Raw genomic sequence first — 72,089 nt, forward strand, 5'->3', positions numbered from 1 at the left:
TTGATGGTTTTGAAATTCAAATGATTTAGCCTTCTGTGCCATTCCCAACAAACTTCATTCGAATTATTTGCCATCAAGCATACGGATTTCTTCGTTGTACTCCAATCTACAACATACATGTTTTTCTTTCTTGATCCGGCTAATACGACTTCATTCGTAGATTCGTCCTTGACTTGACATTTGCCTTTGTAAAATTCTACGAGATATCCTTTGTCGCAAAATTGACTTGTACTAAACAAGTTAAATTTTAATCCTTCGACATAAGATACGTCATCAATTCGTAGACCATTTTTCACAATTGCGCCGGTTCCTTTTGTCATTCCATATCGATCGTTTCCACCGAAAACTACTTTTGGTCCTTCGATACTTTTGAACTCAACTAGACTAGCTTTATTGCCGGTCATATGTCGAGAGCAACCGCTATCGAAATACCAAATTTCCTGCAAGAAAGTTTATTTATTTTTAGGTACCCATGCTTGATTGGGTCCTTTTGTGTTAGTAATTTTTGGCATCCAAATCCACCTAGATCCCACTGATTCAAGAGTAGGTGATTTGTAACCATTAAAAACTCTATAATCATAACGCACTTGCGAATAATGCTTTGGTGCGGGTTGGGAAGCAGATAGTTGCTTGATTTTATGAAAAAGAGCAAATCTGGACTTGGTCCATGGTTTGTCATCAAGCGACCAATCTTGTTCTGAGGGATATAATCTCCCAGCCCCAATTCTCGGAATTCTTCCCATATTCCTATGAGGTTTTGTTGCACTAGACTCGTTGGTTCTCTTTGGAGATACAAATTTTTGCCTTTTAAAAATTTGTTGCCTATCCGAGATATTGAATTTTTGATTCGGCTTTGCAACATTTTTCTTGGCATTAATTTGATTACCAATTCCTTGTCTCATTGTGCTATACTGACTTTTCACAAATTTTACCACTGGGACTTTATTAATTAAAGTAGTAGTAGAATTAGTCAGTTTCACAGGGGTTTGAGAACATGATGGATCGTAGCCTAGTCCGGCTTTATCTCCAGCGGGTTTCTGCATGTTTACCATTTTATCCATTATTTTGGATGAATTTGTAAATGATGCGATTACTTCCTGAAGGTTATGTTCTCGAACCTCTCTAGCTTTGCACTCTTCTTGAAGTCGAACATTTTCGGCTTTCAAATTACTCATTTCATTTAGAGCATTTTGCTATTTTTGTGACATTTCTTCCTTTTCAAGAATTAACGTATTATTGAGCTCTTTGATTTGAGTATGAGTGGCCATTACTTTTTGACAATCTTCCATAAGACTTTGAAATGATTCTTGAGTCTGGAAAGAAGTGTCAACTGAACTAAAAAAGAGCTAGAAGATACCTCTTCGTCGATTTCACGCGCCATATAACATTCTTCATGTTCGGATGTCTTGCCCACTAGGCATAGTAGCGCCATATCTTCTTGTGATGAATCACTAGATGATTCTTCGGATTCACTTGCTTCTAACGGATCGCTTATTAGTGCCTTCCGTTTGCCCTTTTTGAATTTCTTCTCTTTGGATTTGTATTCCACATGTGGAGAAGTATTCGAATTTTTGTCCGCCTTGGGGTGTGGACATTCGGCTATAAAATGTCCAGGCTTTCTACAATTGTAACACACGTTTGTGTTATCTTCGACCGGTTCCCTTCTTGATCTTCTATTTTCTCGAAAGAAATTTCCTTGTGGTGATCCTTTGTTCTTTCGCATGAACTTCTTGAATTTCCTAACAAATAGAGAAAATTGTTCGTCAGATAAAAAATCATTATTTGCTACTGACCTTGATGTTGAGGGTTGTTCGGCCATCAATGCGGATGTTCTTTCATCACGTTATTCCTCGACTCGTGTCTTCATTTCAAACTCATACGCCTTAAGATCACTAAAGAGTTTATCCGTAGATAATGTCCTTAGATCTCTATGATCGCGCATTGCGGTCACCTTCATATCCCAATTTGTAGGTAGTCCGCGTAACACTTTGAGCGATATTTCTGTCTGGGTAATGGTCTTTCCCAGATCCGTGATTTCTCCAAGAATTTTGATCAATCGAGCTTCCATGTCGGTGATGCTTTCGTTCGGTAGCATTTTGAAATCTTCGAACCTCTTCATGGCAATGGTTAGTTTGTTGTCTTTTTCTTGTTCATCGCCTTCACCGATTCCGATAAGTGTATCCCATATTTCTTTTGCTGTAGTGCACTTTCGAATCTTTGGGAATATGGTGTCATCAACCGCTTTGAACAAAATATCTTTGGCAATGTTGTCCAAATTATTTCGCCCTCTATCTTCCTTTGTCCACTCCATTTTTGGCTTTGGAATATATCGTGGAGCATTTGGGGTTAGTGCGGCGGCAGTGTTAACTTCCATAATTTGGATAGGACCATTTGCGATGACTTCCCACATTTCGTCATTTAAAGCAGATAAGTGCACCTGCATACGTATTTTCCAATCATCAAATTTATCAAGTGAGAAAAGCAAATTTTGAGCGAGAGCCATATCTCTCTTCATCTTGAAGATTTTGAGATCTATCTAGCAGTCAAAATTGACTCAAATAGACAACTGCTCTGATACCACTTGTTGGTCCCGAAAGGGTGGCGAGAAGTCTAGAGGGGGGGGGGGTGAATAGACTTCTCTAACTTTTCAAACTTTCTTCGAAAAAACACAAGGCAAATAACACTTTGATAATTTCAACTCTAAGTAACAAGCATCAACAAGATAAACAACTTAGAGCGTGCAGCGGAATAAGTAGCGGTAAAGTGTTATGCTTAATTAGTGCGGTGCTCAAGGAGATATTCTAAACATGCAACACGTTAGAAACACTTGATATGGTTTAAGGATGATGTACGTAAAGTTTTGCTTGCATGCAAACGTGGGAACTATCAAACCCAGACAGATAAAGATATGCGATAAAACGTAATCGGGTTAGTTCGCAGTTAGAATAAGCATGCACAAAATATATGAGCAGTAAGTAAATAGAGAGAGAGATTTATAGTGGTTCAGAGGTGGTGTAATCCTCCTAGTCCACTCTTCTCCTTTCACTTCAAGGAGGAAATTCACTATTCTTCGATCACCCAGATACAATAGTGAATAAGTGTCCACCGACACTTCTCCGAGTGCTTTGCACAAAGCTACACTCCTCCAAGGTTTTTCGCAAGCTCCTCTTGTTACTCCGCCTTCCCGAGTACTTCGCACCAAGCTGTACTCCTACACCACGAGAACTACGCACAAAGCTACTTCCTCCAAGGGTTTTCACAAGCTCCTCTTGTTACTCTGCCCTTCACCACGAGTGCTACGCACAAAGCTACACTCCACCAGGGTTTTTCACTCTCGCTAGTTACTCCGCCCTCTTTCTACACTCAGTAGAGAATATTGCAAAGAAATAAAATTTCTCTCTCACTCATACTTGAATTTTATTCTATGAAGCTCTGTTTCCCCCTTTTTTCGGCTAATAAAAAATATAGCTTGTATCTTTTGCTTGTATGTTTTAGCCGTTGTTCAAGTTGTTGAACTGTTCAATCTCTTGGGGTTTTTCTTGCTTAACTGCTCTCTTCTCATCTATATCCGTCTATTTGTCTTCAAGTCTGCTTGGACAATTTATAGCTAGTAAAAGCTATTTGCCCGTTGATCAACTTTCGATCTTGATCGTCCATTTTGAATTGTAGTTGATCAAAAGATATTTTCAACTTGATCTGAAATGTTAGGTAGATGTCTTTTCTCCTTTTGTCAGATGATTTGAATAATTTGCCTGTTGCCATTTCTTGAATTTTGTAGCCTCCAAAATTCGAATAAGTTCGGCGCGGCAATTTTTGACATTTCTAGTCCTTCATAAATACTCTGACATGTCAAGTTGATCAAATAATTTATCTACTGATTCTTGCTTGAGTATAAAATAATTTCTCCGCGAATCAGCCTTCTTTGAGCGTCTCCGGTTCCACCGTAAAAACTTGATGTTCAGATGAAAATATATCAGATATTTTCTCCTTCATGATCCTTGTAAAATAATATACTGGAACCTCTGTAAAAACTTCACTGTTGTTCATGGTGAGATGCTCTGTTTCGAATTTCTAGCTTGGTTCACCATACTTGGTGTGTTTCTCCATATGGTGCATGGCTTTTGTGAGACTTGTGCATTTTACTTAGTCTCCATATTCTTAGCTAGTCTCCATTTAGCTTAGTCTCCATACGGTTTGGTATACTTTGAGCTAGTCTCCCATACGGTATACGGTCCAATATACTTGACCTTGAGCTAGTCTCCCATACTGTTATACGGTCCAAGCTAGTGTCCCATACGGTCAGAGCTAGTCTCCCATACGGTCCAAGCTAGTCTCCCAAGCTTAAAAATGCTTCACTTAAGATTCAAACTTAAGATCATTTAGCATAGCTCACACGCGTTTCTTCCAACTCCTCTGGCATGATTCTTGGTGAATTATCCGCATCATAATTGTGTTAAGCTATAATCCCGCTTAACATCTAAAATCAACATGTGATTTTCCAGCCTTGTACATGGGTTGCATGATATGGGTGCACCATACTCCGTAGACTCAAACTGACTCAAATAGAATAAAAATGGGGACTACTTGATTTTTCAAAAATACATTCGGCTCATCAAAATTTACAATATATTCCTAACAATAACATTTGTAAAGATGATGAATGAAAGATCAGCCTTCCTTCTTCTACGATTCTTACTTTAACACTTTCATATTTTTTATTGTTGTAGATTTGTAGTATTGTTTTAATTCTAGATTTGAGATTTGCTTTTGTTGAGAGTTGAACTCAAGACCACCCACTTACTAAACGGGTGCTCTAACCAACTGAGGTACAAGAGCAAGACATTTTTTATTATTGATATTGTCTTTGTTGTTATCATTTTGCCTTTTGTTTCAACTTTAATATCCTTATTACTCCATTTTAAGGTAATTAGATTTGTTAAAATGGGAATATCAGTCGAGACTATTGGAATTTTTTCTCTCTCTCTCTTTCGCGAGTCCTGTCCCCCTCACCGGCTTTTCAACGATAATCTAGGGTTTCTTCCCACACGTGGATGGTTGAATGGAACCAAAGAACATTCTGAAGATGAATGCCATCCTTACGCTAGGCGATCTTGACGACGAGGACAACAAACAACGGTTGGTAAACATCGCCACAAGCCATGTAAAACATCTTTCCGTTCAGAATTCTTGGTCGTAGGATAACACATTACAGACATGCCAATAAAATTACAGTACTTTAGCGACACCATAGCGGTTATCTTGCGTACGATGATGGGGATTAACATCAGAGAACTTTAACCTTGACTCTATCTCTTTAGATTCTTCCATGAATGTGCATCATTTAGTTATTAAGGGTTGACGCATGTTATTTACAATTCAAATTTTTGAAACATTTAATTTTGTGTTAGTGGATGTGACCATAGTTCGGTTCTAAGTATGAACTGACGGTTCACATCTCTGGAAAATGGCTAACCGGAACCGAGGATTTCCAGTTTGAACCGCCATTTCGAAGTAATTTTTTATTTTATTTTTTGGATAAATTCTATTTTTAATTTATAAAATAATTCAAAGGCAACAATTAATTTTCTTTTTTGAATTTCTTTTCGTTCTTAAATTTTTAAGCAATGGTTATGTCAAATATTTAAACTCTAAAGTCAAACTAAAAAAATTAAAATTATTTTGAACTTGCACTTAATTTTACAAAGATGAAGTTGTCTATGATATAAAACTTAAAATGAAGAATTCATTCTCCTATATGTTTATTAATTTTTGTGATTATTGTAGATTGGTAGTATCGTTTTAAATTTGGAATTGAGATTTGCTCTTGTTGAGAGTTGAACCCAAGACCTCCGGATTACTAAACGGGTGCTCTAACCAATTGAGCTACAAGAGCTAGACATTTTTTATTATTCATATTGTCATTGATGTTATCATTTTGCGTTTTGTTTCAACTTTAATATCCTTATTACTCCATTTTAAGGTGATTAGATTTGTTAAAATGGGAATATCAGTCAAGACTATTGGAATTTTTTCTCTCGCTCTCTTTCGCGAGTCCTGTCCCCCTCACCGGCTTTACAATGATAATCTAGGGTTTCTTCCCACACGTGGATGGGTGAATGGAACCAAAGAACATTCGGAAGATGAATGCCATCCTTACGCTAGGCGATCTTGACGACGAGGACAACAAACAACGGTTGGTAAACATCGTCACATGCCATGTAAAACATCTTTCCGTTCAGAATTCTTGGCCGTAGGAATACACATTACAGACATGCCAATAAAATTACAGGTCTTTAGCGACACCATAGCGGTTATATTGCGTACGACGATGGGGATTAACATCAGAGAACTTTAACCTTGACTCTATCTCTTTAGATTCTTCCATGAATGTGCATCATTTAGTTATTAAGGGTTGACACATTTTATTTACAATTCAAATTTTTGCAACATTTAATTTAGTGTTAGTGGATGTGACCACGGTTCGGTTCTGAGAATGAACTGACGGTTCACATCTTCGGAAAATGGAAAACTGGAATCGGGGATTTCCAGTTTGAACGGCCATTTCGAACTAATTTTTTATTTTATTTTGTGGATAAATTCTATTTTTAATTTTTAAAATAATTCAAAGGCAACAATTAATTTTGTTTTTTGAAATTCTTTTCGTTCTTAAATTTTTAAACAATGGTTATATCAAATATTTAAACTCTAAAGTCAAACTAAAAAAATTAAAATTATTTTGGACTTGCACTTAATTTTACCAAGATTAAGTTGTCTATGATATAAACCTTAAAATGAAGAATTCATTCTCCTATATCTTTATTATTATTTTTTTGTGATTTCTGTAGAGTGGTAGTATCATTTTAAATTTGGAATTGTGATTTGCTCTTGTTAAGAGTTGACCTCAAAACCTCCCGCTTACTAAACGAGTGCTCTAACCAACTGAGCTACAAGAGCTAGACATTTTTTATTATTGATATTGGCATTGTTGTTATCATTTTGCCTTTTGTTTCAACTTTAATATCCTTATTACTCCATTTTAAGGTGATTAGATTTGTTAAAATGGGAATATCAGTCGAGACTATTGGAATTTTTTCTCTCGCTCTCTTTCGCTAGTCCTGTCCCCCTCACCGGCTTTTCAACGATAATCTAGGGTTTCTTCCCACACGTGGATGGGTGAATGGAACCAAAGAACATTTGGAAGATGAATGCCATCCTTACGCTAGGAGATCTTGATGACGAGGACAACAAACAACGGTTGGTAAACATCGCCACAAGCCATGTAAAAATTCTTTCCGTTCAGAATTCTTGGCCGTAGGAAAACACATTACAGACATGCCAATAAAATTACAGGTCTTTAGCGACACCATAGCGGTTATATTGCGTACGTCGATGGGGATTAACATCAGAGAACTTTAACCTTGACTCTATCTCTTTAGATTCTTCCATGAATGTGCATCATTTAGTTATTAAGGGTTGACGCATGTTATTTACAATTCAAATTTTTGCAACATTTAATTTAGTGTTAGTGGATGTGACCACGGTTCGGTTCTGAGAATGAACTGACGGTTCACATCTTCGGAAAATGGCAAACTGGAACCGGGGATTTCCAGTTTGAACTGCCATTTCGAACTAATTTTTTATTTTATTTTGTGGATAAATTCTATTTTTAATATTTAAAATAATTCAAAGGCAACAATTAATTTTGTTTTTTGAAATTCTTTTCGTTCTTAAATTTTTAAACAATGGTTATATCAAATATTTAAACTCTAAAGTCTAACTAAAAAAATTAAAATTATTTTGAACTTGCACTTAATTTTACCAAGATGAAGTTGTCTATGATATAAAGCTTAAAAATGAAGAATTCATTCTCCTATATATTTTATTATTTTTTGTGATTGTTGTAGATTGGTAGTATCATTTTAAATTTGGAATTGAGATTTTCTCTTGTTGAGAGTTGAACTCAAGACCTCCCGCTTACTAAACGGGTGCTCTAACCAACTGAGCTACAAGAGCTAGACATTTTTTATTATTCATATTGTCATTGTTGTTATCATTTTGCCTTTTGTTTAAACTTTAATATCCTTATTACTCCATTTTAAGGTGATTAGATTTGTTAAAATGGGAATATCAGTCGAGACTATTGGAATTTTTTCTCTCGCTCTCTTTCGCAAGTCCTGTCCCCCTCACCGGCTTTTCAACGATAATCTAGGGTTTCTTCCCACACGTGGATGGGTGAATGGAACCAAAGAACATTCGGTAGATGAATGCCATCCTTACGCTAGGCGATCTTGACGACGAGGACAACAAACAACGGTTGGTAAACATCGTCACAGGCCATGTAAAACATCTTTCCATTCAGAATTCTTGGCCGTAGGAAAACACATTACAGACATGCCAATAAAATTACAGGTCTTTAGTGACACCATTGCGGTTATATTGCGTACGACGATGGGGATTAACATCAGAGAACTTTAACCTTGACTCTATCTCTTTAGATTCTTCCATGAATGTGCATCATTTAGTTATTAAGGGTTGACACATTTTATTTACAATTCAAATTTTTGCAACATTTAATTTAGTGTTAGTGGATGTGACCACGGTTCGGTTCTGAGAATGAACTGAGGTTCACATCTTCGGAAAATGGCAAACTGGAATCGGGGATTTCCAGTTTGAACGGCCATTTCGAACTAATTTTTTATTTTATTTTTTGGATAAATTCTATTTTTAATTTATAAAATAATTCAAAGGCAACAATTAATTTTGTTTTTTAGAAATTCTTTTCGTTCTTAAATTTTTAAACAATGGTTATATCAAATATTTAAACTCTAAAGTCAAACTAAAAAAATTAAAATTATTTTGAACTTGCACTTAATTTTACCAAGATGAAGTTGTCTATGATATAAAACTTAAAATGAAGAATTCATTCTCCTATATGTTTATTAATTTTTGTGATTATTGTAGATTGGTAGTATCGTTTTAAATTTGGAATTGAGATTTGCTCTTGTTGAGAGTTGAACTCAAGACCTCCGGATTACTAAACGGGTGCTCTAACCAACTGAGCTACAAGAGCTAGACATTTTTTATTATTGATATTGTCATTGTTGTTATCATTTTGCCTTTTGTTTCAACTTTAATATCCTTATTACTCCATTTTAAGGTGATTCGATTTGTTAAAATGGGAATATCAGTCGAGACTAATGGAATTTTTTCTCTCGCTCTCTTTCGCGAGTCTTATCCCCCTCACCGGCTTTTCAACGATAATCTAGGGTTTCATTCCACACGTGGATGGTTGAATGGAACCAAAGAACATTCTGAAGATGAATGCCATCCTTACGCATGGCGATCTTGGCGACGAGGACAACAAACAACGATTGGTAAACATCGCCACAGGCAATGTAAAACATCTTTCCATTCAGAATTCTTGGCCGTAGGAAAACATATTACAGACATGCCAATAAAATTACAGTACTTTAGCGACACCATAGCTGTTATCTTGCGTACGACGATGGGAATTAACATCAGAGAACTTTAACCCTGACTATATCTCTTTAGATTCTTCCATGAATGTGCATCATTTAGTTATTAAGCTTTGACGCATGTTATTTTCAATTCAAATTTTTGCAACATTTAATTTAGTGTTAGTGGATGTGACCACGGTTCGGTTCTGAGTATGAACAGACGGTTCACATCTCCGGAAAATGGCAAACCGGAACCGGGGATTTCCAGTTTGAACTGCCATTTCGAACTAAGTTTTTTTTTTTTGGATAAATTCTAATTTTAATTTTTAAAATAATTCAAAGGCAACAATTAATTTTGTTTTTGAAATTCTTTTCATTCTTAAATTTTTAAACAATGGTTATATCAAATATTTAAACTCTAAAGTCAAACTAAAAAATTTAAAATTATTTTGAACTTGCACTTAATTTTACCAATATTAAGTTGTCTATGATATAAAACTTAAAATGAAGAATTCATTCTCCTATATCTTTATTATTTTTTGAGATTATTGTAGATTGGTACTATATCATTTTAAATTTGGAATTGAGATGTGCTCTTGTTGAGAGTTGAACTCAAGACCTCCCTCTTACTAAACGGATGCTCTAACCAACTGAGCTACAAGAGTTAGACATTTTTTATTATTGATATTGTCATTGATGTTATCATTTTGCCTTTTTTTTTCAACTTTAATATCCTTATTACTCCATTTTAAGGTGATTTGATTTGTTAAAATGGGAATATCAGTCGTGACTATTGGAATTTTATCTCTCGCTCTCTTTCGCGAGTCCTGTCCCCCTCACCGGCTTTTCAACCATAATCTAGGGTTTCTTCCCACACGTGGATGGTTGAATGGAACCAAAGAACATTCGGAAGATGAATGCCATCCTTAAGCTCGACGATCTTGACGACGAGGACAACAAACAACGGTTGGTAAACATCGCCACAGACCATTTAAAACACCTTTCCGTTCTGAATTCATGGCCGTAGGAAAACACATTACAGACATGCCAATAAAATTATAGTACTTTAGAGAAACCATAGCGGTTATCTTGCGTACGATGATGGGGATTAACATCAGAGAACTTTAACCTTGACTCTATCACTTTAGATTCTTCCATGAATCTGCATCATTTAGTTTTTAAGGGTTGACACATGTTATTTACAATTCAAATTTTTGCAACATTTAATTTAGTGTTAGTGGATGTGACCACGGTTCGGTTCTGAGTATGAACTGACGGTTCACATCTCCGGAAAATGGCTAACCGTATCCGAGGATTTACAGTTTGAACCGCCTTTTGTAACTAATTTTTTATTTTATTTTTTGGATAAATTCTATTTTTAATTTTTAAAATAATTCAAAGGAAACAATTAATTTTGTTTTTTGAAATTTTTTCGTTCTTAAATTTTTAAACAATGGTTATATCAAATATTTAAACTCTAAAGTCAAACTAAAAAAGTTAAAATTATTTTGAACTTGCACTTAATTTTACCAAGATTAAGTTGTCTATGATATAAAACTTAAAATGAAGAATTCATTCTCCTATATCTTTATTAATTTTTGTGATTATTGAAGATTGGTAGTATCATTTTAAATTTGGAATTGAGATTTCCTCTTTTTGAGAGTGGTTCTCAAGACCTCCCGCTTACTAAACGACTGCTCTAACCAACTGAGCTACAAGAGCAAGACATTTTTTATTATTGATATTGTCATTGTTGTTGCCATTTTGCCTTTTGATTTAACTTTAATATCCTTATTACTCCATTTTAAGATGATTAGATTTGTTAAAATGGGAATATCAGTCGAGACTATTGGAATTTTTTCTCTCGCTCTCTTTCGCGAGTCCTGTTCCCCTCATCGGCTTTTCAACGATAATCTAGGGTTTCATCCCACACGTGGATGGTTGAATGGAACCAAAGAACATTCAGAAGATGAATGCCATCCTTACGCTAGGAGATCTTGACGACGAGGACAACAAACAACGGTTGGTAAAAATCCTCACAGGCCATGTAAAACATCTTTCCGTTCAGAATTCTTGGTCGTTGGAAAACACATCACAGACATGCCAATAAAATTACAGTTGTTTAGCGACACCATAGCGGTTATCTTGCGTACGACGATGGGGATTAACATCAGAGAACTTTAACCCTGACTATATCTCTTTAGATTCTTCCATGAATGTGCATCAATTAGTTTATAAGGGTTGATGAATGTTATTTACAATTCAAATTATTGCAACATTTAATTTTGTGTTAGTGGATGTGACCACGGTTCGGTTCTGAGTATGAACTGACGGTTCACATCTCCGGAAAATGCTAAACCGGTACCGGGGATTTCCAGTTTGAACTGCCATTTCGAACTAATTTTTTTTTTTATTTTTTGGATAAATTCTATTTTTAATTTTTAAAATAATTCAAAAGCAACAATTAATTTTTTTTTTAAATTCTTTTCGTTCTTAAATTTTTAAACAATGGTTATATCAAATATTTAAACTCTAACGTCAAACTAAAAAAATTAAAATTATTTTCAACTTGCACTTAATTTTACCAAGATTAAGTTGTCTATGATATAAAACTTAAAATGAAGAATTCATTCACCTATATCTTAACTATTATTTGTGATTATTGTAGATTGTTAGTATTATTTTAAATGAAGAGTTGAACTCAAGACCTCCCGCTTACTAAACGGGTGCTCTAACCAACTAAGCTAGAAGAGCTACACATTTTTTATTATTGATATTGTCATTTTTCTTGTTATTTTGCCTTTTGTTTAAACTTTAATATCCTTATTACTCCATTTTAAGGTGATTAGATTTGTTAAAATGGGAATATCAGTCGAGACTATTGGAATTTTTTCTCTTGCTCTCTTTCTCGAGTCCTATCCCCTTACCGGCTTTTCAACGATAATCTAGGGTTTCTTCCCACACGTGGATGGTTGAATGGAACCAAAGAACGTTCGGAAGATAAATGCCATCCTTACGCTAGGCGATCTTAACGACGAGGACAACAAACAACGGTTGGAAAACATCGCCACATGCCATGTAAAACTTCTTTACGTTCAGAATTCTTGGCCGTAGGAAAACAAATTACAAACATGCCAATAAAATTACAGTACTTTAGCGACACCATAGCGGTTATCTTGCGTACGACGATGGGGATTAACATCAGAGAACTTTAACCTTGACTCTATCTCTTTAGATTCTTCCATGAATGTGCATCATTTAGTTATTAAGGATTGACGCATGTTATTTACAATTCAAATAATTGCAACATTTAATTTAGTGTTAGTGGATGTGACCACGGTTCGGTTCCGAGTATGAACTGACGGTTCACATCTCAGGAAAATGGCAAACCGGAACCGGGGATTTCGAGTTTGAACTGCCATTTCGAACTAATTTTTTATTTTATTTTGTGGATAAATTCTATTTTTAATTTTTAAAATAATTCATATGCAACAATTAATTTTGTTTTTTGAAATTCTTTTCGTTCTTAAATTTTTAAACAATGGTTATGTCAAATATTTAAACTCTAAAGTCAAACTAAAAAAATTAAAATTATTTTGAACTTGCACTTAATTTTACCAAGAATAAGTTGTCTATGATATAAACCTTAAAATGAAGAATTCATTCTCCTATATCTTTATTATTTTTTGTGATTGTTGTAGATCGGTAGTATCATTTTAAATATGGAATTAAGATTTCCTCTTCTCGAGGGTTGAACTCAAGACCACTCGCTTACTAAAGCGGTGCCCTAACCAACTGAGCTACAAGAGCTAAACATTTTTAATTATTGATATTGTCATTGTTGTTATCATTTTGCCTTTTATTTAAACTTTAATATCCTTATTACTCCATTTTAAGGTGATTAGATTTATAAAAATGGGAATATCAGTCGAGATTACTGGAATTTTTTCTCTCGCTCTCTTTCGCGAGTCCTGTCCCCCTCACCGGATTTTCAACGATAATATAGGGTTTCATCCCACAGGTGGATGGTTGAATGGAACCAAAGAACATTCGGAAGTTGAATGCCATCCTTACGATAGGCGATCTTGACGACGAGGACAACAAACAACGGTTGGAAAACATCGCCACATGCCATGTAAAACATCTTACCGTTCAGAATTCTTGGCCGTAGGAAAACAAATTACAGACATGCCAATAAAATTACAGTTCTTTAGCGACACCATAGAGGTTATCTTGCGTACGACGATGGGGATTAACATCAGAGAACCTTAACCTTGACTCTATCTCTTTAGATTCTTCCATGAATGTGCATTATTTAGTTATTAAGGATTGACGCATGTTATTTACAATTCAAATAATTGCAACATTTAATTTAGTGTTAGTGGATGTGACCACGGTTCAGTTCCGAGTATGAACTGATGGTTCACATCTCAGGAAAATGGCAAACCGGAACCGGGGATTTCCAGTTTGAACTGCCATTTCGAACTAATTTTTTATTTTATTTTGTGGATAAATTCTATTTTTAATTTTTAAAATAATTCAAAGGCAACAATTAATTTTCTTTTTTGAATTTCTTTTCGTTCTTAAATTTTTAAGCAATGGTTATGTCAAATATTTAAACTCTAAAGTCAAACTAAAAAAATTAAAATTATTTTGAACTTGCACTTAATTTTACCAAGAATAAGTTGTCTATGATATAAACCGTAAAATGAAGAATTCATTCTCCTATATCTTTATTATTTTTTGTGATTGTTGTAGATCAGTAGTATCGTTTTAAATTTGGAATTTAGATTTGCTCTTACCAAGAGTTGAACTCAAGACCACCCGCTTACCAAACGAGTGCTCTAACCAACTAAGCTACAAGAGCTAGACATTTTTTATTATTGATATTGTCATTGTTGTTATCATTTTGCCTTTTATTTAAACTTTAATATCCTTATTACTCCATATTAAGGTGATTAGATTTGTTAAAATGGGAATATCAGTCGAGACTATTGGAATTTTTTCTCTCGCTCTCTTTCGCGAGTCCTGTCCCCCTCACCGGATTTTCAACGATAATCTAGGGTTTCATCCCACACGTGGATGGTTGAATGGAACCAAAGAACATTCGGAAAATGAATGCCATCCTTACGCTATGTGATCTTGACGACGAGGACAACAAACAACAGTTGGTAAACATCGCCACAGGCCATGTAAAACATCTTTCCGTTCAGAATTCTTGGCCGTAGGAAAACAAATTACAGACATGCCAATAAAATTACAGTACTTTAGCGACACAATAGCGGTTATCTTGCGTACGACGATGGGAATTAACATCAGAGAACCATGACTCTATCTCTTTAGGTTCTTCCATGAATGTGCATCATTATGTTATTAAGGATTGACGAATGTTATTTTCAATTCAAATTTTTGCAACATTTAATTTAGTGTTAGTGGATGTGACCACGGTTCGGTTCCGAGTATGAACTGACAGTTCACATCTCTGGAAAATGGCAAACCGGAACCAGGGATTTCCAGTTTGAATTGCCATTTCCAAGTAATTTTTTATTTTATTTTGTGGATAAATTCTATTTTTCATTTTTAAACTAATTCAAAGGCAACAATTAATTTTTTTTTTTGAAATTCTTTTAGTTCTAAAATTTTTAAACAATGGTTATATCAAATATTTAAACTCTAAAGTCAAACCAAAAAAATTAAAATTATTTTGAACTTGCACTTAATTTTACCAAGATTAAGTAGTCTATGATATAAAACTTAAAATGAAGAATTCATTCTCCTATATCTTAATTACTTTTTGTGAGTATTGTAGGTTGTTAGTATTATTTTAAATTGAGAGTTGAACTCAAGACCTCCCGCTTACTAAACGGGTACTTTAACTAACTGGGCTACAAGAGCAAGACATTTTTTATTATTGATATTGTCATTGTTGTTGCCATTTTGCCTTTTGTTTAAACTTAAATATCCATATTACTCCATTTTAAGGTGATTAGACTTGTAAAAATAGGAATATCAGTCGAGACTATTGGAATTTTTTCTCTCGCTCTCTTTCGCGAGTCCTGTCCCCCTCACCGGCTTTTCAACGATAATCTAGGGTTTCATCCCACACGTGGATGGTTGAATGGAACCAAAGAACATTCGGAAGATGAATTCCATCCTTACGCTAGGCGATCTTGACGATGAGGACAACAATCAACGGTTGGTAAAAATCCCCACAGGCCGTGTAAAACATCTTTCCGTAAAGAATTCTTGGCCGTTGGAAAACACATCACAGACATGCCAAAAAAATTACAGTTCTTTAGCGACACCATAGAGGTTATCTTACGTACGACGATGGGGATTAACATCAGAGAACTTTAACCCTGACTATATCTCTTTAGATTCTTCCATGAATCTGCATCATTTTGTTTTTAAAGGTTGACGCATGTTATTTACAATTCAAATTTTTGCGACATTTAACTTAGTGTTAGTGGATGTGGCCACGGTTCGGTTCTGAGTATGAACTGACGGTTCACATCTCCGGAAAATGGCTAACCGTAACCGAGGATTTACAGTTTGAACCGCCATTTCGAACTAATTTTTTATTTTATTTTTTGGATAAATTCTATTTTTAATTTTTAAAATAATTCAAAGGCAACAATTAATTTTGTTTTTTGAAATTCTTTTCGTTCTTAAATTTTTAAACAATGGTTATATCAAATATTTAAACTCTAAAGTTAAACTAAAAAAATTAAAATTATTTTGAACTTGCACTTAATTTTACAAAGATTAAGTTGTCTATGATATAAAACTTAAAATGTAGAATTCATTCTCCTATATCTTTATTACTTTTTGTGATTATTGTAGATTGTTAGTTCTGTTTCATAGCGAGAGTTGAACTCAAGACCTCCCGCTTACTAAACAGGTGCTCTAACCAACTGAGCTAGAAGAGCTACAAAATTTTTATTATTGATATTGTCATTTTTCTTGTCATTTTTCCTTTTGTTTAAACTTTAATATCCTTATTACTCCATTTTAAGGTGATTAGATTTGATAAAATGGGAAATCAGTCGAGACTATTTGAATTTTTTCTCTCGCTCTCTTTCGCGAGTCCTGTCCCCCTCACCGGCTTTTCAACGATAATCTAGGGTTTCATCCCACACATGGATGGTTGAATGGAACCAAAGAACATTCGGAAAATGAATGCCATCCTTACGCATTGCGATCTTGACGACGAGGACAACAAACAACGGATGGTAAACATCGCCACAGGCCATGTAAAACATCTTTCCGTTCAGAATTCTTGGCTGTAGGAAAACAAATTACAGACATGCCAATAAAATTAGAGTACTTTAGTGACACCATAGCGGTTATCTTGCGTACGACGATGGGGATTAACATCAGAGAACTTTAACCTTGACTCTATCTCCGTAGATTCTTCCATGAATGTGCATCATTTATTTATTAAGGATTGACGAATGATATTTCCAATTCAAATTTTTGCAACATTTAATTTAGTGTTAGTGGATGTGACCACGGTTCGGTTCCGAGTATGAACTGACAGTTCACATCTCTGGAAAATGGTAAACCGGAATCGGGGATTTCCAGTTTGAATTGCCATTTCGAACTAATTTTTTATTTTATTTTGTGGATAAATTCTATTTTTAATTTTTAAAATAATTCAAAGGCAACAATTAATTTTGTTTTTTGAAATTCTTTTCGTTCTTAAATTTTTAAACAATGGTTATATCAAATATTTAAACTCTAAAGTCAAACCAAAAAAATTAAAATTATTTTGAACTTGCACTTAATTTTACCAAGATTAAGTTGTCTATGATATAAAACTTAAAATGAAGAATTCGTTCTCCTATATCTTAATTACTTTTTGTGATTATTGCAGATTGTTAGTATTACTTTAGTTTGAGAGTTGAACTCAAGACCTCCCGCTTACTAAACAGGTGCTTTAACCAACTGAGCTACAAGAGCAAGACATATTTTATTATTGATATTGTCATTGTTGTTGCCATTTTGCCTTTTGTTTAAACTTTAATATCCATATTACTCCATTTTAAGGTGATTAGATTTGTTAAAATAGGAATATCAGTCGAGACTATTGGAATTTTTTCTCCCGCTCTCTTTCGCGAGTCCTGTCCCCCTCACCGGCTTTTCAACGATAATCTAGGGTTTCATCCCACACGTGGATGGTTGAATGGAACCAAAGAACATTCGGAAGATGAATTCCATCCTTACGCTAGGCGAACTTGACGATGAGGACTACAAACAACGGTTGGTAAAAATCCCCACAGGCCGTGTAAAACATCTTTCCGTTCAGAATTCTTGGCCGTTGGAAAACACATCACAGAAGAGCCAATAAAATTACAGTTGTTTAGCGACACCATAGCGGTTATCTTGCGTACGACGATGGGGATTAACATCAGAGAACTTTAACCCTGACTATATCTCTTTAGATTCTTCCATGAATGTGCATCAATTAGTTAATAAGGGTTGATGAATGTTATTTAAAATTCAAATTATTGCAACATTTAATTTAGTGTTAGTGGTTGTGACCACGGTTCGGTTCTGAATATGAACTGACGGTTCACATCTTAGGAAAATGGCAAACCGGAACCGGGGATTTCCAGTTTGAACTGCCATTTATAACTAATTTTTTATTTTATTTTAAGGATAAATTCTATTTTTAATTTTTAAAATAATTCAAATGCAACAATTAATTTTTTTTTTGAAATTCTTTTCGTTCTTAAATTTTTAAACAATGGTTATATCAAATATTTAAACTCTAAAGTCAAACCAAAAAAATTAAAATTATTTTGAACTTGCACTTAATTTTACCAAGATTAAGTTGTCTATGATATAAAACTTAAAATGAAGAATTCGTTCTCCTATATCTTAATTACTTTTTGTGATTATTGCAGATTGTTAGTATTACTTTAAATAGGGAGTTGAACTCAAGACCTCCCGCTTACTAAACAGGTGCTTTAACCAACTGAGCTACAAGAGCAAGACATATTTTATTATTGATATTGTCATTGTTGTTGCCATTTTGCCTTTTGTTTAAACTTTAATATCCATATTACTCCATTTTAAGGTGATTAGATTTGTTAAAATAGGAATATCAGTCGAGACTATTGGAATTTTTTCTCCCGCTCTCTTTCGCGAGTCCTGTCCCCCTCACCGGCTTTTCAACGATAATCTAGGGTTTCATCCCACACGTGGATGGTTGAATGGAACCAAAGAACATTCGGAAGATGAATTCCATCCTTACGCTAGGCGATCTTGACGGCGAGGACTACAAACAACGGTTGGTAAAAATCCCCACAGGCCGTGTAAAACATCTTTCCGTTCAGAATTCTTGGCCGTTGGAAAACACATCACAGAAGAGCCAATAAAATTACAGTTGTTTAGCGACACCATAGCGGTTATCTTGCGTACGACGGTGGTGATTAACATCAGAGAACTTTAACCCTGACTATATCTCTTTAGATTCTTCCATGAATGTGCATCAATTAGTTAATAAGGGTTGATGAATGTTATTTAAAATTCAAATTATTGCAACATTTAATTTAGTGTTAGTGGATGTGACCACGGTTCGGTTCTGAGTATGAACTGACGGTTCACATCTTAGGAAAATGGCAAACCGGAACCAGGGATTTCCAGTTTGAACTGCCATTTATAACTAATTTTTTATTTTATTTTAAGGATAAATTCTATTTTTAATTTTTAAAATAATTCAAATGCAACAATTAATTTTGTTTTTTGAAATTCTTTTCGTTCTAAAATTTTTAAACAATGGTTATGTCAAATATTTAAACTCTAAAGTCAATCTAAACAAATTAAAATTATTTTGAACTTGCACTTAATTTTACCAAGAATAAGTTGTCTATGATATAAACCTTAAAAAATGAAGAACTCATTCTCCTATATCTTTATTATTTTTTGTGATTGTTGTAGATCGGTAGTATCGTTTTAAATTTGGAATTGAGATTTGCTCTTGTTGAGAGTTGAACTCAAGACCTCCCGCTTACTAAACAGGTGCTTTAACCAACTGAGCTACAAGAGCAAGACATATTTTATTATTGATATTGTCATTGTTGTTGCCATTTTGCCTTTTGTTTAAACTTTAATATCCTTATTACTCCATTTTTAGGTGATTAGATTTGTTAAAATGGGAATATCAGTCGAGACTATTGGAATTTTTTCTCTCGCTCTCTTTCGCGAGTCCTGTCCCCCTCACCGGATTTTCAACGATAATCTAGGGTTTCATCCCACACGTGGATGGTTGAATGGAACCAAAGAACATTCGGAAGATGAATGCCATCCTTACGCTAGGCGATCTTGACGACGAGGACAACAAACAACGGTTGGTAAAAATCCTCACAGGCCATGTAAAACTTCTTTCCGTTCAGAATTCTTGGCCGTTGGAAAACACATCATAGACATGCCAATAAAATTACAGTTGTTTAGCGATACCATAGCGTTTATCTTGCGTACGACGATGGGGATTAACATCAGAGAAATTTAACCCTGACTATATCTCTTTAGATTCTTCCATGAATGTGCATCAATTAGTTAATAAGGGTTGATGAATGTTATTTAAAATTCAAATTATTGCAACATTTACTTTAGTGTTAGTGGATGTGACCAATGTTCGGTTCTAGGTATGAACTGACGGTTCACATTTCTGGAAAATGGCAAACTTGAACCGGGGATTTCCAGTTTGAACTGCCAGTTCGAACTAATTTTTTATTTTATTTTTTGGATAAATTCAATTTTTAATTTTTAAAATAATTCAAAGGCAACAATTAATTTTGTTTTTTGAAATTCTTTTCGTTCTTAAATTTTTAAACAATGGTTATATCAAATATTTAAACTCTAACGTCAAACTAAAAAAATTAAAATTATTTTAAACTTGCACTTAATTTTACCAAGATTAAGTTGTCTATGATATAAAACTTAAAATGAAGAATTCATTCTCATATATCTTAATTACTTTTTGTGATTATTGTAGATTGTTAGTATTATTTTAAATCAAGAGTTGAACTCAAGACCTCCCGCTTACAAAACAAGTGCTTTAACCAACTTAGCTACAAGAGCAAGACAATTTTTTTTATTGATATTGTCATTGTTGTTGCCATTTTGCCTTTTGTTTAAACTTTAATATCCTTATTACTCGATTTTATGGTGATTAGATTTGTTAAAATAGGAATATTAGTCGAGACTATTGGAATTTTTTCTCTCGCTCTCTTTCGCGAGTCCTGTCCCCCTCACCGGCTTTTCAACGATAATCTAGGGTTTCATCCCACACGTGGATGGTTGAATGGAACCAAAGATCATTCGGAAGATGAATTCCATCCTTACGCTAGGCGATCTTGACGACGAGGACAACAAACAACGGTTGGTAAAAATCCCCACAGGCCGTGTAAAACATCTTTCCGTTCAGAATTCTTAGCCGTTGGAAAACACATCACAGACATGCCAATAAAATTACAGTTATTTAGCGACACCATAGCAGTTAACTTGCGTACGGAGATGGGGATTAACATCAGAGAACTTTAACCCTGACTATATCTCTTTAGATTCTTCCATGAATATGCATCAATTAGTTAATAAGGGTTGATGAATGTTATTTACAATTCAAATTAATGCAACATTTAATTTAGTGTTAGTGGATGTGACCACGGTTCGGTTCTGAGTATGAACTGACGGTTCACATCTCCGGAAAATGGCAAACCGGTACCGGGGATTTTCAGTTTGAACTGCCATTTCGAACTAATTTTTTATTTTATTTTTTGGATAAATTCTATTTTTAATTTTTAAAATAATTCAAAGGCAACAATTAATTTTTTTTTTTTGAAATTCTTTTCGTTCTTAAATTTTTAAACAATGGTTATATCAAATATTTAAACTCTAACGTCAAACTAAAAAAATTAAAATTATTTTGAACGTGCACTTAATTTTACCAAGATTAAGTTGTCTATGATATAAAACTTAAAACGAAGAATTCATTCTCCTATATCTTAATTACTTTTTGTGATTATTGTAGATTGTTTATATTATTTTAAAATGGGAGTTGAACTCAAGACCTCCCGCTTTCTAAACGGGTGCTCTAACCAACTAAGCTACAAGAGCTAGACATTTTTTACTATTGATATTCTCATTTTGCCTTTAGTTTAAACTTTAATATCCTTATTACTCCATTTTAAGGTGATTAGATATGTTAAAATGGGAATATCAGTCGAGACTATTGGAATTTTTTCTCTCGCTCTCTTTCGCGAGTCCTGTCCCCCTCACCGGCTTTTCAATCATAATCTAGGGTTTCTTCCCACACATGGATGGTTGAATGGAACCAAAGAACCTTCGGAAAATGAATGCCATCCTTACGCTATGCGATCTTGACGACGAGGACAACAAACAACGGTTGGTAAACATCGCCACAGGCCATTTAAAACATCGTTCCGTTAAGAATTCTTGGCCGTAGAAAAATAAATTACAGACATGCCAATAAAATTACAGTACTTTAGCGACACCATAGCGATTATCTTGTGTACGACTATGGGGATTAACATCAGAGAACTTTAACCTTGACTCTATCTCTTTAGGTTCTTCCATGAATGTGCATCATTTAGTTATTAAGGATTGACGCATGTTATTTACAATTCAAATTTTTGCAACATTTAAATTAGTGTTAGTGGATGTGACCACGGATCGGTTCCGAGTATGAACTGACAGTTCACATCTCTGGAAAATGGCAAACCGGAACTGGGGTTTTCCAGTTTGAATTGCCATTTCGAACAAATTTTTTATTTTATTTTGTGGATAAATTCTATTTTTAATTTTAAAAATAATTCAAAGGCAACAATTAATTTTGTTTTTTGAAATTCTTTCCGTTCTTAAATTTTTAAACAATGGTTATATCAAATATTTAAACTCTAAAGTCAAACCAAAAAAATTAAAATTATTTTGAACTTGCACTTAATTTTACCAAGATTAAGTTGTCTATGATATAAAACTTAAAATGAAGAATTCATTCTCCTATATATTAATTACTTTTTGTGATTATTGTAGATTGTTAGTGCTATTTTAATTTGAAAGTTGAACTCAAGACCTCCCACTTACTAAACAGGTGTTTTAACCAACTGAGCTACAAGAGCAAGACATTTTTTATTATTGATATTGTCATTGTTGTTGCCATTTTGCCTTTTGTTTAAACTTTAATATCCATATTAATCCATTTTAAGGTGATTAGATTTGTTAAAATAGGAATATCAGTCGAGACTATTGGAATTTTTTCTCCCGCTCTCTTTCGCGAGTCCTGTCCCCCTCACCGGCTTTTCAACGATAATCTAGGGTTTCATCCCACACGTGGATGGTTGAATGGAACCAAAGAACATTCGGAAGATGAATTCCATCCTTACGCTAGGCGATCTTGACGATGAGGACAACAAACAACTGTTGGTAAAAATCCCCACAGGCCGTGTAAAACATCTTTCCGTTCAGAATTCTTGGCCGTTGGAAAACACATCACAGACATGCCAATAAAATTACAGTTGTTTAGCGACACCATAGCGGTTATCTTGCGTACGACGATGGGGATTAACATCAGAGAACTTTAACCCTGACTATATCTCTTTAGATTCTTCCATGAATGTGCATCAATTAGTTAATAAGGGTTGATGAATGTTATTTAAAATTCAAATTATTGCAACATTTAATTTAGTGTTAGTGGATGTGACCACGGTTCGGTTCTGAGTATGAACTGAAGGTTCACATCTCCGGAAAATGGCAAACCGGAACCAGGGATTTCCAGTTTGAACTGCCATTTATAACTAATTTTTTATTTTATTTTAAGGATAAATTCTATTTTTAATTTTTAAAATAATTCAAATGCAACAATTAATTTTGTTTTTTGAAATTCTTTTCGTTCTTAAATTTTTAAACATTGGTTATATAAAATATTTAAACTCTAACGTCAAACTAAAAAAATTAAAATTATTTTGAACTTGCACTTAATTTTACCAAGATTAAGTTGTCTATGATATAAAACTTAAAATAAAGAATTCATTCTCCTATATCTTAATTACTTTTTGTGATTATTGTAGATTGTTAGTATTATTTTAAATCGAGAGTTGAACTCAAAACCTCCTGCTTTCTAAACGGGTGCTTTAACCAACTGAGCTACAAGAGCAAGACATTTTTTATTATTGATATTGTCATTATTGTTGCGATTTTGCCTTTTGTTTAAACTTTAATATCTTTATTACTCCATTTTAAGGTGATTAGATTTGTTAAAATGGGAATATCAGTCGAGACTATTGGAATTTTTTCTCTCGCTCTCTTTCGCGAGTCCTGTCTCCCTCACCGGCTTTTCAATCATAATCTGTTAGGAATAAAGTGTAATGGTTTTGATATGCCAAATTTATATTTGTAGATCCCCCAAATTTTGTTTCTAGGTCTAGTAGAGTCTTAGACCATGATCGGGAAATTATTTAATTATGAATAGAAAAAAACAGAGGAAGATGCATGAAAATAGAAGAAGAAGATATAAAGCCGAAAATCAAGAATTTGCCTGGAGAAAATGGCAAATTGAAGAAGAATATGAATGATACAATATTCACATCGCTACTACTCAAAGAAGATATCACAGAAGAATTTTCGTGAAGAAAATTAATATTGGAAGAATGCACGAAATTGACTTGAAGATCAAGCATCTATGGAAATAAAGAAGTACATCAAATGTGTTTGGAGATTTAATCAAAAGCTGTACGAACGAAGTGGATGATGCTTGATATATTATCTGAAATGGCTCAAGTTCGAAACTTACCATTAACAATTTTACAAGGTAAAATTTGAGAAGTCAAATTAAATAAATCTGATGGAGTTGGGCGCTAGTTTGGCTTTGGGCGCCAATTACAAGTGGATCTCACTTGGGTGGCAATTGAGATGCAATTACACTTGGGAGCCGATTTCATAGAAATTGAAATTGGGAGCTAGTTCGAAGCAATTGAAATTGGGAGCCAGTTTCAGATAGAAATTGAAATTGGGAGCTAGTTCGAAGCAATTGAAATTGGGAGCCAGTTTCAGATAGAAATTGAAATTGGGAGCTAGTTCGAAGCAATTGAAATTGGGAGCCAGTTTCAGAGAAATCAAAATCAATTGAAATTGGGAGCAAGTTTCAATGTAGAATTGAAATTGGGAGCCAATTGAGGTTGTAGTATGGGATGCAATTTCAAAGTTGGGGACCGATTCAAAGAAGACATGGAGATCAAATTGAATTGAGATGAAATTCAAATACAGGAGAAGTCTTGGAGCCAATTTCAAAGTCAAAGTCAACAATTCAAATTGGGAAGCAATTGAAAGCACCAGGAGCAGTCAAAGTCAATTGGGAGCCAATTACAATGGAGAAATTTAAATTGGGTGCCAATTACAAGCCAATTGAAATTGGGTGTCAATTACAAAGGAGAAATTCAAATTGGGTGGAAGTTAAAAGCCAGTTGAAGTCAGAAAACACCCAGACGTGAGAATGAAGAAGATGAAGCAGAACTTACAGTGAAAAATATTCTCACAAGGAAAATACTAGTCTAACTAGTATGGGATTAAAATAAAGATTATTTTTAAATCCCAAAGATACAAAGACCACTTCAGAGCTAATCAGAGAAGCCATTCTACACCAAAACTGAGACCCAGATGTTTTCCACTCAACGTAAAACCAGAGGAGTATCAGATGAAGTTTGGGAGCTCATTTACATGGAGATAAAACTCCATCAACGGCTAGCTTATCTCTTTCTGACATTTTTGCAGAAGATAAGATAAGATCTCTGACAAAAGATACAAGATTTCAAAAATGAGAGCGTCTCTTTCCAACAGACAGATTCTCATTACCAGCTATAAAATGATGAAGATATGAAGACTTGAAGATGAGAAGTTAAACGAACTCACGAACAAGAGAGCAGAAAATTCGAATCCATCAAAGGGATCGAATAGAGCAATTAAGCTTGAAAGAGCATAGAGCAAAAATCTCATTTGGTAAAGAGCATACCAAAAATCTTCAAGTGAGAAGTGAGAAAAGAAAAAGAACTCAGAGAGCTTCAAAAGAAAAATATTCTGAGAGTTCTTAAACAGAGCAAAACAGAGCATAAATATCAAGTGCTTTACTTGATACATTCAAAGAGAGAAAAACACTCAGAGCTATCAGGAGAAATCATTCCAGAGTGTTTATCTTCATCAAAGAGACCTGCGCATCATTGAAGATCAACTACAGAGTCTCAGAAGTTGGAAGCAAGACAACACTTGTTTTGGAGCAAAACAAGAGAAGGGAGGAAAGTAGCACGGAGCTGTGAAATCCTGGATTGTCACACGGAGCTGTGAGATCCGAAGCAGCAGTGTCGGAGGCACTGGGCGTGATTGGTGTGGGCTTGGTGATCAAAGCACCAGATCACGGGATACGTTTCTACCGGAGTGTGGAAGACGTGGGGAAAGTAACGCGGAGTCGTGAAATCCTGGGATAGTAGCGCGGCGACGTGAAACCCGAAGCAGCAGTGTGGTGTCACTGGGCGTGATTAGTGCGGGCTTTGTGATCAAAGCACTAGATCACGGAAATTCATTGTATCTTGGAACCAAGGAGTGGTAGATATAGTGAATTGGCTCTTGGAGAAAAGAGCAAGTGGAGTAGGAGGATTACACCACCTCGCGAACCACTATAATTGTCTTGTGTTCTTTACTGCTTTCTTTACATACTGCTCTTTACATATTCGCTCTCACGAAGATATACTGCTCACACAATCTCACACACACTTTATGTTTATTTATTTCCGCTGTGCACCATACTCTAACAATCAAGTTATGAGTTTTGGTTTATCTCTGTCTTAGCAATTGTTGTGCTGTGCGAAAAAGTTTGAAAGTATATTCACCCCCCCCCCCCTCTAGACTTTCACCTTACCTCTTTTGGGACCAACATAATCTAAGGTTTCTTCCCACACGTGGATGGTTGAATGGAACCAAAGAACATTCGGAAGATGAATGCCATCCTTAAGCTAGGCGATCTTGACGACGAGGACAATAAACAACGGTTGGTAAACATCGCCATAGACCATTTAAAACATCTTTCCGTTCAGAATTCTTTGCCGTAGGAAAACACATTACAGACATGCCAATAAAATTATAGTACTTTAGCGACACCATAGCGGTTATCTTGCGTAAGATGATGGGGATTAACATCAGAGAACTTTAACCTTGACTCTATCACTTTAGATTCTTCCATGAATCTGCATCATTTAGTTTTTAAAGGTTGACGCATGTTATTTACAATTCAAATTTTTGCGACATTTAATTTAGAGTTAGTGGATGTGACCACGGTTCGGTTCTGAGTATGAACTGACGGTTCACATCTCCGGAAAATGGCAAACCGTAACCGAGGATTTACAGTTTGAACCGCCATTTCGAACTAATTTTTATTTTATTTTTTTTAATAAATTCTATTTTTAATTTTTAAAATAATTCAAAGGCAACAATTAATTTTGTTTTTTGAAATTCTTTTCGTTCTTAAATTTTTAAACAATGGTTATATCAAATATTTAAACTCTAAAGTCAAACTAAAAAAATTAAAATTATTTTGAACTTGCACTTAATTTTACCAAGATTAAGTTGTCTATGATATAAAACTTAAAATGAAGAATTCATTCTCCTATATATTTGTTAATTTTTGTGATTATTAAAGATCAGTAGTATCATTTTATATTTGGAATTGTGATTTGCTCTTGTTGAGAGTTGAACTCAAGACCTCCTACTTACTAAACGGGTGCTCTAACCAACTGAGCTACAAGAGCAAGACAATTTTTATTATTGATATTGTCATTGTTGTTGCCATTTTTCCTTTTGTTTAAACTTTAATATCCTTATTACTCCATTTTTAGGTGATTAGATTTGTTAAAATAGGAATATCGGTCGAGACTATTGGAATTTTTTCTCTCGCTCTCTTTCGCGAGTCCTGTTCCCCTCACCGGCTTTTCAACGATAATCTAGGGTTTCATCCCACACGTGGATGGTTGGATGGAACCAAAGAACATTCGAAAGATGAATGCCATCCTTACACTAGGCGATCTTGACGACGAGGACAACAAACAACGGTTGGTAAAAATCCTTACAGGCCATGTAAAACTTCTTTCCGTTCAGAATTCTTGGCCGTTGGAAAACACATCACAGACATGCCAATAAAATTACAGTTGTTTAGCGACACCATAGCGGTTATCTTGCGTACGACGATGGGGATTAACATCAGAGAACTTTAACACTGACTATATCTCTTTAGATTCTTCCATGAATGTGCATCAATTAGTTAATAAGGGTTGATGAATGTTATTTAAAATTCAAATTATTGCAACATTTACTTTAGTGTTAGTGGGTGTGACCACGGTTCGGTTCTAGGTATGAACTGACGGTTCACATTTCCGGAAAATGGCAAACCTGAACCGGGGATTTCCAGTTTGAACTGCCATTTCGAACAAATTTTTTATTTTATTTTTTGGATAAATTCTATTTTTAATTTTTAAAATAATTCAAAGGCAACAATTAATTTTGTTTTTTGAAATTCTTTTCGTTCTTAAATTTTTAAACAATGGTTATATCAAATATTTAAACTCTAACGTCAAACTAAAAAAATTAAAATTATTTTAAACTTGCACTTAATTTTACCAAGATTAAGTTGTCTATGATATAAAACTTCAAATGAAGAGTTCATTCTCCTATATCTTAATTACTTTTTGTGATTATTGTAGATTGTTAGTATTATTTTAAATCAAGAGTTGAACTCAAGACCTCCCGCTTACAAAACAAGTGCTTTAACCAACTTAGCTACAAGAGCAAGACAATTTTTTTTATTGATATTGTCATTGTTGTTGCCATTTTGCCTTTTGTTTAAACTTTAATATCCTTATTACTCGATTTTATGGTGATTAGATTTGTTAAAATAGGAATATTAGTCGAGACTATTGGAATTTTTTCTCTCGCTCTCTTTCGCGAGTCCTGTCCCCCTCACCGGCTTTTCAACGATAATCTAGGGTTTCATCCCACACGTGGATGGTTGAATGGAACCAAAGAACATTCGGAAGATGAATTCCATCCTTACGCTAGGCGATCTTGACGATGAGGACAACAAACAACGGTTGGTAAAAATCCCCACAGGCCGTGTAAAACATCTTTCCGTTCAGAATTCTTAGCCGTTGGAAAACACATCACAGACATGCCAATAAAATTACAGTTGTTTAGCGACACCATAGCGGTTAAATTGCGTACGGCGATGGGGATTAACATCAGAGAACTTTAACCCTGACTATATCTCTTTAGATTCTTCCATTAATGTGCATCAATTAGTTAATAGGGGTTGATGAATGTTATTTACAATTAAAATTATTGCAACATTTAATTTAGTGTTAGTGGATGTGACCATGGTTCGGTTCTGAGTATGAACTGACGGTTCACATCTCCGGAAAATGGCAAACCGGTACCGGCGATTTCCAGTTTGAACTGCCATTTCGAACTAATTTTTTATTTTATTTTTTGGATAAATTCTATTTTTAATTTTTAAAATAATTCAAAGGCAACAATTAATTTTTTTTTTTTTGAAATTCTTTTCGTTCTTAAATTTTTAAACAATGGTTATATCAAATATTTAAACTCTAACGTCAAACTAAAAAAATTAAAATTATTTTGAACTTGCACTTAATTTTACCAAGATTAAGTTGTCTATGATATAAAACTTAAAATGAAGAATTCATTCTCCTATATATTAATTACTTTTTGTGATTATTGTAGATTGTTTGTATTATTTTAAAACGAGAGTTGAACTCAAGACCTCCTGCTTACTAAACAGGTGCTCTAACCAACTGAGCTACAAGAGCTAGACATTTTTTACTACTGATATTGTCATTTTGCCTTTTGTTTAAACTTTTATATCCTTATTACTCCATTTTAAGGTGATTAGATTTGTTAAAATGGGAATATCAGTCGAGACTATTGGAATTTTTTCTCTCGCTCTCTTTCGCGAGTCCTGTCCCCCTCACCGGCTTTTCAATCATAATCTAGGGTTTCTTCCCACACGTAGATGGTTGAATGGAACCAAAGAAATTTCGGAAGATGAATGCCATCATTAAGCTAGGCGATCTTGATGACGAGGACAACAAACAACGGTTGGTAAACATCGCCACAGACCATTTAAAACATCTTTCCGTTCAGAATTCCTGGCCGTAGGAAAACACATTACAGACATGCCAATAAAATTATAGTACTTTAGCGACACCATAGCGGTTATCTTGCGTACGATGATGGGGAATAACATCAGAGAACTTTAACCTTGACTCTATCACTTTAGATTCTTCCATGAATCTGCATCATTTAGTTTTTAAAGGTTGACGCATGTTATTTACAATTCAATTTTTTGCGACATTTAATTTAGTGTTAGTGGATGTGACCACGGTTCAGTTCTGAGTATGAACTGACGGTTCACATCTCCGGAAAATGGCTAACCGTAACCGAGGATTTACAGTTTGAACCGCCATTTCGAACTAATTTTTTATTTTATTTTTTGGATAAATTCTATTTTTAATTTTTAAAATAATTCAAAGGCAACAATTAATTTTGTTTTTTAAAATTATTTTCGTTCTTCAATTTTTAAACAATGGTTTTGTCAAATATTTAAACTCTAAAGTCAAACTAAAAAAATTAAAATTATTTTGAACTTGCACTTAATTTTACCAAGATTAAGTTGTCTATGATATAAACCTTAAAATGAAGAATTCATTCTCCTATATCTTTATTATTATTTTTTTGTGATTGCTGTAGAGTGGTAGTATCATTTTAAATTTGGAATTGTAATTTGCTCTTGTAAAGAACTTTCTAAAGATGAATGTCATCCTTACGCTAGGCGATCTTGACGTCGAGGACAACAAACAACGGTTGGTAAAAATCCCCACAGGCCATGTAAAACATCTTTCCGTTCAGAATTCTTGGCCGTTGGAAAACACATCACAGACATGCCAATAAAATTACAGTTATTTAGCGACACCATAGCGGTTATCTTGCGTACGACGATGGGGATTAACATCAGAGAACTTTAACCCTGACTATATCTCTTTAGATTCTTCCATGAATGTGCATCAATTAGTTAATAAGGGTTAATGAATGTTATTTACAATTCAAATTATTGCAACATTTTATTTAGTGTTAGTGGATGTAACCACGGTTCGGTTTTGAATATGAACTGACGGTTCACATCTCTTGAAAATGGCAAACCTGAACCGGGGATTTCCAGTTTCAACTGCCATTTCGAACTAATTTTTTATTTTGTTTATTGAAATTCTTTTCGTTCTTAAATTTTTAAACAATGGTTATATCAAATATTTAAACTCTAAAGTCAAACTAAAAAAATTAAAATTATTTTGAACTTGCACTTAATTTTACCAAGATTAAGTTGTCTATGATATAAAACTTAAAATGAAGAATTCATTCTTCTATATCTTTATTATATTTTTTTTATTATTGTAGATTGGTAGTATCATTTTAAATTAGGAATTAAGATTTGCGCTTGTGGAGAGTAGAACTCAAGACCTCCCGCTTACTAAATGGGTGCTCTAACCAACTGAGCTACAAGAGCTAGACATTTTTTATTATTGATATTGTCAATGTTGTTATCATTTTGCCTTTTGTTTAAACTTTAATATCCTTATTACTCCATTTTAAGGAGATTAGATTTTTTTAAATGGGAATATTAGTCGAGACTGTTGGAATTTTTTCTCTCGCTCTCTTTCGTGAGTCCTGTACCCCTCACCGGCTTTTCAACGATAATCTAGGGTTTTTTCTCTCCCGAGGATGGTTGAATGGAACCACAGAACATTCCGAAGATGAATGTCAGCCTTACGCTAGGCGATCTTGACGACGAGGACAACAAACAATGGTTGGTAAACATCCCCACATGCCAAGTAAAACATCTTTCCGTTCAGAATTCTTGGCCGTTGGAAAACACATCACAGACAAGCCAATAAAATTACAATACTTCAGTGACACCATGGCGGTTATCTGGTGTCCGATGATAGGGATTAACATATGAGAACTTCAGCCTTCACTCTATCTATTTAGATTCTTCCATGAATGTGCATCATTTCGTTAAAAAGGGTTGGCGCATTTATTTACAATTCAAATTTTCGCAACATTTAATTTAGTGTTAGTAGATGTGACCACGGTTCGGTTCGATTATGAATGACGGTTTAATTCTCCGGAAAATGGCAAACCTGAATAGAGAATTTCTGGTTTGAACTGCCATTTCGAAAAAAAAAATTTATTAGGTATATTCTATTTTTAATTTTTAAAATAATTCAAAGGCAACAATTATTTTTTGTTTCTTGAAAATTTTTTCATTCTTAAATTTTTAAACAATGGTTATATGAAATATTTAAACTTCAAAGTCAAACTAAAAAAATAAAAATAATTTTAAACTTGCACTTAATTTTACCAAGATTAAGTTGCCTAATGCCTATGAAATAAAACTTAAAATGAAGAATTCATTCTTCCATATTTTTATTATTTTTGATTGATGTAGATTTATAATATATTGTTTCAATTTTGGAATTGATATGTGCTCTTGTTGAGAGTTAAACTCAGGACCTCCCGCTTACTAAACGGGTGCTCTAACCAACTGAGCTACAAGAGCTAGGCATTTTTTATTATTGATATTGTCATTGTTGTTATCATTTTGCCTTTTGTTTCAACTTTAATATCCTTATTACTCCATTTTTAGGTGATTAGATTTGTAAAAATGGGAAAATCAGTCGAGACTATCTGAATTTTTTCTCTCGCTCTCTTTCGCGAGTCCTGTCCTCCACACCGGCTTTTCGGCGATAATCTGGGGTTTCTATTCTCCTGTGGATGGTTGAATGGAACCACAGAACATTCCGAAGATGAATGCCAGCCTTACGCTAGGCGATCTTGACAACGAGGACAACAAAAAACGGTTGGTAAACATCCCCACATGCCATGTAAAACATCTTTCCGTTCAGAATTCTTGGCCGTACGAAAACACATCACAGACAAGCCAATAAAATTACAGTACTTCAGCAATCCCATGGCGGTTATCCGATGTCCGACGATGGGGATTAACATCTGAGAACTTCAGCCTTGACAGTATCTCTTTAGATTCTTCCATGAATGTGCATCATTTCGTTAAAAAGGGTTGGCGCATGTTATTTACAATTCAAATTTTCGCAATATTAATTTAGTGTTAGTAGATGTGACCACAGTTCGGTTCGATTATGAACTAACGGTTCAAATCTCTGGAAAATGGCAAACCAGAATCATGAATTTCAGGTTTGATTGCCATTTCGAACAATTTATTTTATTCGGTAAATTCTATTTTTAATTTTTAAAATAATTGAAAGGCAACAATTATTTTTTGTTTCTTGAAATTTTTTTCATTATTAAATTTTTAAACAATGGTTATATCAAATATTTAAACTCCAAAGTCAAACTAAAAAAATAAAAATAATTTTGAACTTGCACTTAATTTTACCAAGATTAGGTTCCGTAATGCCCTTATGGTATAAAACTTAAAATGATGAATTCATTCTTCCATATTTCTATTATTTTTGATTGTTGTAGATTTATAGTATATTGTTTTAATTTTAGAATTGAGATTTGCTCTTGTCGAGAGTTGAACTCGAAACCTCCCGCTTACTAAACGGGTGCTCTAACCAATTGAGCTAAAAGAGCTACGCAATTTTTATTATTGATATTCTCATTTTTTGATCATTTTGCCTTTTGTTTCAACTTTAATATCCAAATTACTCCATTTTAAGGTGATTAGATTTGTTAAAATGGGAAAATCAGTCGAGACTATTGAAATTTTTTCTCTCGCTCTCTTTCGCGAGTCCTGTCCTCCTCACTAGCTTTTCGGCAATAATCTAGGGTTTCTTCTCTCCCGTGGATGGTTGAATGGAACCACAGAACATTCTGAAGATGAATGCCAGCCTTACGCTAGGCGATCTTTAGGACGAGGACAACAAACAACGGTTGGTAAACATCCCCACATGCCATGTAAAACATCTTCCCGTTCAGAATTCTTGGCCGTAGGAAAACACATCAAAGACAATCCAATAAAAAATACAGTACTTCAGCGACACCATGGCAGTTATCCGGCATCCGATGATGGGGATTAACATCTGAGAACTTCAGCATTGACTCTATCTATTTAGATTCTTCCATGAATGTGCATCATTTCGTTAAAAAGGGTTGTCGCATTTATTTACAATTCAAATTTTCGCAACATTTAATTTAGTGTTATTAGATGTGACCACGGTTCGGTTCGATTATGAATTATGGTTTAAATCTCCGGAAAATGGCAAACCTGAATCGGGAATTTCTGGTTTGAACTGTCATTTCGAACAATTTTTTTTATTCGATATATTCTATTTTTAATTTTTAAAATAATCCAAAGGCAACAATTATTTTTTTGTTTCTTGAGAATTTTTTCATTCTTAAATTTTTAAACAATGGATATATCAAATATTTAAACTCCAAAGTTAAATTAAAAAAATAAAAATAATTTTGAACTTGGACTTAATTTTACCAAGATTAAGTTGCCTAATGCCTATGGTATAAAACTTAAAATGAAGAATTCATTGTTCCATATTTTTATTATATACTTTTTATTGTTGTTGATTTGTAGTATTGTTTTAATAAATTTTAGAACTGAGATTGCCTCCCATTGAGAGTTGAACTCAAGACCTCCCGCTTACTAAGCGAGTTCTCTAACCAACTGAGCTACAAGAGCTAGGCATTTTTTATTATTGATATTGTCATTGTTGTTATCGTTTTGCCTTTTGTTTCAACTTTAATATCCTTATTACTCCATTTTAAGGTGATTAGATTTGTTACAGTGGGAAAATCAGTCGAGACTGTTAGATATATTATTATTGTTATTATTATTATTAAACTTTGTATTAGTCTAAGTTAGTTATCTGTTCCTTAGCCCAGATTATAGGTCTTCTCTTATTATCTGTATTGTAACTTGATCGTTCAGTTAGTTCAATCAACAAAATCATTATCTCATCTGGTATCAAAGCGATAGGTCATTCTTTTTTTCTCTCTCTCTCTCTCCGATGGCAACAAACGTAAACATCTCCTCGGAACACACTGTGTCAGCCACCGCCGCCGGCCATCCTCCGGCCGCCGGTCCCAATCATCTCATTTCCGCTCACCATTTCGTGTCAATCAAATTGACGACACGAAACTATTTATTTTGGCGGACGCAGCTCATCCCCTTCCTCCGTGGCCAGGGACTGCTTGGCTACGTCGACGGTACGCATCCGTGTCCACCGCTGGTGCGCATAGCCTCCACGACCAGGACGTCGTCCGACGAGGCCACCTCCACCACTGTCAATCCGGCGCACGGGTAGTACATCCAGCAGGATCAAAACATCCTTTCTCTCCTCATATTGTCCTTGTATGTACCTTTCCGTCGGCAAGACCACCTCCCGCGATGTTTGGACGTCCATCGAGACGGCGTTGGCTTCCTCCACCCGTGCTCGCTGTTTGAACCTGCTCGGCCGGCTCCAGGCATTCCGGCAAGGCGACTCCACTTCGGCCGAATACATTGGCAAGGCCTAGCTCCTCATCGAAGATTTAGCTCTGGCCAGCCGCCCCATCTCGTTAGACGAACAGAATCTGTACGTCTTCTGAGGACTCCGGCCTGAGTTGCGTTCCATGGCTGGATCTCTCGCCATCACCGGCACGCCCGTGTCTCTTCCCCAGCTCTCAGATTACCTCCAGACACAAGAGTTCATCCATGCGGATCACTATCTGACCGGTGGATCGTTGGCTCCTGGTGGTGCGACTGCATGGTGGCGAACCGGGGTCGCAAGAACAACGCCGATCATGGCGGTAGACAGAATCGGGGCGGCAACCGTGGCGGACAACGTGGCAGAGGCGCTCCGAGCAGAGGTCGTGGCGGTGGAACACCCCGTTGCCAGATTTGCTGTTCGCACGGCCACACGGCGGTGTACTGCTTCCGCCGCTATTCCCATCAGCCGCCACCACCACCGGCTCATGTCGTCGTGAACGGCGACGCTGCCGCCACTGGAGTTTCGGCGTGGTACCCGGATACCGGGGCTTCATCCCACGCTACGCCGGACGCCGGCATGTTGGCTCAATCCGATGACTACTCAGGCACTGACGTTCTACGCGTTGGAAATGGGACAGGTTTGGGTATCTCGCGAATTGGTTATGCTTCAATACCCTCAGTTTCTAAACACTTGCATCTTTCTAAAATATTACATGTCCCTGAGTTGTCTGTTCCGTTATTATCTGTTAATAGATTTACTGTTGATAATAACGTCTTTTTTGAGTTTCACCCAGAATTTTTCGTTGTGAAGGATTGCATCAACAAGGTGGTGCTCCTTAAAGGTCCGGCCTCGGGTGGCTTATATACACTCACAATACCCCGGTGTCATCAAGCTTTTATGTCAGCGAAAGCATCATCTGAAATTTGGCACCAGCGTCTAGGCCACCCTCATGAACGAGTCCTTCGGCAAGTCCTTCAGTCATGTCCCGTTGAATCCAAGAAAACAAGCCCCCCGCATCTTTGCTCAGCTTGTCAATTAGGCAAATCTAGTCATTTTCCACTAGATAGAATAAATTATTCAAGTAATAACGTTTTAGATCTTGTGTATTCCGATATTTGGGGCACTGCTCCCGTTGTTTCAACAGATGGCTTTAGATATTTTGCGCTGTTTGTGGATGATCATTCCCGTTTCTGTTGGTATTATCCACTACATGTAAAAATTGACATATATAAAGCCTTTAATGTTTTTCGGGTCATGGTAGAACGGTTGTTTTCCCGTTCTATCAAGGCCATTTAGTCTGATTTAGGGGGTGAGTACCGAAAACTACATAGCCTGATTGAATCTCTCGGGATTGTACACAGATAATCCTGTGCCTATACACACGAACAAAATGGTCGTGCCTAGCGCCGGAATCGTCACATTGTCGAAACAGGCCTCGCACTTCTAACCCAAGGGTCAGTTCCATTAAAATACTGGGATGCAGCGTTTGAGACTGCTACATATCTCATTAACCGGTTACCCTCCTCGGCTTTGCAGTTTAAATCACCTTACTTTGTCATACACAAACCCCCCCCCCCCATACAATTTCCTTTGGCTCTTTGGGTGCCTATGCTACCCTTATATCCGGCCTTACAACAGGCCACCACACCATGGGCTTCAAGCCCCGTTGTTTCAATTGTTGCGGTTGTTGGGCCCACGCCGCTGGCGACTGAACCCCCTGTTCCGGATCATGGCCCATTGCTAGCCATTGAAGGTCCAACAAAACAGCCTACGAGACGGCGTAGGCGCACGGAACCACAACCACGAGATCATGTCATGTGCCTACAGCGAATGACTAAGGGCACTAATGAGCAGTTTCATGCTCTAACTGCCACTAATCTACCCGCAGATCCAACATGCTATACTCAGGCAGTCACTCATCCCGAGTGGCGTGATGCAATGGACCAAGAGTTCAACACTCTGTTACATAACAACACGTGGACTCTTATACCTCTAAAATCAGGCATGAATGTCATAGGCTGTAAATGGGTCTTCCGTACTAAGCGAAAGGCCGATGGCACCATCGAACGCCACAAGGCTCGTCTCGTAGCCAAGGGGTTTAATCAGGTGGCCGATGAAGACTTCTTCAACACCTTTAGTCCCGTTGTCAAACCGACAATGGTACGCTTATTGTTTTTTTTTGCAGTCTCTCGGAGTTGGACTCTACGACAGCTTGATGTCCACAATGCGTTGTTGAATAGACACCTTGCTGAGACCGTATTTATGAAACAACCTCCAGGATATGAAGATTCGGAGCATCCCGATCATGTATGCCATCTACAGCGGTCTTTATTTGGCTTGAAACAGGCACCCCGGGCATGGTTCAAACGCCTCCATGATTTTCTCCTTAATACCGGTTTTTCAGATTCCAAGACGGATGTTTCTCTGTTTCATTACACAGTGGGGTCATCACGGGTTTTTTTACTGGTTTATGTAGACGACATCATCATGTTGGGTGATGACCCTCATTTAATCGACGTTTTATTGCAACGACTAGCATCTGTGTTCAAGATTCGAGATCTCGGCACACCAAGTTTTTTCCTTTGCATCGAGACTCTGTTTGTCGATGGGAATCTTTTGCTGTCTCAGCGCAGGTATATGACTGATCTTCTTAACCGCGCCGAGATGTCTGACTGCAAACCACTGGGCACCCCAGCATCCGTTACAAAGGCGGTGACCCCATCTGACGAGCTCTTTGATAATCCGACTCAATATCGACGACTAGCAGGTGCTCTTCAGTACTTGACCATCACCAGGCCAGATCTCTCTTACTCGGTCAACTGGTTGTGTCAGTTTATGCACTCTTCAACTGTGGAACAGCGGGGGCTGCTAAAACGAGTTCTCCGGTATGTTAAAGGCACTATGCAATATGGTCTACGGCTATCACCGTCACTATCCGCCGATATCCATGCCTACTCCGACTCTGACTAGGCTGGGTGTCCGGTTGACCGCAAGTCTACCAGTGGGTACGCTGTTTTTCGGGGAACTAACATGGTTTCATGGGTTTCTCGGAAGCAACGAACTATGGCCCGATCCTCGACTGAAGCAGAGTACAAGGGTCTTGCAGATTTTTCCGCTGAGATGACGTGGGTTGTGTCTTTGCTTAAGGAACTGGGTCTCCACTCCGGACGACCAGCTACTCTGTCGTGTGATAATCTAGGAGCCACATATCTCTGTGCTAACTCTATTTTCCATTCCAGGATTAAACATGTAGAGATTGACTACAACTTCGTTCGTGACAAAGTGGCCTCCGGGGATTTTTTGGTTAATTTTATCTCTACGAAGGAACAGCTTGCTGATATCTTCATGAAGCCGCTTGCTGCTGCTCACTTTGCTATGCTGCGTGACAAGCGCAATATCGTGCAACACCTACCTTGTGGTTGAAGGGGTGTGTTAGATATATTATTATTGTTATTATTATTATTAGACTTTGTACTAGTCTAAGTTAGTTATCTGTTCCTTAGCCTAGATTATAGGTCTTATCATATTATCTGTATTGTAACTTCATCGTTCAGTTAGATCAATCAACAGAATCATTATCTCATCGAGACTATTGGAACTTTTTCTCTCGCTCTCTTTCGCGAGTCCTGTCCTTCCCACCGGCTTTTCGGCGATAATCTAGGATTTCTTCTCTCCCGTGGACGGTTGAATGGAACCACATAACATTCCGAAGATGAATGCCAGCCTTACGCTAGGCGATCTTGACGACGAGGACAACAAACAACGGTTGGTAAACATCCCCACATGCCATGTAAAACATCTTTCAGTTCAGAATTCTTGGCCATAGGAAAACACATCACAGACAAGCCAATAAAATTAAAGTACTTCAGCGACACCATGGCGGTTATCCGGCATCTGACGATGGGGATTAACATCTAAGAACTTGAGCCTTGACTCTATCTCTTTAGATTCTTCCATGAATGTGCATCATTACGTTAAAAAGGGTTGGCGCATGTTATTTACAATTCAAATTTTCAGAACATTTAATTTAGTGTTACTAGTTGTGACCATGGTTCGGTTCGATTATGAACTGACGGTTTAAATCTCCGGAAATTGGCAAACCAGAATCAGGAATTTCCGGTTTGAACCGCCATTTCGAACAATATTTTTTAATGGAAAAATTCTATTTTTAATTTTTAAAATAATTCATAGGCAATAATTATTTTTTGCTTCTGGCAATTTTTTTCATTCTTAAATTTTTAAACAATGGTTATATCAAATATTTAAACTCCAAAGTCAAACTAAAAAAAAATTAAATTTGAACTTGCACTTAATTTTACCAAGATTAAGTTACCTAATGCTTATGGTATAAAACTTAAAATGAGTCGAATTCATTGTTCAATATTTTTATTATTTATTTTTGACTGTTGTAGATTTGTAGTATTGTTTTAATTAATTGTAAAACTGAGATTGCCTCTTGTTGAGAGTTGAACTCAAGACCTCCCGCTTACTAAACGAGTTCTATAACCAACTGAGCTGCAAGAGCTAGACATTTTTTATTATTGATATTGTCATTGTTGTTATCATTTTGACTTTTCTTTCAACTTTAATATCTTTATGACTACATTTTAAGGTGATTAGATTTGGTAAAATGGGAAAATCAGTCGAGACTATTGGAATTTTTTCTCTCGCTCTCTTTCGCGAGTCCTGTCCTCCCCAGCGACTTTTCGGCGATAATCTAGGATTTCTTCTCTCCCTTGGATGGTTGAATGGAACCACAGAACATTCCGAAGATGAATGCAAGCCTTACGCTAGGCGATCTTGACGACGAGGACAATAAACAACGGTTGGTAAACATCCCCACATTCCATGTAAAACATCTTTCCATTCAGAATTCTTGACCGTAGGAAAGCACATCACAGACAAGCCAATAAAATTATAGTACTTCAGCGACACCATGGCGGTTACCCGGCGTCCGACGATGGGGATTAACAGGGGATTAACATTTGAGAACTTCAGCCTTGACTCTATCTCTTTAGATTCTTCCTTGAATGTGCATCATTACGTTAAAAAGGGTTGGCGCATGTTATTTACAAATAAAATTTTCAGAACATTTAATTTAGTGTTATTGGTTGTGACCATGGTTCGGTTCGATTATGAACTGACGATTTAAATCTAAGGAAAATGGCAAACCAGAATCGGGAATTTCCGGTTTGAACCGCCATTTTGAACAATTTTTTGTAATGGGTAAATTCTATTTTAAATTTTTAAAATAATTCAAAGGCAACAATTAATTTTTGTTTCTTGAAAATTTTTTCATTCTTAAATTATTAAACAATGGTTATATCAAATATTTAAACTCCAAAGTCAAACAAAAAAAATAAAAATAATTTTGAACTTGCATTTAATTTTACCAAGATTTAGTTGCCTAATGCCTATGGTATAAAACTTAAAATGAATGAAGAATTCATTCTTCCATATTTTTATTGTTGTAGATTTGTAGTATTGTTTTGATTTTGGAATTGGGATTTGCTCTACTCAAGAGTTAAACTTAAGACTTCCCACTTACTAAACGGGTGCTCTAACCAACTGAGCTACACAGCTAAGCATTTTTTATTATTGATATTGTCATTGTTGTTATCATTTTGCCTTTTGTTTCAAATTTAATATCCTTATTTCTTCATCTTATGGTGATTAGATTTGTTAAAATGGGAAAATCAGTCGAGACCATTGGAATTTTTTCTCTCGCTCTCTTTCGCGAGTCCTGTCCTCCTCACCGGCATTTCGGCGATAATCTAGGGTTTCTTCTCTCCCGTGGATGGTTGAATGGAACCACAGAACATTCCGAAGAAGAATGCCAGCATTACGCTAGGCGATCTTGACGACGAGGACAACAAACAATTGTTGGTAAACATCCCTACATGCCATGTAAAACAACTTTCCGTTCAGAATTCTTGGCCGTAGGAAAACACATCACAGACAAGCCAATAAAATTATAGTACTTCAGCGACACGATGGTGGTTATCCGGCCTCCGACGATGGGGATTAACATCTGAGAACTTCAGCCTTGACTCTATCTCTTTAGATTCTTCCAAGAATGTGCATCATTTCGTTAAAAAGGGTTGGTGCATGTTATTTACATTTAAAATTTTCGCATCATTTAATTTAGTGTTAGTAGATGTGACCACGGTTCTGTTCGATTATGAACTGACGGTTCAAATCTCCGGAAAATGGCAAACCAGAATCGGGAATTTCAGGTTTGAACCGCCATTTCGACCTGATTTTTTTTATTCGGTAAATTCTATTTATAATTTTTAAAATAATTCAAAGGCAACAATTAATTTTTGTTTCTTGAAATTTTTTTCATTCTTAAATTTTTAAAGATTGGTTATAACAAATATTTAAAATCCAAAGTCAAACTAAAAAAATAAAAATAATTTTGAACTTGCACTTAATTTTACCAAGATTAAGTTGCCCAATGCCTATGGTATAAAACTTAAAATTAAGAATTCATTCATCCATATTTTTATTATTTTTTATTGTTGTAGATTTGTAGTATTGTTTTAATTTTAGAATTGAGATTTGCTCTTGTTGATAGTTGAACTCAAGAACTCCCGCTTACTAAACGGGTGATCTAACCAACTGAGCTACAAGATCTAGGCCTTTTTTATCATTGATATTGTCATTGTTGCTATCATTTTGCCTTTTGCTTCAACTTTAATAGCCTTATTACTTCATTTTAAGGTGATTAGATTTGTTAAAATGGGAAAATCAGTCGAGACTATTGGAATTTTTTCTGTCGTTCTCTTTCACGAGTCCTGTCCCCCTCACCGGATTTTCGGCGATAATATAGGGTTTCTTCTCTGACGTGGATGGTTGAATGGAACCACAGAACATTCCGAAGTTGAATGCCAGCATTACGCTAGGCGATCTTGACGACGAGGACAACAAACAATGGTTGGTAAACATCCCTACATGCCATGTAAAACAACTTTCCGTTTAGAATTCTTGGCCGTAGGATAACACATCACAGACAAGCCAATAAATTTATTGTTGGAATTTTTAGCTAAAAATGGCATTTTGAGTGATTATTTTGTGGTACAAATATATGTGGGATCCTCTTCCGATTTGGGTCGGGTTAAAGTGGATTCGGGTTCTTCGTAGTGAGACGAAGAATTTGATATAATGTACGCTCAAAATGGATAATAGGTGAATGAGAAATTGATTCTCAAAATGAACCTATTTTGAGAGAAGTCAACAACTTAAACCTATTGTTTAGTGGCTAATTAAGATTAGCACTAATCTTGATGCTAATTACTTAGCATTCACGGAAGAATGCTTGTAATTAGGCTTTGGTAAAAGGTTAAGTGGTAATTAAGCTTTTGAAAGCTTGATTAGTGAATTGGGAAGTGTACTTTCGTGTTATGCCTACATGCATGGACGAAAGATGCTGCACGAAACTTGAAAGTTTAATTGTAAGCTTTGGTTTTGGTGCCTTGATTTTTATTAATCTTTGGCTCAGGCACCTTTCGTGCTATGGATTCGGTGAGCATGAGTCAATGCTATATGCATTGATTCGTGCTGCACCGTTTCGGTGCGTGTGGACCACTCGGGTGTGGTTTTCGGTCCCAATTCGTTAAACCTTCGGGTTTGTACAGTCTTCTCGGTCACTCAGATATTTTGAAACAAGTCGTTGTGGTCGGTACAAATTAATCGCGTATTAAGTTCGTGATCGTTGGAATTATTACGATAATAATTACGACCGTTTCAAACGTTATTATCCAATTATTAAATCTTGAATTTATGTTGGTTAATGGCCATTATAATGCTACTTAATTCCTCTTTCCCTACAAATAGCTTGTTATGTTGGCATAATGTTTGACACCATTTTTTTTTAAACTCAAAAAACCATTGTTTTTCTCTCTAATCTCCCTGATTTCAAAAGAGAAAGATCGTTTTGCCAACATAATTCCGTAAAACATCGGAGTGCTTAACTTGTGTTCTAGTTCGCCGGGCTTTGGGTTGGAGTGCTCGAACGCCAAAGTCATAGTCCGTTTTATCCTGGGAGACTGACGCCACAATGATCCTAGCACCCTCGAGAGGTGGCGAATCGGTTTTAAGGAGAGTGTGTGTACACACGACTCGGGCTCCCTCTGCTTCTTCTTGTTTCTTCGCGTTGGGTTAAAACTTCAGGTTAGAAACCCGTTCTTGCTTTTATTTTGTTCTTGGTTTCGGACCAAGTGGTGGGATTAATCTCGGATAGATTAAATCCATGTACTAGTTTCGTACTAGTTGTGGTGGGATTAATTTCGTGGAAATTAAGTCCCGTGTACTAGTTTCGTACTAGTTGTGGTGGGATTATTTTGATAAAATAAATCCCAAGTTGGTTAATATATATACGAGGTATATATATGTAATTTTGGTTTCGTACCAAAATTGGTTGGAATTAATTTTATACAAATTAAATTCCATCTTTCGGGATAAATATATATTTTATATATATTTTGTGTATCGATTTATTCACTATTTTCCAACATATAGAACTTCAGCAACACCAAGGCGATTATCCGGCGTCCGACGATGGGGATTAACATCTGAGAACTTCAGCCTTGACTCTATCTCATTAGATTCTTCCATGAATGTGCATCATTTCGTTAAAAAGGGTTGGTGCATGTTATTTACAATTAAAATTTTCGCATCATTTAATTTAGTGTTAGTAGATGTGACCACGGTTCTGTTCGATTATGAACTGACGGTTCAAATCTCCGGAAAATGGCAAACCAGAATCGGGAATTTCATGTTTGAACCGCCATTTCGAACAATTTTTTTTATTCGGTATATTCTATTTTTAATTTTTAAAATAATTCAAAGGCAACAATTATTTTTTGTTTCTTGAAAAATTTTTCATTCTTAAATTTTTAAACAATGGTTATATCAAATATTTAAACTCCAAAGTCAAACTAAAAAAAAAAAAAAAAATTGAACTTGCACTTAATTTTACCAAGATTAAGTTGCCTAATGCCTATGGTATAAAACTTTAAATGAAGAATTCATTGTTCCATATTTTTGGTTGTTGTAGAGTTGTAGTATTGTTTTAATTTTAGAATTGAGATTTGCTCTTGTTGAGAGTTGAACTCAAGACCTCCCACTTACAAAACGGGTGCTCTAACCAACTAAGCTTCATGAGCTAGGCATTTTTTTATTATTGATATTGTCATTGTTGTTATCATTTTGCCTTTTGTTTCAACTTTAATATCCTTATTCCTCCATTTTAAGGTGATTAGATTTGTTAAAATGGGAAAATCAGTCGAGACTATTGGAATATTTTCACTCGCTCTCTTTCGCGAGTCCTGTCCAACTCACCAACTTTTCGCCGATAATCTAGGGTTTCTTCTCTCCCGTGGATGGTTGAATGGAACCACAGAACATTCCGAAGATGATTGCCAGCCATACGCCAAGCGATCTTGACGACAAGGACAACAAACAACGGTTGGTAAACATCCCCACATGCCATTTAAACATATTTCCATTCAGAATTCTTGGCCGTAGGAAAACACATCACCGACATGCCAATAAATTTATAGTACTTCAGCGACACCATGGCGGTTATCCGGCGTCCGACGATGGGGATTAACATCTGAGAACTTCAGCCTTGACTCTATCTCATTAGATTCTTCCATGAATGTGCATCATTTCGTTAAAAAGGGTTGGTGCATGTTATTTACAATTAAAATTTTCGCATCATTTAATTTAGTGTTAGTAGATGTGACATCGGTTCGGTTCGAGTATGAACTGACGGTTCAAATCTCCGGAAAATGGCAAACCAGAATCGGGAATTTCATGTTTGAACCGCCATTTCGAACTGATTTTTTTTATTCGGTATATTCTATTTTTAATTTTCAAAATAATTCAAATGCAACAATTACTTTTTGTTTTTTGAATTTTTTTTTTCATTCTTAAATTTTTAAACAATGGTTATATCAAATATTTAAAATCCAAAGTCAAACTAAAAAAAAATAAAAAAAAAATTGAACTTGCACTTAATTTTACCAAGATTAAATTGCCTAATGCCTGTGGTATAAAACTTTAAATGAAGAATTCATTGGTCCATATATTTGGCTGTTGTAGAATTGTAGTATTGTTTTAATTTTAGAATTCCGCTTACTAAACGGGTGCTCTAACCAACTGAGCTACAAGAGCTAAGCATTTTTTTTATTATTGATATTGTCATTGTTGTTATAATTTTGCCTTTTGTTTCAACTTTAATATCCTTATTCCTCCATTTTTAGGTGATTAGATTTGTTAAAAAGGGAAAATCAGTCGAGACTATTGGAATATTTTCTCTCGCTCTCTTTCGTGAGTCCTGTCCTCCCCACCAGCTTTTCGGCTATAATATAGGGTTTCTTCTCTCCCGTGGATGGTTGAATGGAACCACAGAACATTCCGAAGATGAATGCCAGCCTTACGCTAGGCGATCTTGACGACGAGGACAACAAACAACGGTTGGTAAACATCCCCACATGCCGTGTAAAACATCTTTCCGTTCAAAATTCTTGGGCGTAGGAAAACCCATCACTGACAAGCCAATAAAATTACTGTACTTCAGCGACACCATGGCGGTTATCCGGCGTCCGACGATGGGGATTAACATCTTAGAACTTCAGCCTTGACTCTATCTCTTTAGATTCTTCCATGAATGTGCATCATTTCGTTAAAAAGGGTTGGCGCATGTTATTTACAATTCAAATTTTTGCAACATTTAATTTAGTGTTAATAGATGTGGCCACGGTATGGTCGATTTTGAATTGACGGTTCAAATCTTAGGAAATTGGCATATCGGAATCGAGGATTTCCGGTTTGAACCGCCATTTCGAACAGATTTTTTTTATTGGGTAAATTCTATTTTTAATTTATAAAATAATTCAAAGGCAACAATTATTATTTGGTTTTTGAATTTTTTTTTCATTCTTAAAATTTTAAACAATGGTTATATCAAATATTTAAACTCCAAAGTCAAACTAAAAAATTAAAAATAATTTTGAACTTGTACTTAATTTTACCAAGATTAAGTTGCCTAATGCCTATGGTATAAAACATTTTTGGAATTGAGATTTGAACTCAAAACCTCATGCTTTCTAAATAGGTGCTCTAACCAACTGAGCTACAAGTGCTAGCAACCATTTTTTATTATTGATATTGTCATTGTTGTTATCATTTTGTCTTTTGTTTCAGCTTTAATATCCTTATTACTTCATTTTAAGGAGATTAGATTTGTTAAAATGGGAAAATCAGTCGAGATTATTTGAATTTTTTCTCTCGCTCTCTGTCGCGAGTCCTGTCCCCCTCACCGGCTTTTTGACGATAATCTAGTGTTTCTTCTCTTCCGTGGATGGTTGAATGGAACCACAGTTAAATAAAAGGATAATTCAGTAATTTCAATATTGACATCTCTTTACTTCTAGACCTGTGAAGAGCGAAATTCCTCTTTCTTTTACGAATTACTCCCAAAATTACTCTCAAATCTGTGAATCTAAAATTTGATTCGCATGTGTGAGAGTAATTCGTACATGAAGAGAGACTTCGCATTTCGCAGGGCTGAGAGTAAAGATAGGCCAATATTGAGATGACTAAATTGTCCCTTTGTTTAACACCAATTTGACGGAATAACAAACAGAGGACTAAATTGAGCAAAAATGCAAAAATCTGGGACTACATTAGGTCATCAAAGTCGTTTATGACGAAATTAAGAAACACCAATATAGTCGATGATCATTTTGAGTATTAACTCAAACTTAAAATTATTGAAGTCTCGTTATTGATTTTTTAAAATTAATGAATTTTTATGTTGACGAAGCAAGAGTGTAAAATTTATTTCATTAATACTAAATCAAACATTGTAAAATATCAAATTATATATAATCCGACTCAAACTTTTTTTTTTGTTTTGTTGTTTTTTTTTTTTTTTTTTTTTTTTGAAAGCGACTCAAACTTTGTTAACCATATCCTATAGGTAAAATGGGAATTAAAAAAAAAATTGAAAAAACTATTATAACCACTAAAGAAAAAAAATATATAATATTACAAGCAGTGCATTTCTAGGGTCCATGCAGTAAAGAATCCAGATAGCAGTTGATGACTTTGAAGCCACATATGAGAGATACCAGTCGTTTATGAATTATTACACACACAAAAATAAATAAATAAATAAATAAATAAATAAAAGGGGGCGCCAGAGAGCAAGTTTCACGTTGTACCATTTCCCAATTCCCATTCACCAAAATATCTTCTTCGTGGGACCCTTTCCGTAATATCTTCAAAGAAACCAACACTTGAGGTTCACATACTCTCCGCCTCAGGTCCTCATCTACTACTATACTAGAACTAGAATAGGTGCTCTCGGAAAAAGAATGGAAAAGCAATTATGACAACGGGAGTATACACTAACATGGTTTTGTACTTCAAAAAATCTTTAAGAGGTGTTTGGTTGTATTGAAAAAAAAAAATTTAAGGAAATTTTTTATTCTTAAATTTAAGAAAAATTGGATTTTTTTTGTTTAGTTCATGGAAAATATTTTTTATTGGAAAAAAATTTCCTCATAAAATTTTCCTCAAGAATGAGGAAAAAGTTTTCCTTAGCTCACCTTTGGTATTTTATTTTCCATAGAAAACTAGTAGGACAAATTTGCTTTCATTTATTATTATTATTATTATTATTATTATTATTATTATTATTATTATTATTATTATTATTGTTGTTGTTGTTGTTGTTGTTGTTGTTGTGTAGGGTTATATTGGACTTTATACTCATTATTCCTTACAATCTCAAACTCAACCAAACAATTAAATCAATATTCTTAGTAATTTTGATCTTTTGCATCAACCAAACAATGTAATTAATTCTTCCACTAATTCCTTTTCAATGAAATTTCAATTTCATTCCTCATCAATTATTTTCCATGAACCAAACAGGTCGTAAAGGAATGATGTAACAACGGAAGACGACAGTCGTGAATCTTCAAAAGAAAATCAAAGCTAGATGAATCCATTGAAAGATTCAAGGCTAGACTTGTAGCTAATGGCTACACTTAGAGATTTGGTGAAAACTATTTTTTATACATATCCACCTGTAACAAAAATTGCAATCGTTCGTGCTTTGTTTGCTTTATCTTCTTTACACAGGTTGATAGTCCAGCAAATGGACGTGAAAACAACATCCGTCAATCGTGAATTGGAAGAAGAAATCTACTTAGAACAACCTCCTAGATGTGTTGATCTTGGCTAGGAAGGAAAGGTATGCAGACTCAAAAATCTCTATATGGCTTGAAACAAGCTCCTAAGCAATGGTATGAAAAGTTTCGTAAAACTTTATTAGACCTATGTGTTAGTGTTTTTAAATGTTCAAAAACCCCATATTATAATTGGCAATATTATTATGGCATACTAAGATAGGTTTAGAGTTTGTTCGTCCAGCTCTAAAGACGACTGATCAATCAGAAGCAACAACAGAAGGACTGACACTGAAGATCTGATTTAGAAAGCTGTTTTCTAAAAGTCTTACGCGGTTTTATCAGACAAGTTTGGAAAGAAGATCAGCGTATATTTTCCAGAAAGGTATGGACCTAATCTTCTGAGATTACATTCCTCTTTTATGGTCCTACCTTCTACAATCAAAGTCTTTTATGGAGAGAGTTTATTGAAGAATCTATAAGTACCCGTTCTCGAAGAGATTTAGGGTTACGCCAAATATATGAAGAAACACTCCCCATCTGCTATACGAGATTGAATCTTTGATTGTCATGTATCTTCTCAATACAATATGTTCATGGTGATTAAGATGATGATCTTGAGAAGAATCACTGCTGCTTAAACGAAAGGACACTGTGATCACACTGTTGTGGGAACAACTATAAAGAGCGTCATTGAAGTGGACTGCATCAGAGTGGGCTCTCCAAGTGAAGGAAGGGATTTCATTGGACTTCTGTATGCATGGCTCTCCATCTTCAACAATCCACTAAACCAGTGTAGACTGGGTATGTACCTTGTGTGGGGCACTTGGGTAAGATTTTTGTATATCTACCTTTGTACATTGGATTATGATTTAGTGGATTGGACGCCTATGTGATCGTCTCCCAGACGTAGATACACACTGTATCGAACTTGGTAAATATTTTGTGTCGTTGGGTGTGTGCTCTTATCTTTCTGTTACATCTTCTCCACCATTTATTATTACTGACTGACTTAGTAACTGAATCAATCAGTAATCTCTGACAATTGATTAATTCTGTTAATCTATCTAAAAATAGAATATGCAAAATTACACTATGTTATACTATTAACCGTTCAGATGCCTGCTTATATAATAAAGAGATTGAGTCTAAAGTTGTGATCATATGTCTCTATGTAGATGATATGTTGATTTTTAGTTCAAACATTGATGCAATCAATGAGACTAAACGAACACTTTAGGCCAAATTTGATATGAAGGATCTAGGTAAATCCGGTGTTATACTTGGGGTGACAATCATGAAAACTGATAATGTTTACCATCTGTCACAAAGCCATTATACAGAGAAACTATTAAAGAAGTTTTACAGCTTTGATATAACATCGGCTAAAACCCCACATGATCCAAGTATCAAATTGTCCATAAATCTGGAGATAAGTGTATCCCAAGAAAAGTATGCAAAATAGTTGAAAGTCTAGTGTTTTTAATAAAGTCTAGTCTAGACTTGACATTGCTTTTGTAGTGAACAAACTCAGTCGCTATACACATAACCCAAGTGACTTACACTGGGAAGCACTGAAACGAGTGTTTCAGTACCTCGGAGGTACAATAGATTGGGGTCTTGACTATACAGGATTTCTAGCAATAGTGGAGGGGTTTTGTGATTCAAACTAGGTAAATGACAACGAGGATGTTAGCTCCACCAGTGAATATGTATTCACAATGTGCAGAGCAGACATATCGTGGAAGTCAACCAAACAATCTTGCATAACTAGATCAACTATGGAGGCAGAGTTCATATATAACACTTGATCTAGCAAACTAAGAAGTAGAATGGCTAATAAATTTGTTGACAGATGTGCCATTGTGGGGGTGTTCAACACCTTCAGTGGACATTCATTATGATCCACAAACTGTCATTTGTGTTGCAAAGAATAATGTCTACAATGGGAAGAGAAGACACATAAGAGTCAGACATGAGTCTGTACGTTAGTTATTTGTTAACGGGGTAATTGCAATGGAATATGTGAAGTCCGAGAGGAATATTGCAGATCCTCTCACAAAAGGTTTAAACTGAAAGGCCATCCTTGAAGAATCAAGAGAGATAAGTTTAAAACCTGTGAGGTAAGGAATTCATGATGGATACCACTAAGATGGTCAAACGAAATCATGGAAAGACTTAAACCTAACTTGTGAAATAAATGGCCATAATTCACTCTGTAGCCTGTAATGGGTGGTCTATGTTGAGATACACTTGACAAAGTTAAAGTCTAATTTGAGATAAACTTGATGGATTTGGAAAGTCTATATTGAGATAGACATGACGGGGATTTTATGAAAGTTGATGTGTGCATTAGAGTTCAAAATTAATCTAACCAATGAGTTCAAGATTCATATCACTATTGGGAAGAAATTACTCAGTGTCATTACATGTTGGTTCAAGATCTCATTCACTAACATTAAGGTCAACTTCTGTGAATTGCTCACACATTCCTTTATTAAGCCTTCCTTTTGAATGAGTGGGGGATTATTGGAAAACCGCTCAAAGAAGGCTTAATTTTCCTCCTATTTTTGAGGATTTGTCTGAATTCTTCTCTACCTTGTCCGCTAATAATAGAGACGTGGCTCCATTATTGATCCACTGTCCCTAATATTGTGTTGAGTGTGTGGTCTGCATTAGGAAGGCTGTTGAAGCTTTATACTATAAATTATTCTTTCTAGATTGAGCAGGGACACACCGAAATACACAGCGAAATATAAACAACTCCTTTCGATCTTTATTCTTCTTCAATCCTCATAATTTCCAGTCTGAGCACATTAAAATTGTGTTGCCTGACGAAAGTGTGTCGGCGCCATCACCGGACATTTTTACGATTTTAAGGTAGTGTTTTTAGAAACACGACACAAAATTATGTTTAAGATCCATTTCGAATTCTTGTTCGTGTTTTGTTGTCACACATCACCTTCCTGTTCAAACTTCACGTTTGCATTGTTACAGAACAAAATACTCAACAGTTAAAAGCGTAAAAATGTTTTACTGAAACAAGCATGGTGTTTGTTGTTCTTGAACCGACTGTTGTTGTTGGCTTTGAAGCCCTTTCTCTAGTTTTTGTTCTGGCCTCCACTTCCAGATTTTGACCTATGACCTTTCACATTGGTTTCTATGACGTTAGCCTTTAAATTTTATGGGAAAGAAACAAACCTTTGTCTGAGGCGAAAAGCCTCTTCGATGTTGATTCGCTTTTGACTGTTAGGAAAATTAGTAGAAAATGTCGTAGCAAAGGCTACGTCACTATAGGCAGGACTAGGTATTTTGCAGAAAAGGAATAACGGAATTTGTGACGCGTACGAGACACTACCTTAAAAGCGATTTCTCAGAGGTTGTGTGGTCTTAAATTTCGGTCTCTTTCGACTGGCTAACACACACCTGCTGCGATTAATTTACATAATTAAACTGTAGGCGAACCTAACTGTAGTGCTCAGACGAGAGAAAAAAGAAAGAAGAAAATATGAATAGTATGATTGAAGGTGTGTTTTTAGAGCTCATGGGAGACAAGTATTTATCGTTTCTGAAATAACTGCCTCCCTAGGTCCAGCCATAGAGAATTTGCATAAATAGCAAAACAAACTATCAGTTGCGAAGTCGTATGCAACAAAAAATGAGAGACATATTCTGGCTCCACAAATTTAATTCTGGACAGGAAAATTACCACATCACACCACACCTCGCACGTGTGCGAGCCGAGCGGGTGGCGACAACATGCGCATGGGGTTCCCACTTTGCTTTCCCTCCAAAATATTTCAAATGCTCTAAAAGAGTTGGTATTTAAAAGGAGGGAAAACGTCTCTAATGAAAGTAATGTGGGACGAACGGTTAAGAGAAACTACACCTATTTGAATACTATTTCTAAGAATCTCCCACACATTCAAACAGGTGTAGGAGCAAATGATGTCTGAGCAAAACGCAACAGCTAACCTTAATTCCAATGTTTAAACTTGAACTGACACGTAGTGACTTGAGTAACTTTCTTCTCAGGAGTGAATTATATCTTGAACTCACTGAGAAGTGAGTAGTTTTGAACTCAGATGCACACATCAGCTCTTAATATGCAGGTTCTTCAGAAGTCAAACTCTTTGACTTTAGATATACCTCTGTGTAGATCACTTATTTAGGAAAATCTCATGTTAAGTTTCATATGGGTATGTAAGAATTTTCATGATTTTGTTTGACCACAATCATGGTTTCCATCATGAATTTCTTACCTCACTGATTTTAAACCCATCTCCCTTGACGCATCAAGGATGGTCTTTCTATTTAGGCCTTTTGTGAGAGGATATGCAATATTCCTCTCAGATTTCACATATTCTAATGTGAGTACACCATTCACATTTAACTGCCGTACAAATTCATCTCCGACTCTTATGTGCCTTCTTTTTCCATTATAGACACTATTCTCTGCCACACATATAGCAACTTGTGAATCACAATGTATGGGCCCAGATGGTGTAGTACACCCCCACAACGGCACGTCTGCCAGTAGGTTTCTCAGTCACTCGGCTTCTTGCCCAGCCAGATCAAGAGCTATAAATTCAGCCTACATTATTGATCTAACTATACACGATTGTTTCATGGACTTCCACGGCATAGCTGCTCCACCCATAGTGAACATGTACCCACTGGTGGAGCTGACATCATCACTGTCATTGACCCAGTCGCAGTATCCTTCTATGACAGTAGGAAACCCATAATAGTGAAGCCCACAGTCAATTGTACCTCTTAGATTAGTGCATGCCAATGAGCTTCACTTGGGTTATGAGTATATCGACTGAGCCTATTCATTGCAAGAGCAATATAAGGTCTGGTATAGTTCATTAAGAACATCAAACTTCCAATTATTTTCACATATTTTTCCTAAGACACTCCTGCCTCTGTATTTTCTAATGGTTTTACACTAGGATCATATGGAGTTTGAGCCAGGGCCACCTCAAAGCTATCAAATTTCTTTAATAACTTTTCTGTGTAGTGACTTTGTGATAACTTGTAGCCATCTTCTCTTTTCACGACTTTTACTCCAAGTATCACATCGGCTTCCCCCATATCCTTCATGTCAAACTTATCACACATCGATTTATTAGTCTCTTTTATCGCATTGATATTTGAACTAAAGATTAACATATCATATACATAGATAAATATAAGTATAGTGCTAGACTCAATCTCTTTTGAGTACATACAAGCATTTGATCTGTTTATCGAGTAACCCAAATCCAAAAGTGTTTTATGAAATTTTTCATACCACTGTTTGGGAGCTTGTTTTAGTCTGTATAGAGATTTTATAAGTCTACATACCTTTCATTCTTACCCTGGATCGACACATCCAGGTGGCTATTCCATGTAGATTTCTTCCTCTAGATCCCCATTTAGGAAGGCTGTTTTGACATCCATTTGATGGACTATCCACTTGTGAGATGAGGCTAAGGCAAACAATGTACGAATGGTAGCTATTTTAGTCACATGTGAATACGTGTAGAAGTAGTCTTCACCAAACTTATGTTTGTAGCCCTTAGCTACAAGCCTTGCCTTGAATCTTTCAATTGACCCGTCTAGTCTAAGTTTTCTTTTAAAGATCCATTTGTAGCCAATTGGTTTAGCCCATTTGGGCAAATCTACCAATTTCCAAGTGTGATTAGACTTAATGGAGTCTAACTCACTTTGTATGGCTTCTTTTCAGAAGACAGCGTTAATTGAGTGCATAGCAGCCTCGAAGGATATTGGTTCCTCTCCTAAAATTAGCTGACATACAAACTGATTAGAAATTTCGTTTATATCATCAAAACTTATTCCAGTTCTTTGTCTCTTACTTCTCTTAGGTTGTTCAAGCTCATTCTCAATCTGAGAAGTAGGAGGCGATGTATATTCACTCTTTTGTGAGCTCTCTGGAGACAATTTTAGAGGGAAGATGTGTTCAAAGAACTCAGCCTCCTGTGCTTTGCACATAGACCGACTGTCTAAGTACATAAATCTATATGCAACACTATTTTCTGCATATCCAACAAAGATTGCATCTAAGGTCTTAACCCCAAGATTAGGTCTTTTAAATGATGGAAGACCCACCTTTGCTAAACACCCCCACACATTGAAGTATTTTAGGTTGGGGGCATAGCTTTTCCATAGCTCATAAGGGGGTTTTATCGTACCCTTTTATGAGGTATTCTGTTGAGAATGTTATTAGCTGTAAGAGCAGTTTCTCCCCACAGAGAGTTCGGAGCACTTGAGTTAATAAGAAGAGCGTTAATCATTTCTTTGAGAGTTCTATTTTTCCTCTCAGCTATGTCATTTTGTTCTGGAGTATATGGTTGGCTTCATGAATAATTCCAAAAAAAAATTCACAAAAAGACTTAAGAGAGATAGATTCATATTCACCACCCCTGTTAGACTGAAGTATTTTGATCTTTTTATTTAGCTGATTCTCTACTTCCATTTTAAAGATCAGAAATTTTGTTCTGCCTCATCTTTTGTTCTTAGCCGATATAATTTTGAAAAATGAGTAAAATCATCTATAAAGGAAATATAGTATCGTTTTCCACCTTTAGTCTCAATATTTTTTGAAATATGCCATATCAGTGTGAATCAGTTTTAAGGCACAAGTAGTATGATGTTTCACCATGGAAAAGGGGTTTTTTTTAGCAAATTTTGCCTCAGCACATATATCACATTGAGAAAAGGAGTCATTTTTCAAACTTGGCAACATATTCATGTTTTTAGCCTATTCATGCATTTAAAACCAACATGTCCTAATATGTCATGCCACACATCAAATGAAACAGCAAAATGAGCAGAAGCGCCAGAACCACTGGCAAGGTTATTCATAAATTGTTCAATGTTCTCAAAAGTAAACGGAATGAGAGGCAAAACTAACAGTCCCCCACGTAAGTAACTCTTCCCCAAATACTCCCCTCTGTGAGTCATTATCATTCGTTCAGACTCAAAAACTAGTTTGATCCCAGCCCTTACCAACAAAGGCCCTGAAACCAAATTCTTTCGCAGAGAGGGGACATACATCACATTAGTTAAAAACAAATACTTGCCAGAGAAAATTTTGATTTCTACATTTCCTCTACCTCTTACCTTAGCCATACTGTCATTTCCCATGAAGACCCTCTTTCCTTGTCCTTCAGCAATTGACTGGAAATTTTTGAAAAGTCTCTTGTTTGACCAGAAATGACGAGATGCTCCAGTATCCACTATCCACTCTTCAGAACCTTCCACGACATTTGCCTCTAGGGTCACCACTACTGCCACCACTTCTGCATCTTCTAGCAGGTTTGTTGGGTTCTTAGCCTCTTGTTGAGTAGCCTTCTGATCGTTTTCCTCCTTCTGGTGGTAACATTGAGCTGCATGGTGTCCATGCTTCCCACAACGAAGCACTCGCCTCCTTTCCATTGTTTCTAGTGTTTGTTGTTCTTGAACCGACTGTTGTTGTTGGCTTTGAAGCCCTTCTTCCAGTTTTTGTTCTGGCTTCCACTTCTAGATTTTGACCTATCACCTTTCACACTAGTTTCTATGACGTTAGCCTTTAAATTTTCAGGGAAAGAAACATATCTTTGTTTGAGGTGAAAAGCCTCTTCGATGTTGAGATAATTGACCATCTACTCCCAGGTGCAGTCTTTGGTCTCGTGCTTCATCTTCTTTTGGAATTCTACCCAAGACTTATGTAGCTTTAGACTAGTGCATAGGTTTGCAACATATCACTTACCGGAATGCCTTCTATTACTAGATCAGTAATCAGGTTCTCGTACCCAGTTTTCGAAAATTTTCAGAAATTTCCAGTTAGTAAACGGTCCCTAACATTTTGTTGTGAAATTTGGGTAAAAGAATTTCACTGAAGAAACATGAATATAATTTATTAAATGAAGGTATATAGTATGTTTACTTGAGGTATATAATATATTAATGGTAATATATGTACATAATTTATTAAATGTAAGTACATCATAGGATAATTGTAATAAATACATATTTTATTAACTAAATGTACATAATATGTTAACTGCAACTATATAATTTGAACAGGGTCCACGATGCGCATGGTGTACCCTGATCCACAATATAACAATTGCTTATAAAATGTCCTACACTTATACTAGGGAATTACAAGGTTCTTTGTACAGTAGTTCAAATTTATGCATTATAATTTGAAAGTTTTATTAACCTTATTTTCTAAAGTTATAAATTTTATCTTTATAAGTGTACAAATTAGGGGTGTAAACGAGCCGAGCCGAGCTCGAACCTGGGTAGGCTCGAGCTCGTGCTCGTTAATGGAGGCTCGGCTCGATTTCGAGCTTGAGCTCGTTCGAGCTCGAGAACTGATGCTCAAGCTCAAGCTCGGTAATTTTCGGGCTGCTCGAGCCGAGCTCGAACAGCTTGATTGTTCGAGTTCAAGCTCGATTTTGACATTGAATTTGACCTATTTAATACTTTTGATTGAAAATTTCAACTACTTTATTTTACCTATACATAATTAATAGAAATCTTTTAGGGATTTTAAGTTTAAAATTTTAATTTCTAATTGTTATTTTTATTATGTATTATATATATATATATATATATATATATATATATATATATATATATATATATATATATGGCTCGCGAGCGGCTCGACGAGTCACGTGCCTAGAATATCTAGGCTCGGCTCGAGCTCGATTACTAAAAGAGCCGTTCGAGCTCGGCTTGATCTCGATTTTGACCGAGCTCGGGTCGAGCTTTGACCAAGCCGCTCGCAAGCGGCTCGGCTCATTTACACCCCTAGTACAAATAATATATAATTTAATAATTATAAAAATATGTAATAAAATTAAAATTTTAAAGAATTCTAAAAATTATAATTTAAATTTTCTGAATGCTACTGACTACTTTCTCAACCAAATGAAGCACGCACACAGTCAACAACACCTCCATTGAGACTCGATCTCATGACCTCCCATATAGAAGAGGTCACTACCTGCTATCTGAGCACAAGGTGCTTGGCAATTATAATATTTAATTAAACTAACAATCATTATAATATATATTTTTGAATCAAAATGGAGGGGATAAACCCAACACTAATCTAGCAGCGCATAATAGTAGTTATTCTCGTACTCAAAATAATATTTAAACACACTTACCTAATTTAATTCTGAAAAAAAGTGAGATTTTTTAAAATAATTTTATAGTTTATTTTCTAAAATTTCATTCTACTTAGCTCTTGAATAATACAACGAAAAAAAAAAATAGGAGGGTGAGAAGATAAAGCAAAGACATGGATTTTTAGGGTAAACTCCAACTCAAAAAGGCACAGAAGTTAGGGTAACCCCAATCATGATTTCAAGAGATCCACACTTATAATTACAAGATCACAAAAATCTTTACTTACACAAGGATTGTGGGGTTTTCTTTGTCATCCTATAGATATATATATATAGGTTCTCGTGCGGGTGAGGGCTTCACGTGCGGTTGTGCAGTTTAATCTGAGCCATCCATCTCGCTTTAATCAACGTCCAGGATTATCAAAATTTTAAAAAAAAACGCGGTGGCAATTTTGTAATTTTTGCATCTAGGTCAAAATTAAGGTGAGCGGATCTGTGATTAATGTGCGTGAGTTTTGTGCTTAATGTGCGTGAGTTTTGTGCTTAATGTGCGTGTGTTTTGAGCTTAATGTGCGTGGGATGTGCTTAACGTGAATAGTTGTTAAAAGTTAAAGTCTGTGAGTGAATACATAAAGTGCGTGAGTTTTGTGCTTAATGTGCGTGATGTTTGTGCTTAATGTGCGTGGATTTTGTACTTAATGTGCGTGAGTTTTGTACTTGGTTGTTGAAACTTAAAGTCTGTGAGTTAATATTTAAAGTGCGTGGGTTTTGTACTTAATGTGCGTGAGGTTGTGCTTAATGTGTGTGGGTTTTGTACTTAAAGTGCGTGAGTTTGTGATTAAGATCTAACACTTAAGGTGCACCAAGCCTCCGACTTGCCCTGGGCTTTGGCAAAACCCTCCAGCAAAGCTGCGCTACTCCTAAGCAAGATAAAAGGAAAAATCCAAATTCAAAGTATAGAGTTGATGAGTTGAATGAGTCTCCTCCTCGCCTTCCTGGTATTCGCACACTGGGCTTTGGCAAGCGTTTTTTTTTTTTTTTTTAATTTTCATTGATTTGAGTCGTTGATCTAAATTTGATCAACTGCTCAGATTTAACCGCACAACCGCACGGGAAGCTATACCCGCACCTGAACCCTTCCCTATATATATATATATATATATATATATATATATGTGTGTGTGTGTGTGTGTGTGTGTGTGTGTGTGTGTGTGTGTGTGTACTCCCATTTTGTACTATCAAGTTTTACTCTCACAAGTTCTCGATGTAAACACTTTTCTTTAGACCCAATGAAAATAATCAATCATTGATCCTTATGTCAGTGAATAAAATTTGAGAGTATATATGCATAGTATAACTCAAAAAAAAAAAAAAAAAAAAAAAAAAGGTGAAGTTGTCCACTTGTCCACTTGGGTGTTTGAGTGGATGTTATATGTTGCTGGTTTGACAATACTTTTTACCTGTCTTAATTCTGGCCACCTACCAGAAGGGAAAAAAATGGCCAATGACTCATAACTTTTGATTATATAGAGAGCAAGGAACAATTCGACGTGGCCAATTTGGGCCACCCACATGACACTTTCAGATATTTTGTATATCTCTCTTACTTTTATACAAGTATCTAATGTGAGATTTTATTAGCAGAAATGATTTGGAGCCATTAGATTGGAGACGGTGAAAAAGGTGGTTGATTGGCGCCCATTAGATGGTGGCTGCCCAATGGGTCTCTCTCATTTTGGAGATATTTTCTTGAGGTGGGAAAAATGGGGTTTAAGTTTAGTGGTGCTAATTAAATGGAGGAATTGAGAATAAAGACACAAAATCACACACTTTGAACTCTAGTCCGCCATTTCTTTTTCTTGGCGAGCGAGAGAGAACATATTCTTCGACAAGTACTAGGTTTAATTTGTTGAGGGAATGGGGGAAGTGGGCAGTGAAGGTGGCGCCGGAGTGGAGTTGAACGACGAAAGTGGTGGCTCTGCGGCGGTGTTCAGGTGGGAGAGGTTTGTGGCGAAGATGGCGGTGAGGGTTTTGCTGGTGGAAGCTGACGATTCTACTCGCCACATCATTAGTGCACTTCTAAGGAAATGCGGTTACAAAGGTTGGTCTATTATACCTTCCTCTTTTCTTAATTTTTTTCTATGTTGAATGGAATTAGTCCAGAGTTGATATTGCATTGTGAATCTTGTAGCTAATTGAAGTGTGTGTTCCGCTGATACTTGGATTGCACATTTGTGTTTATGTTATATTACATGCTAACACGTCCCTCACGTGTGCGAGCTGATTACTTTTGATGGGCTTCAAGCAACACATAGACCTTAAGTCTTTTTTTTTTATCGGGTGACAGGGAGATTTGAATTGACATTTGGCATGACTCTGATACTAAATTGAAGCATCTCAACTAAAAGTCTAAGCTGATAGTTGGATTGCACATTTATGCTTATGTTATACAATATGCTCAACATAGCTAACGACAGGATTGAAATTGAATATATGTTATTTTTCAAACTCCATGGACCACATATATCTATCCAAGTTGAAAGTTGTGGATAAGATCTAAAATTACATACTTGTGGGACACTGTACTGGGACCAAAGTGAATTTAATTCTTTGGAAGAATTGGTGACTTGGTGTGAGCTTATTATGGCCTCTTTCGTAGGCTGTAATTATAATTTAATTACAGCTTAATTTTTTATGGAGCACAATTATATTATTTGGTTGGAGAAAATTATAATTTCACGTAATTGCAGGTTATTTCTTTTGTGGAATTGATATCCATATGACTCTCCTCATGAATTTCAATTCACGGTGGATGAAAAGCTAAAAAAGAAGAAAATTACAACATCACTTTTGATTATTATTAATATTATAACACAATGACATTTTAGTCTTTATATTATTTATTTCTTTTAATTCTCAGTAATCGTATTCTTGTCCCAAACAATATAATTTGAATTCCTACCTTATTCCCATCTTAATGATCTTATTCTTTTTTCACTGAATTACAATTTCTTTTCTCCTTAATTCCTTCCTTCCAACCAAACGTTCTGTTAAGGATGTTCATGTATGTAATCAATCGATTGTGTTATATTAATTGATACATTGAATGGTTATGTTGGCCCGTTGACTGACTACTCCGGTGGTCGTAAAACCATCAGTTTTGTTTTTTTACCTATGGTTGAAATAATTGATAGATGAAAGAGAAGAAGACATTTTTACAGAGCTAAAGAGATGTTAATCATTTGTATGTATTTTGGCATGCAGTTGCTGCAGTTTCTGATGGATTGAAGGCATGGGAGGTGCTGAATAAAAAGCCCCATAATGTGGACCTGATTTTGGCAGAAGTTGATCTGCCATCAATCTCAGGATATGCCCTTCTCACCTTAATCATGGAACATGAAGTGTGCAAAAACATCCCTGTAATAAGTACGCCCACACCCCAACTTAATTAGGATTGGTGATTTACTAACATTATCTTTTAGTCTCATTCATACCTTAATGCTGGTGACAACCTCGTTGTCCAGTGATGTGTTCCCAGGATTCGGTTAGTACAGCTTATGGATGCATGTTGAGAGGAGCAACTGATTTTCTGGTCAAGCCGATTAGGAAGAATGAACTAACAAACCTGTGGCAGCATGTCTGGAGAAGACAAGCAGTGAGTATACATTCAAATCCTATATATACATACATCTCCACTTCTCCTAACTGATCATAATATGGTGGAATTCGTGTTGTTGTCTCAGTCGAGCAGTGGAGCCATGGCTGAAAATAATGACATTTCTAATGGGGAATGCAGGGAGAAAGGAAGTGAAGATCAGGTAACATATGTTTAGGATTAAGCGCTTACTACTATATCTTTATCCTCCTAGAGAACCATGACTTGGCTCTAATATTACTTTTTAAGATCCTTATCACTATGCTAAAAGTTATAGCTCATAGCAAAGGCACAATTTTATTTTCTTATATACTGTCATCACATTTTCTAGAGACAGGGTGCTAACTTTCCCCTAGCCACCAATGACTGAATTTGACCCTTCACTATACTAAAAGTTATATCTCATAGCGAAAACACAACTTTATTTTCTTATATACCGTCATCACATTTTCTAGAGACAGGTGACCAACTGTTGGATTTGACCCATTACACACACACACACACACATATATATATATATATATTCAACATCAAATGAGAACCTGCCTTAGGTGAGAAACTACGAGCCTCATGAATGCGCGCAATTCACTACATAAATGCTCGCAATCTACTATAGGGTAGATACTGTGCATTGTGCACCTGAAGTATTAGATTATGTGCATTTATGCAATAGTTCACAAGTTCTCACCTAAAGTATGATTGAACACAAGCCTATATATATGTATATATATCTTTGGCTTCAATTCAATTCTTCTACATGAAATGATTGAGATTGTGTGACATGTGCAGAGCTCTTGTTCAAAGCCAGATATAGACACTGAAGGAGAAATCACAGAACAAATCCAGGATCTTTTACAGCCAAATTGGGACAGATCTCTTCCTATAGTTGATCAAGCCTCTGATGAAGATATAAAGTCTTGCGAACAGGGAATTGATTTAATTGGAGCATTTGATGACTACCTCAATTGCAATCACATAAATCCAAGTTCAAATACTAGTCCCAACAAGGTTGATTCTGCTGCACCCGAATTGGATCTTTCCTTGACAAGAACACATCCTAGTTCCATGCTGAATCAATTTGTAGACAAGCATAGATTAAACCACTCAGATGGATCAGCCTTTACACCGTGAGTTTTCTGTACTTGCCAAATTGAAAGTTTGCTCCGTCTTGTCTTAACTAAAAGTTTTAGCCGACAGTGAACCCTAACCTGGCTCTGATACCGCTTATTAGGATTAAGCGTTTACCACTATACCAAAAACTATAACTAATTGTAAAGGCGTAACTTTATTTCCTTCAACTATCACATTTTTGAGAGGGCAGGTGCTGAACTTGACCCTTTACCAGCCTCTGCTCAATAACCTCCTAGCCACACATGGTGTTGGACTTGCCCTTATCGGCCTCTACCCAACAAAAACCGTTTGCAGTATTATCGAAATTGCGTAATTATGAGGAATATGCATGTGCAGATATGTTAACAAGGGCACTCAGAAGCACCAAGGATTAACCATCCCTATTGCTGAGAGAGGTGTGAGGTTTGAGGGTGTAAGCAGCCCTGTGATATCTCCAAGTGATTCCCCTCCTGGTTCTGGCAATGTAGATTCTCCTCCCCTTGAGCCAAATCCAGTTCATCCTTCCACAGCTGAGTGTAGGAAGGAAGAAGTTTCCCCCGGTCAAGATGGAAACTCTCATCGATCATCTCAAAGAGAAGCAGCTCTCACCAAATTCCGCTTGAAGAGGAAAGACAGATGTTACGAGAAGAAGGTAATTAAACTAGTGTTTCAACTTTCATGTTTCTTTCTTTCACAGTTTCACATTATTATCATTCATATGATGATTCTGATAATAAATGCATGCAGTGAAAACAGTTGGGCGGAGGCCTGTAAAGGCCAAGTCCAGCATTATGTAGTTAAGGGATTGTTGGGCGGAAGTTGATAAAAGGTTAAGTTCAGACTCTAAAAAATGTGATGACAGGATAAGAAATTACCTGTTTTGGTTGTGCACTATAGCCTTTAGAAGTTGTAAGCGCTTGATTCTGACAGGTAGTATTGGATTCATACTGGGAAGGGGAAACTGTTGGGCGGAGGCCGATAAAAGCCAAGTCCAACACTATGTGACTAGCTAGGAGATTGCTAGACAGAGGTCGATAAAGGTCAGGGAAAAATCGCATTCGTTATGAACTATAACTTTTAGGGTACATGTAAGTACTTGATCCTAACAAAAACAAACTTTTATGGGCTAAAGATTGATATTTTTTTTTGTTGTTGATTTTTGGATGTGGTGATAGGTAAGATACGAGAGCAGGAAAAAACTTGCAGAGCAGCGGCCACGGGTGAAGGGACAGTTTGTTCGCAGGCAGGCAACCGGCACGGGGGCGCCACCAGGTGACAATGTGATGATTAGTACTGTAAATCAATAGCTGATATTTACAAGGAAAGCGCATACATATCCAGAATTTCTAAAACATTGTGCATTTGTTTAAGAGTTTTTGCTAACCATTTTCCTTTATAAGAGGGCTGTTAATGTAGTTAAACGCCGTGTTTGGTAAAATAGTTAGCCTATAAGTCAATTTTAACTTATTTGATCACTGTTAATTGTTTAATTTGGTTTAAAAATCAATGTAAGTGTTTGGTTAATTAGTTTTTTGTAACTTCAAAAGGCTGCTCAAAGCAACTTTTTCAATTACTTTTTGAGAAAAAAATTATTCCAAACAGCTATCAGTTAACAGTTAATTTACACATTTCTACAATTAACTAATGTTATCAATTAGTTATACCCTCTAATTAACCTAAACAGCTAACAACCATTTACCAAACAGGGCCAAACTCTTTTTAAAATTAACAGAACCTTGTACCACTTGATAGGACTACGGGCCAAATTATATTGGTTCACTAGGGCGCACAATGCATTGGGAGAAGAAGAAAAAATAATAAATAAATAAAAGCTAAGGATTCAATGGATTGAATTATTACCTAATAATAATATTGATAAATGTTGATTATGAAATGTAAATGCTGTGAGTCATGAAAGATAATAATATCAAGTGAGTCATGTGTTAGTTTGGCCCAAATTTACTAGAGTTCCACTAATATGTGCAATTGTTATGTCATGGAGCAGGTATATCTTGCAAGGTGGACTTAGGTCCACATGTCTAGAATAACGGTGTTGTTAGTGACACTGTTTCTTTGGCCAGTGATATTTTTTTCTTTTTTGTGAATATAGAGTTCAAAAATTATGAATATAGAGTTCAAAATTTGTGAATATAGATTCAAAAATTGTATTATACTGTTGAATATAGAGTTCTGTAATTGTGAATATAGAATTATAAAATTGTGAATATAGAGTTTTGTAATTATGAATATAGAGTTTTGTAAGTTTAAATATAGAATTCAAAATTGTGAATATAGGTTCAAAAATTGCGAATTTAGAGTTCTAAAATTGTGAATACAAAGTTCAAAAATTGTGAATATAAAGAAACGAATTCTGAAGACAAACGGTAAGTTAACGATAATGAAGGAAATAATTTTTTTTTAAAATTCAGACGACGTCGTTTTGAAGCAAAATGACGTTGTTTTGGATCCAGGTCCACCTTGCAAGGTGGACCCCGGTCTACAACATAATATGCCCATATTATGGGTTGTGTTGAACAAATCTACACTAGAATTGTTGGGCTAGCCGCATCCGCATTAATTTAAAATTTAATTATAATTATAAAATTTGAATTGAGTTACTTCCACCGGAGGTCCCTTGTCTTTGGTGACAATTTCAAATTTAGTCTCAGATTATCGTTTTTGTCATTTTACATCACAGACTATTGTTTTTTAGACACTTTTAGTCCTTCTCATGATTTTTTCTATTTTTAGTAAGGACATTTTTGTCTTTTCATATTTTTCTTTCGTTATTTTTTCGGTTTCAACCAGTTTAATTGGTTTAGAACTTTAGGTAACCTTTGATTTATAGTAACCGTATTTTTCAACCAAGTTTTAGTAAAGTCCTAAACCAATTAAACTGGTTGAAAACGGAAAAATAACAAATGAAAAATGTGAAGAGACAAAAAAACCCTTACTAAAAATTAAAAAAAAAATCATGAGAATGACTAAAAGTGTCCAAAAAACAATAGTCTAGGATGTAAAAGGACATAAACGATAGTCTGGGATTAAATTTGAAATTGCCACCAAAGACAAGGGAGCTCGGCGGAATTAACTCATTTTAATTTTATTACATAATTATATAATTTATAAATTGTATATTATTTATACTCTTGCAATTTTTTCAGTGCACACTCTCGAGTTGCGACTATAAATTTTTTCTCATCATCTAAAAACAAATATACTTTATAAACTAGAAATTTATAATTTTAAAAAAGTAAAATTAATACACGCTACAAACTTACAAGTAGCAAACAAATTTAAACTATTGCATAAATATTCTTGTAATTAACATGTATAAATATGAGAATTTCTATGAGAAGTCCTGAAACTAATTTTTCCTTATATTTAAAAGAAATTTATGTTCGACTATAAGATGTTTTCTAAATTTGAGTATGAATAGACCTAATTTAAACTACATAAGGGCATCTCCAATGACTAAAAATAAGGGGAGAAAGAAAGGAAAGAAAGGTTGGTGGAGAAAAGAGTTAAATACCCAAAATCGTCCTCAACTATAGTGGTTTTTCTCAATTTCGTCCTAAACGACTTTGGTGACCTAATATCGTCCTAGAATTTTGTGTTTTGCTCAATTTAGTCCTCCATTTGTTATTCCATCAAATTAGTGTTAAATAAAGGGACAATTCAGTAATGTCAATATTGATCTCTCATTACTTTCAACTTGTGAAGTGCGAAATTCTTTTTTCTTGTACGAATTACACCCAGAATTACTCCCGGACCTGCAAATCAAATTTTATATTCGCAGTTTTAGGAGTAATTCTGGGAGTAATTCTGGGAGTAATTCATAAAAAAAATAAATAAAAAAATAAATAAAAAAAAAGGATTTCACAGTTCACATGTCTATGAGTAAAGAGATGCCAATATTAAAATTACTGAATTGTCTATTTATTTAACACCAAATTGACAGAATAACAAATGAGGGACTAAATTGAGCAAAAATACAAAAGTCTGGGACTAAATTGAGCGAAACACAAAAGTCTGGGACGATATTAGGTCACCAAAGTCGTTTAGGACGAAATTGAGAAAAATCACTATAGTCGAGGACGATTTTGGGTATTATGAGAAGATGGAGAGACGAACATTCCCAGAGATTGTTTCTTTGGATGCGTGACGCGTGAGCGACACACGTCAATCACTTGGCATGTGTTACTCACGAACCACGTGAGGCGGGTAAAGGGTAGGGGACAACCTATTCCCCACCCTCTGTTTTATTTTAAATAAAAATAAATAAATAAATACACACAGTACAATGGCTCCACCATTTTTATTCATTTTTTTATACAATTCACTCTTTTGATATATTATTTTAAAATTGCACTTCCTCTCAATCTCTCCCAATTCAAAATGTCTAGTGGTTATGAACATTCCTATGATGATAATTGGGATATTGGAAACTATTTGGTTGAACACGCAAGTCAAATATTGATAAAAATGAGCGCATCTTCTTCACGATCTACTCGTTCTCAAAGGTACATCAACCTGGACCGTGAAAGTGGTCATTCTTCCAAAAGGCTGAACCCCAACCCTAAAGGCCCCCCACACCCCAACTTGGATCGTGAAAGTGGTCATGATCATATAGTTTGGTGATTACTGTAGACACAGAAAATTTGAACCCGACAAATAGGCTGATAAAATTATTGTTGGGCTTAATTTTGAGATTGATTATTGGGCCAATTCAATTCATTGACATGGCCAGGATAATTAATTTAATTTAATTAGTACAAGTAAATTTGATTTGGGCTATTGAATTGATTAATTAATTGGTCCAAGTCCAATTCAATTTGAATTTAATTATAATTATAATTGAATTTAAATATAATTTTATTAAAAAAAGTCCGTAAGTAATTTGGACAATAATGGAGGGTACGACCGGATTTCTCTTTGACCTGTACTCACCGGCGGCGACCCATCGGTCACCGGAGGACCAAGACTTGCTGGAAAGAAGCACCAAGAAAACGAAAAGAACGCGAGGGCAACTGGAAAACCCCCTATCACGATCGTTCGCGAAGGTTGTGCAAGAAACCCATGTGGGCGAAGAGTTGATGTCGCCGGACCAATGGACGACGCCAGATGCGACTCCGAAAATTGCTGGGACTCGTAAGGAGGCAAACCCCCAAAATCAAACAGAGATAGTATCTGATGATGACATGGAAGAAGATGGTTTCGTCTCGGAGTACCCTATAATCCGAGTCACCAAAGAAGAAAAGGAAAGACTCTGGCGACCTTGGAGCCGATCCCTTATTCTCAAAGTTCTGGGCAGGACTGTCAGCTACTCATATCTTCTTCAGAGATTGCAGAAAATGTGGAGAACGGAGGCACATTTCGACCTAATCGCGCTGAGCCAAGACTATTTCATTGCAAAATTCGAATCGTTGAGCGACTATGAACGCGCAAATTATGAAGGACCCTGGACGATCTTAGATCACTATGTGGTAATCCAAGAATGGGAACCTAATTTCAACCCTTATAGCAACAAGAACAAGAAAATTCTAGCGTGGGTGCGATTCCCGGATATACCCATCGAATACTTCGATGATGAGTTCCTCAAGAAGATCGGAAGAACTGTCGGCCGGCCAATAAAAATTGATACTGCTACCAGCCTTGCATCCAAATGTAAATTTGCTAGGGTCTGTGTAGAAATCGATATATCCAAGCCATTACTCTCGAAATTTGTTCTGAATTTCACGGAATGGACTATAGAATACGAGGGGATTCATTTAATCTGCTTCAGTTGTGGGTGCTTTGGACACCGGGCGAAACAGTGCGGTACGGAAAATCAAAACTCCGAGGAGACCACTGTGGGGAGCATGGCTCCGGCAAGGGTTCAAGCCAAGGCTAGTCATGTGCCGAAAGAAAAGTATGGCACTTGGATGTTAGTCACGCGCAAAGAGAGGAGATATCCAAGAAGAGATCCCAGACCGATGGCTGGAGCTCAAGAAGGCAGAATGCAGGTTTCCCCTAAACCGAGTCAAACAGAAGCTCAAGGCTTTGGAGAGCAGTCCCGGTTTGCCTCATTAGATGGGATGGAGGACACTGGGATAGGCCAAGATCAAGTAAGACAAGAGAGAATAGAGGTGATGCATCAAAATGTGTCGGTCTTACCTCGAATTAGAACTAATTCAAGTAATACGTCGGTACAGAACGAACAGAGGAGGGGGATGAATGATAGGCAAGGTAGTGGAAAACAGGCTGACCTTCCAAGACAACCCATTGCAGTAGCACGGGGAGGAACAAGAATAAGGCAGGAACGAGTGCACATACCCAACCGGGGTGCTGCGGAAACTGAACACATAGTGATGAGAGGGACGAACAAAGGCAGGAGTATAACCAACACATTGGTGCACCATTCTGAGGACCATGCAGAGTCTTCATATATGGCCGGATTAGATGATGCTCATATGGATGACCCCCCAGATATTGCTCACGTCCCTCCTGATCTGAACGACCCGCCGGATAGGGAGATGCAGAGTCATGAGGATAGACTGATTACAGAGAGTCCGGTGGCTCTTAGCCACATGCGCTCCTAAGCGCTGGTTTTCTCCATTCTTTCATAATGTTATTTATTGTTTGGAATTGTCAAGGTGTGGCTTCGGTTTCGTTTAAGCGCACCTTGAAACAATTTTGTCGGAAAGTATAATCCTTGTTTGTTGTGTTTGTTAGAACCCAAGGTCTAGGGCAACCAGGCTAACATAATTTGCAATAGCTTTGGATTTGACGAATGGATTCGTGTTGAGGCGGTGGGCTTCTCCGGAGGCATATGGATCCTTTGGAAAGAAACCATAAATATTGAGATCATTGACACTAATCCTCAGTACATCTCTGTGCAGGTTAACGACAGGGAGATGGGATCTTGGTTGCTGTCTATAGTCTACGGTAGTCCATGTCACAACTTGAGAAGGAAGTTATTTACGGGTCTGTCATATCAGAGTCTCTACCCACAAATACCCTGGCTCACAGTGGGGGATTTCAATGCGGTAACAGGAAGTGAAGAAGTGAGCAATCCAGAAAATTTCGCAACAACAAGATGTACGGAGTTTAAGAACTGGATTTTCAGAGAGGGACTAGTGGACCTGGGGTACGAAGGTCCCAAATTTACATGGATGAGGGGAATTAACACAGCAACTTTCAAAGGAGCTCGACTCGATAGAGCCTTAGGAAGCTTAGAATGGAAGCTCAGGTTCCCAGACGCTGCACTAACGCATCTTCCAATGTTAAACTCGGATCACTGCCCACTGCAAATAGACACCAACAGATGTCGTACGGACAATAAGATAAGGAGTTTTAGATTTAATATGGCATGGTCTACTCACGCTACATTTCAGGTTTTGATCAATGGGAAATGGGATAGAAATTCAGACATTATCACTAATTTGAAGAAGATATCAGAAGCTCTCATAAACTGGAACACTAGTACTTTTGGCAATATTTTTCATAGGAAGGGAAGGTTACTAGCAAGACTCAGCGGCATCCAACGTAATATGGCATACCAACCAAGGCCGGACCTTTTGAAATTAGAAAGGAAACTACGACTGGAGTTGGACGAAACATTCTATCAGGAGGAGCTGCTTTGGTTCCAAAGGTCCAAGGAAGATTGGATAGTGTCGGGAGATCACAATACGAGATTTTACCATGTCGCAACATCGGTTAAAAATAAGAATGCTAAAATCTCAGTACTGGAAGATGATAGTGGCCAACTGCTTTCTAATGAGTCCCAAATTAAGGAACATGTCAGAAGCTATTTTAAGAACTTATTTTTGGATGACCAAACTGACTCAAATCAGTCCCTTCTTCAAGGTGTATTCCCTAGGATTTCTAGTGAGGAGTGATCAGAGATTAATAAGGCATTCAATTCAGAGGAAGTCAAACATGCATTGTTTGAAATGGCACCTTGTAAGTCACCAGGACCGGATGGCTTTACAGCAGGATTTTATCAGAAAACCTGGAGCACTGTGGGGGATACCTTGATCAAGTTCACGAAAGATTTCTTCGAACAAGGCAGATTGTATCAAGGGTGTAATGATACTTTGATAGCATTGATACCCAAAGTTGACAGTCCGGAATCGGTCAAGCAGTTCCGACCAATAGGACTTTGCAATGTAACATACAAGCTCATAACGAAAATGATGGTTCTAAGATTGCAAACCATCCTAAGTAAGCTGATTGGGCCTTATCAAGCCAGCTTTGTCCCGGGTAGACAGATTACGGACAACATCTTAGTCTTCCAGGAAGTATTAAACTCAATGAAGGTCAAGAAAGGCAAAACTGGCTGGATGGTGATGAAAATAGATTTAGAGAAAGCCTACTATAGGCTTTCATGGAATCTAATCGAAAACACTATAGCCGATATTGGGTTTAATCAAACATGGATCAGAAATATTATGCATTGCATCTCCTCGCCTGGGCTGGCAGTACTTTGGGATGGACAACAAACAGAATAGATTAAACCGGGAAGAGGAATCAGACAGGGAGACCCCTTATCCCCCTTACTTTTTGTACTTTGTATTGAAAGACTTAGCCATATAATTGTTGACTCTGTTAATCGAGGTAAGTGGAAAGGAATCAAATTATCAAGACTAGGCCCTTATGTTTCTCATCTCTTGTTTGCAGATGATATGACCCTGTTTGGCGAGGCGACAATCGAGCAAGCGCTTGAGATGAAGAGATGCCTGGACTTATTTTGCACAATATCGGGGCAGAAAGTCAACTTCCAGAAGTCCTCAATTTTCTTCTCCAAAAACACCAACCCGGAAACTCAGAAAAGCATTGTGGAAACCATTGGCATCCCTCAAGTCAACGACTTGGGAAAGTATCTAGGCATTCAATCAATCCACGGGGGGCTCAAGCAAGAATCCTTTACGGGTATTATCAATAGGATCCATTCGAAATTAACCGGATGGAAAGCCAAATCTCTCTCGCTAGCAGGAAGACACGCACTGGCTCAATCGGTATTAATGTCAATCCCGTATTACACAATGCAGACCACACTTCTACCTATTGGAATAATTTTGAACATTGAGAAAACCATTCAGAATTTCCTCTGGGGCAGTGATCAGGGAGGCAGAAAAATTCACCTTGTCAAGTGGGATACGATTACTAGAAGCAAGCAGCATGGTGGTTTGGGCATTCGAAAATTGGAGCAAATGAATAACGCTTTCATGGCTAAGCTTGGTTGGAGGATTTTAAATGGCGAAGATAGTCTATGGATCAAAATTTTTAAGGCGAAGTATCAGCTTTCAATGACAGATTGTAGTCAGTGGCAAGCTAAAAGCAACATGTCCAACGCAATGAAGGGTATCTTAAGATCTGTCCCCTTATTGGTAAAAGGAATCAGAAGACATGTTGGTAATGGCCAGAATACGCGTTTTTGGCAGGATGTTTGGACTGAGGAAGCCCCCCTCTCAGAGTATGCTTTAATAGCAATACCCCCTGCCAACCTAAGCCGGTTGGTATCTAGCTACTGGAGACCGAATTCTGGTTGGAAATGGAATGAGCTAAGCCATCTTTTGCCTGCAAGCACGCTGAACAAATTAGCCCTCTTCTACATCCATGAGGAGACTGAAGATGAGGATAGCATTTCCTGGAGACTTGAAGCCAGTGGAGATTTTTCCGTAGCCTCTGCTTACGACATTGCCATTGGAGAATCAGCACCAGTGGAGGCATCAAAATGGAACGGCATCTAGAAATTAAAAATTCCCAACCGCATTCGCACATTCCTTTGGCTCACAAAACATGGAAGGATCTTGTGCAATAGTAATAGAGCTAAACGAGGTCTGACTGATTGTGACAAATGCGGACTTTGCATAAACCAGGTTGAGGACACTGAACATGTGCTCCGGACTTGCCCAGCTGCATCAGAAGTCTTAAAAGCAGTATCCCGTTCT

The 72,089-nt window shown here is 36.2% G+C and overlaps 1 protein-coding gene and 11 non-coding genes across 12 annotated transcripts; 1 reads left to right on the forward strand and 11 right to left on the reverse strand.

Annotated features, from left to right (window-relative positions):
* Positions 1-4,762: 4,762 nt before the first annotated feature.
* Positions 4,763-4,836, reverse strand: TRNAT-AGU. Its single transcript has one exon. It is a non-coding gene; the product is annotated as a tRNA-Thr (tRNA).
* A 983-nt stretch (positions 4,837-5,819) lies between these two features.
* TRNAT-AGU lies at positions 5,820-5,893 on the reverse strand. The gene has a single exon. It is a non-coding gene; the product is annotated as a tRNA-Thr (tRNA).
* Positions 5,894-7,939: 2,046 nt separating this feature from the next.
* Positions 7,940-8,013, reverse strand: TRNAT-AGU. Its single transcript has one exon. It is a non-coding gene; the product is annotated as a tRNA-Thr (tRNA).
* Positions 8,014-8,996: 983 nt separating this feature from the next.
* On the reverse strand, positions 8,997-9,070 carry TRNAT-AGU. Its single transcript has one exon. It is a non-coding gene; the product is annotated as a tRNA-Thr (tRNA).
* Positions 9,071-10,049: 979 nt separating this feature from the next.
* TRNAT-AGU lies at positions 10,050-10,123 on the reverse strand. Its single transcript has one exon. It is a non-coding gene; the product is annotated as a tRNA-Thr (tRNA).
* A 4,128-nt stretch (positions 10,124-14,251) lies between these two features.
* On the reverse strand, positions 14,252-14,325 carry TRNAT-GGU. The gene has a single exon. It is a non-coding gene; the product is annotated as a tRNA-Thr (tRNA).
* Positions 14,326-19,438: 5,113 nt separating this feature from the next.
* Positions 19,439-19,512, reverse strand: TRNAT-AGU. The gene has a single exon. It is a non-coding gene; the product is annotated as a tRNA-Thr (tRNA).
* A 7,688-nt stretch (positions 19,513-27,200) lies between these two features.
* Positions 27,201-27,274, reverse strand: TRNAT-AGU. Its single transcript has one exon. It is a non-coding gene; the product is annotated as a tRNA-Thr (tRNA).
* A 4,800-nt stretch (positions 27,275-32,074) lies between these two features.
* TRNAT-AGU lies at positions 32,075-32,148 on the reverse strand. The gene has a single exon. It is a non-coding gene; the product is annotated as a tRNA-Thr (tRNA).
* A 981-nt stretch (positions 32,149-33,129) lies between these two features.
* Positions 33,130-33,203, reverse strand: TRNAT-AGU. Its single transcript has one exon. It is a non-coding gene; the product is annotated as a tRNA-Thr (tRNA).
* Positions 33,204-44,146: 10,943 nt separating this feature from the next.
* On the reverse strand, positions 44,147-44,220 carry TRNAT-UGU. Its single transcript has one exon. It is a non-coding gene; the product is annotated as a tRNA-Thr (tRNA).
* Positions 44,221-59,015: 14,795 nt separating this feature from the next.
* LOC109175026 (two-component response regulator-like APRR5) lies at positions 59,016-63,626 on the forward strand. The gene is made up of 7 exons (XM_019324282.1): positions 59,016-59,490; positions 60,654-60,815; positions 60,914-61,044; positions 61,133-61,207; positions 61,834-62,171; positions 62,512-62,806; positions 63,330-63,626. The coding sequence occupies exons 1-7, from the start codon at positions 59,307-59,309 to the stop codon at positions 63,459-63,461; spliced, it is 1,317 nt and encodes a 438-aa protein (XP_019179827.1). The 5' UTR covers positions 59,016-59,306; the 3' UTR covers positions 63,462-63,626.
* Positions 63,627-72,089: the final 8,463 nt, after the last annotated feature.

This window comes from Ipomoea nil, unplaced genomic scaffold (genome assembly GCF_001879475.1).
Source record: "Ipomoea nil cultivar Tokyo-kokei standard unplaced genomic scaffold, Asagao_1.1 scaffold0681, whole genome shotgun sequence".
NCBI lineage: Eukaryota > Viridiplantae > Streptophyta > Magnoliopsida > Solanales > Convolvulaceae > Ipomoea > Ipomoea nil.

Bases quoted from the DNA above. Each gene is read 5' to 3' on its own strand.
- LOC109175026 (XM_019324282.1), top strand. From the start codon at position 59,307: ATGGGGGAAGTGGGCAGTGAAGGTGGCGCCGGAGTGGAGTTGAACGAC. The intron at 61,208-61,833 runs GTAACATATGTT...TGACATGTGCAG, and splicing joins AGAAAGGAAGTGAAGATCAG to AGCTCTTGTTCAAAGCCAGA. The intron at 62,807-63,329 runs GTAATTAAACTA...ATGTGGTGATAG, and splicing joins ACAGATGTTACGAGAAGAAG to GTAAGATACGAGAGCAGGAA.